The following is a 72,089-nucleotide window of genomic DNA, read 5'->3' as shown; positions in this document are numbered from 1 at the left end:
TGGCGCACAGCGAACGCCTCATTGCAATTGGCCACAGGACAGGTGAGATACCTAAAGTAGTGAAAATAAGAAGAGATTTTTTTTTTAATTTTACTGCTTTTAATTTATATTGCAAATTTCAAACGCCGCCACTCACCTGCCCTCCACATGTCGTTGCACATGCTTCTTGAGTAACGTCTCCTGATTGAATGAGCTCGGACAGATGTCACATTTGAATTTGAATTCGTCGTGCATCTTCAGATGCTGATCGAGATGCGCCTGCTGCAAGAATTTCTCATCGCATTTGCTGCACTCATATGGGAAGGCCATGCCATGCGATTTCATGTGTGTGTGCAGTTGCGATTGTTGCTTGAACGTCTTGTCTGGACAGCGTGGACAGTAGTAGCCGGTTATGCCGGCATGCGCCTGCAGATGTTGATTGAGCGAGGTGACTTGTGTGAATTTCTTCGGACACTGATTGCAACAGTATTGCTGCACTTTGTGGTGCGTCTTCATGTGGTTGTTGAGATTGGTCACCTGGCGAGTGTGATTGGGAAGGAAATTAGTATTTTTGGTGAAGAAAACGTGTGTAAAGTGTACCTGTGCGAAAGAGCGCCCGCACTCTGGTTCGATACAGACGAAGGGACGTTCACCAGTGTGCAATCGACGATGATTATTCAAATTTGTGATCTGTGAAGCAAATAATAATAATAATAATATATTTTCCTCTGTTGAATCGTCTTTAAATAGCTCATGGACATATTGTACCCAAATATTATGTATTTTTCTTTTCGTCTGTTATGACTTTGTTGTTTGTTTCATATAATGGGATCACGTAATGGGATATAATCTCGAAAAATTTACATGCATACATATGTACATAGGTATGTTTATTATATGTATTATTCATATTTTTTTTAATTGCTATATTTTTTATTCAGATTTTATATTCATTTAGCAGTTTTTGTATTTATTTTCAATAATATTTTTAATAAAATAATAATCTATACAGTCCCCCTTTTATTTACTTTTCGCTTAAAAAAAAAAAATCCTATATGTATATTTTTTATTTTTCATGAATTCTTATTTTTATAAATGGTTAATATACCATAGATTTTATGTTTTTATAGTTCTCTCTCGTTTTATTTTTTTTTATTTTTTCTTTTACAAGGTTTGTTTTTCACAAAACCCCTATTTTAGGTTTTTTATTATAATATTTTTTTAAATTTTTTTATTCGAATTTTTTTATCATAATTTTTTTCATTATAATTTTTTTATCATAATTTTTTATTATAATTTTTTTTATAATTTTTTTATTATATTTTCTTTTATTATAATTTGTTTTACAATATTATAATTTTTTTTATTATAATATTTTTTTGCTATCATTTTTTTTAATATAATTTTTTTAAATTAAATTTTTGATTCTCAATCTAACCTGAGTAAACTGTTTGCCACAATCCACACATACATAGGGTCGATCGTTTGTGTGTATGCGTTCGTGATTACGCAAATTTGCAGCCTGTGTGAAGCCTAAAGATAAAAGAAAACAATATTTATATAAGAAATAAATTTCTAAAATAATTTTTGTTTATTTTAAAAATGTTAAAATATGAAAATATGAATACAAAACTATACCTACTTTTCAAAATATAAGATGTGTATGTAAATAATAAAAATGATTTTATATGTAAATTTACAATAAAAAGTTATAGTAGAAATTTATACAAAAATTTCGTAACATTTCGTGACCCGCTGCTCACCTTTATTGCAAAAATTACAAACGAATTTCCGCTCAGCCGCATGATTGCGTATGTGTGTGAGGAGCGAAGATTTCCGCGAGAATGTCTTGTTGCAAAGCGGACAGGAGCCCTCCTCGTTGAAAATCAAGTCCACCTGAGGCGTAAAGCAACAAATATTAACAAAATTATAAAAAAAAAAGAAATTATGCCAAAGCGAACGCCAGTTAAAATTTTTTGGGTTTTTCATGAATATTTTTAATTTTGAACTTCAAAACTATTTTGGCGCCGTCATAATGTTGCTTTTAAGTAATTAAATTTTATATTTTTTTATATAATTTTAACTAAATAACTAAGTTTTTTAAGCAAAATTGTTTACTTTGTTTAGTTGTCTCTAATTTAATTAAAATTTCTTATACTAAAATTTGGTCATGATATGTACATCTAACTGTTGAATAGTCTTCTCCAATTCAAAGGCGGACATTGTGACCGTTTTTAATTTCGCACGATTCTGCAAGGAAACCTGGCGACGATTTTGCCGGTTTTGCTGCGAATAAAAATGGATTAAAAAAGATAGAAAATGAGAAAATTTCAGTATGGCTTTTTTTTCTCATAGAAAACTTACATCTTTTAATTAAAAATGTAATCATCAATAAAAATTATCAGGAAAAAATATATGGCAACAAACACAATTTTTTTCGAAATTATTAATTAATTAAATGATGAAAAATACAGCCCTGAAAACGTAAGAGCAAAATATTATCGGGTGTTTTTTTTTTGCTGCATGAGAACTACCGATATCGATAACTATGGTCTGACGGCTGAGAATGGCAAACTATGTTGACATTTGTGTGCAGTAAGTCTGGCAAGTCATCGTGAAGCGTTTAACGCTAGAACAAGGCTTCCAAATGATGGAAATTGACTTTGAAAACAGAAAATAAAAATAAATCTGCTCGCGAAGTTAATAAACCACTTTCTGTCGAAAATAGTGAAGAGCCACCGCTATCGAGCCATGCTGACTGAATTTTTGTTTCCAAAAATAAATTAGCTAAACATCGACATTTGGTTCAAACAAGACGACATAACTTGCTACACAGCGCGCTTCATTGCAATATTCTTGCCATTATTGACGCCATACGGCCAGATTTAATGGAAAAAGTAGTCAAGAACTGCACTGATCGAGTGGGGAATGGAACTGGTTTCCGCAGCGGACTTATGCCAGAAAAGATTATCAAACAATAAATGCCATGAAATTATCTGCCAGATTTTAATAAAAAAAAATCATTCCTACAATATTGAAATGGTTTGTATTATCATTTTAAGTTTTCAAGCTCTAAAAAAACACTCGATAGCAGACTAGAAATCGAAACACTGATTAGATTTTTTTATAAGCTAAGGTAAATGGAAGACTTATTATTTTGTGTTTATGTTTTATTTAAGGAAGACTTATTTAAATACATTAAACTATTTATTTTTAATAATTTTCGCACAATTTTTGAATATTGTTATTGGCTTAATTTGGCACAAGCAGAAAACCAAGTTCCGTACGCAATTTAACTAAACATCTACATGCATATGTACGTCTCGAAAAGCCCTGCCACCTCCTCCAAAAAAATCCCCTTTCTCACCTTCTCTGTAATCTCGGATGATGACTGCAGACTTTCGGAAGAACTTGTTGATTGCAATTGATGTTGGTGTTGCTGTTGCTGCTGTTGTTGTTGCTGCTGTTGTTGATGTTGCTGTTGTAATTGTTGTGCCAAAGCGTTGACGGCAGCGACGTTATTATTCCCAGCAGCAGCGGCGACGTTATTACTCAGTTGTGCAGCAACTGCAGCAACATTCGCCAGATTTTGTGTATCCACAGTACTTGGGCCTCCAGCACCAGCACCACCACTGCCGCGTACTGATGGATAGAAGCCGTTAGCAGTTAGATGTTCGGAGCACTTGACACAAGTGGGTATATTGTAGCCGGGCACTTGGAACAACTGGTTAATCAAGAACGAGAAGAGAAATTACATTCAATGGTTAAAAAATTTAGAAAACGAATTTTTAAAATACTTAAAAAATATATGCGTACATCAAACTTTTTTCATTCCGAAAATTTTAAGTAGAAATTTCGCAAATGAAGCGAGTTATAACCCTAGGCATATTAACTTGGTATCTAATTTTTTAAGAGTATTAGCAACTGGTCTAAAACTACCCTGCCCAGATAAGTTTGTAATTTGCATAACTTTTCTTCGTGACGTCACATTGGTTGAGAGATGTGCAAAATACGACCAAGAATGCAAGAAGAAGAAATTATACAAACAACACGCGACGTCACACACACAGCGTTTCTGTCAAATTAGTTGGGAGCAAAGTAGCGGTACCACGACAGGCGCCACTTTTATTCTCTCCATCTTGCTTACACCTAATAAGAAACGCGACATTTAATATGTACAATAAATTTACAATTTTAAGTGGCTTTGTTAGCTCTTTTCCCTGACGGTATTTCCCGTCGAATTACGATAGAGTATTTTTCTCGAATAAAAAATTTTCTTTTTTAGTTTATAATAAAACCCCTTAAACGGTAAAAAAGAAACTTTTTCCCGAATATGAAAATTTATTTAAAACTATCCATTTTTACACGATTTGAGAATTGCAAACTTTTACATCACCTTGTTTATCTTTGACACGAACCACTCATCGCCTCAAACTGAGAAATATTTGAAGACTTATAGTGTAATTACACTAGACGTAAACTTAACTTAGAAAACTTAAGGGCAACCTGCAAAATGGGAAACGGGTATAAATGATTGCTCCAGCCTTAAAAAACTTAAAGAGCTCTTGATTTTTAATTCTTAAGTTACGTAAATTATGTAATTTGAGAGCGGTCAGAGTATCATGCTACCATATGATACATTTTTTTTTAATTCATAAGCCTTCAAAAATGTGGGTGGAATATTAAATTTTTGCATTAATTTATTTGGTGCGGCATCTCTAAAAACTGCATATGCAGTATGTCGTAAATTATTCGGTTCAGGCTAAATATAACCACACATTTCAAAGTATTGTTTAGCTGAGAGAGCAGGAAATCAGGTTTAGAGTTAGGTTCGATTTACAGATGATATCGATATCTTTCTATTTGGAAAATTTTGAAAAAAAATGCGTGCTCTCTTTATAGTCTAAGGTTGTATACGTAAACTGTTTTCACAGCTGGATCAAACATATTTAAGTCAATACGTATCTTAGGTTTAAGTCTAGAGTAATTACAATACAAATAAAATATGTTACCTTGGTTTTCGAGATGTACAAAACAATATGTATTTATATGGAAAATTTAAAAATAACAATGCTATATATTTATAAAGCCGTTATAAAGATCCTATATCGAAAAATTTTCCTTTGGTATTTTTATAAAAAATATTCCTTAAATTGTCCATATGCATTTTACACCTATTTTCTCATGCATTCGGCAACTCTGCATAAATCCTGCTTGACACACCCACACTCAACATTTCGATAAAACTGCCGCTTCGCCGCTGTACAAGCATTTTTAATTAAAAGAAAACAAAATTCAGTGCAGCCGCTGCAGCAGTAAACTAGTCGAAGGCAATTTACAAGTGGAAAGAAAAGTAAAGTAGAAGAAAACTAAAATATAATAAAAGACCTAAGTTCTGCCTTTTCAATTGCCGCTGATGGTGGTGGTGGCTATTTTATGCTGACCAAGCCTGTATGCATACTGTTCTTGCTATTGTTGTTGTTGCACAGTTGACCAACCGACAACGCGCCACACTTGTTTGCATTTTTGCGTTGCTCTGCCAACAGCACTGCTGATTTTTTACTTTCTCCCCTTCCACTCTCTGCTTCTAAATATTTCAAATGCTCCTCTCGCTCTTCAGCCACCTCTCACTCCTTCTCAGAGTAATCAGTCAAGCGCCGCTCTGCCGACTGCTCGCCACCGCTGTGCATGTTGTTGCTATTTTACTCTCTTGCTTTAGCTATTCCAATTGGCACCGCTGGCATCAAAGCCTTCGCTCTTACTCGCTGACTTCGCTTGGATTATTCTGCTTCCCACATTGTTGCTGTAATTTTTGCTGTTCGTATTTTTTGTTTTTGATGATTGTGTCTTTTCCCGATGTTTTTATTCTGTATATCTTTATTTATTTATTGGTGTGCAGTTTCTGTTTGTGAGCACGGTTGGCACTTACTCACTCGGGCATCGTCGCTGGATGTTTGGCGCAATTTCTTGATTTTTTTGTTAGCATATTTTTTCAGCGATACTTTTTGTATTTTTACATTAATTTTTTACTTCGCAGATTTCTACTTGAATTCGCCTTGTGCGTTGCCTAGTTTTACTGGTGGTTTTCTTTTTTATTACTATTCCGAGTATTTTTTTTCTCATTTTTTATGCCTGGAGAAAGAGTCGGTCCGTAAGAAGCGACAGCAGCAGCCACACACCATCGCCATTCACTTTGTTGGTTACTTGCCTACAACCGACCATTAAATGTTGGTGGGGGAATTGTCGTAGAATAACAAAAGAAGCGAAAGAAAAATAAACCCACAAAAAAATATAATGAAAATAAAGTATAAATGCGCTGTTCGTCGTTCAAAGTGTGGAGGAAGTTGTGACGCGCGGAGCACCGCGTCGGTGTGGCCGTACACAGACAAAGCGTACATTGTGCTGAAAAAATAATAAACGCGCTGGGAATCGTGAAGAAGCAGAAATGTAAGAAATTTTCGTATTTGAGACGCCATTTTAGTGGCGTTCAAGCCGGTCAAGTGGTTATTAAAGAGAGGAACAAAAAATGGACTCAATTCGCAAACATTTTTTCTTGAACCTTATTACGAAAAAAAATTAAACCTTGCTGTATCCTGAAATAATGCATCCGCAGCCCCGCATTAATGTCCGCATCCCATTTTTGTTGCACTTCTCATTCCTTGATAGTTCATTTTTACCGCTCTTTTTGCACTCACACACCCTCAGTTTACTCGCCCCATCTTTGTGGCTCCCTCCAATCAGCAATACGCGCTTTGAGCCTTGCAACCCACTTTCCAATTTTCCATTTTGCAATTTAGAACATTTAAGAAAAAATACCACCACCGAAACTCCTAAGCATGTGGCTAAATTGCCACTCCCGCCAATTGTGTGGAATACGCGTTGCCCGTCAACTTCGCCGACCAACCGACCGCCCATACGCCTGAAAAATCAATAAAAATAACAAAATACACATTTTTTCCCCAACAATTGAAAGGTAGCCACAGCCGTTCCCCCTACCCGAATTCGCCATGGCGCAAATGCATGTCAAGCCAAAAAATCCGTAATGCGAAAATGTTGTGAAAATTGCTTTTTACAACCGAATAGATTTCTAAAAATGCATTAAGCCGCGCTTTTTCACTTACCGCTGCTGGTTGAAAGCACAATCTACAGATGCTTTCCATGTCGTTCGTTCAGCAAGGTTTCTCTTACAAACCCAGTGGCGATGGCGACGACGTTGGCTAAGTCAACTCCCAAAGAATCCAACATTGAGGGGGTCTCGCGCGCCAGCACCGATTCGCTGTTCTTTTGACGAACACTGCTGTACTTCAGTAATTCCAGGCTAATCCACTAGATGCTATCGTTTTCAAAACTTCACAAATGTACACTTTTATATTGCACACAGATTTCCAACTTTTTTATTCCTACAGTTTAAATTCTGGCCAACGGAGCACCAATGTTTTTATTCTTTACTTTTTTTTTGCTTCTCGCTTCACTTGCGCGTTTCTGCTACCTACTTGCCTTTGTAAATGTCTTTCGCGTTTTCAGATATTTTTTACCACTACTACTAATGTGCGCACATCTTTTTGTCCAATTAATATTCTTATTCACAATTCTCAAATTGGCGGCACAGTTCTATTGTTTTTTTTTCGTGTATTTATTTTCTAATTAAAACTCTATGTTTATGTTTTGAATTTTTGTTTTCCACTTTGTTTTTGCTTTCACCTCTTTCTTTCAACTACTTGCTGTCTTTTCCTTGACTTTGACTAATCAAAATAATAAAACTTTTTTATCGCAACTCAATTCGAAGCATTCGAGAGGAACTCGCTTGGAAATGAAAAAATTTGTCTACTCGTTAAAATTCACCTCCAACTCGTCAACGTAGTTGTTACGACCAACGCAAGTAATAGTTGGCATCTCGCTCACACGGGTGCGATCAGTGACGGCGCCGGTTGACGAAATACCCTATTGGGATACACGGAAAAGAGAAGACATCATATATGTAGGAGCAAATTGGACGATTTGTAGCGAATAGAGAATGACGCAGAGTTGCTTTACGAACAGGGTGATATGGATTAGCTACAAAGTTGATTGGTTAAAAATGCGTAATGAATCCTTTGGATATTGGGCAAAACCACTTAAATCGCTTTAGTAGTATCTGTCTGTCAAGAATTAGTTTCTAGATGTGAATGTCACATTTACCCTTAAATATATAAAAGTTAAAATAAAGACAAACATTTCCAGTTCTCGACCCGTTCCGCTAACAAATCTCATTTACAAAAATTCACCACCCAAGATGGAATTAGAACTTTATATATTCAATATATTCCAATTGGCTTTATAAATCAACTCGATTAATCAAATTGGAAACGAGATAAAACCTGCATCTTCTTGGCTTTACATGTTCTTTGATTAAAATAAATCCAAAATACTTTATAAAACAAACAGTTTAATGTAAATGTTAAAAAAAGGATGTATAATTTTTAATCATGCACATTAGTAATTTTAGAATCCATCCTCATACAATCAAAACTGAATTTTTCTAAGTAACTTTGAGAAATACGATAATCAATGATACTTCAAAAATACATTTTTTACTTGTTTGTAAATGAAATTGAAATTATTTAAGAATATAAGAATTCTTTATTAAAAACTCTTTGCAGATAGATAATACGTATTAGCGCCTACTAGTTGCTTATGGCAAGCAGAAATTCATTCCTTTATCGCTTTTCCATAATTCAGTGTTTCAAATATTTCATTTCAAGTGAAGTATTAATATTTGTTTATTATAAGCATGTATATGGAAACTTAACTGTATATGTACATTTATCTTTTTTCAAACAAATTATGGTAAATTTGGGAATTTGTTTTAAAGCTCTTCGTGGCACTCTTCTTAAATTTACGTCGTAAAGTCATATCACGCCATGATTCAATTATTAATTAATATTAATTTTATTATAGATTCATGATACCACGCCGCTGTTTGTTTTCCTTGATTTGTTGTTATTAGTAGCGTTGCCAACTTTCCGAATGCTTATATTTTGAAAAATAGCAAAGAGAACCGGCTCACCGCTCACTCTCGCACTTCACGAATTGGATTTCGCTCTGCATTTATTGCGGTTTGGATGGCTTCCACTGGGTTGCTGCTTGGCTATTGACGTTCACTTTATGTTGTTGTCTTCCGTATGTTGCAGAATAAGCAATGTAGGTTTTTTTGCGGTAGTAAATTGTTTGAAAACTTTTTGTGAGTGCAAATATATTGAATGCAAAATATACTACATAATTAGAAAGCCATATATTTTATGAAACAGTGTTTAAATTTGTCTAATAACTTGGTAGTAAAATAAAACAAGAGTGTGTCATTTTTCGCAGTTGCTTAGTTACGCATTGAAAGGATAACAAACAAACAAACGACGAAAACGTGTGAAAAAGGTTTGCGGAAGGAGATGAAGGGTGGGATAAGTGCGCCGCATTGCAGACTGGGTTTTGTAGTTTTGTTTTTTTCATTGGGACTTTCTGACTGCAGCGACAAATGTTTAAAAGACACTCGATGCTGTACAATGCTGCAGTGAGAAGAAAATTCGTAGAAATACGTGCAATGCAGCTTTTCCGAACATCTGGCTGCAGTTCACGGCGGCATCCTGCCAGCAGCTGTAGTGCAAGTGAGCGACTTCTAGTACTGTGGAAAAGTTGACTATGTGTGCATTTTCCACCCGATTGTTTCTTTTTTTTTAATGTTTCCTTTTCTTATTGTGCTAATGCAATTATTGCCGGCCATTGCCATTAGAAAGCGTTTAAGATCATTTGAAGAAAGCGAAAAAAAAGAATCATATTGCAGTAGCGAAAAATGACACGAAAAGTGTTACAAAAAGAAAGCCGCAACTCGTTAATGTGAACTCTGTTGAAGAAATTATAGAAAATATGCTGTAAAAATAGTGAAAAAATGAAGAAAACTAATTAGTGCAGTAGTCGCCGCAATTGTCAGTTATAGCGCAGAGTCGCAACCACCACCAACACCTTGTACAAGTACCGTTGCGTGCATCGTGGACTATCGTCGTTTTTTGTTAGCAAAAGCAGCAAATTGAGAGCATAAAAACAACAACAACAAAAACTCATTTATAAAGCTGAGTAAAAGTGCCGTTTGCCACAGTCACCATTGCTAACTTTCATCTATTTTTGTATTTTGTATTATGCTTTTAATTTTTATTTTTGACCGCATTGCAATGCGTTTTGTCTGCGACTTATACGCCAGCAGTCAGCTTATTAAGTAATTAAGCGCGTAATTTGTAATTAAACGCGAACGGGCGACCAACGCCAACATCACAGACAAAACAATAACAATAACAAGGAAAAAGTGTAAGGCCAACAAAAGATTGGCCACTGAAAAGGGTGACTGTGTTGTGATGAATAAGAATTTTTAAATTATTTTGTTAAACGTAATTATTTTTGTATGGTGAAAAATCTGGGAATTAACGTTGATAAAATTTAAATAAAATATTTACAAAGTTCGGGGTAGAAGTACATAAATATGAGTTATGTAAATTATTTAGGAGCCCATACTGTATAAATATACATATTTTTTGTTTGGAATTCACTGCTAATTCAATTTCAGTAAATTTCGAAATATACAGTGCACTCGCGATAACTCGAACTAATTAAAACAGGCGCTGTTCGATTTATCGAATTTGTTCGACTTATCAATTGAGTGTGCTATGTTAAAAAAACAGTCATCGATATCGATTTTTCGATCGATTGTTGAAAATGGAAGCCAGTAGAAAATTTCTGTAGTATAGTTTCGTTATACGAATTACATTTTGGTCCATTGGCTGGACATTCGGCGGCATAAACATAGTTAAAATTAAACCATCCTCGGACTTTAATTCGATTTCGTTGGGATGTGATGGGGCATTATCAATTAGAAGAAGAGCCTTCTCAGGTAGTCCCCATCTTTCAAATTTTTTCTTACCTAAATATTAAAGTCATTTAACTTGGTTAAAAAAATTGTTTTAATGAATCTGGATTTTACCTGCGGCACGAACGAATTATGAAACCAGTTTTTGAAAATCGCCGAAGTCATCCAGGCTGATTTGGAATTTTTGTACTCCACCGGACAGTTAAAATTTTTGAAAACACGAGGATTTCTTGCTTTGTCAATAACGAGAAGTTTAAGCTTATGGTTGCCGGTAGCGTTAGTGCAAGCCATAAATTGCCTTATCTTTCTTTTTTATAAGACTTATGGTGGACTTGGCTACCCCATATTCCTTCGCTAGAGAAGTAACACTACGTCCACGTTTAATTTTGTTAAGGACTTCAGCCCTCTCTTTTAATGTTAAACACTTCAACCTTTTACGATCCATTACTCACGTGCACTGATATACTACAAATGACAAATTTAAAGCAATTTGGTCAATGCAAGATGTTGTTCCCAGAAAACTAACGGAATATTAACGTCGAAATATTCATATGGACAATACACTAGTATACATATAATTTATATACATATACTATTACATATGTATCTATGTACAAAATGTACATGTTTGAAAAGAATGTGTGTACAAATAAATTTGTTTTTTTGTTCGAGTTATAGCGCTTTTTTGTTGTTCGAGTTACAAAGAAGTCAATAGGGGAAAAAATGTGTTCGAGTTAGCACGTCGTTCGACTTAGCGGCTATTCGAGTTACCGCGAGTGCACTGTATTTTATTTTATTTAGTTTATATATTTCTTGTGATTTAATTTACATTAAAAAAAAAACATAAAATAACACTTTCTACCAAAAGGAGATAATTAGAAAAGCTTTAATGACTAACAAAGAGCTACATAAATACATATATTAGACGAAAGTAAAAATAGCTCCCCTTGGCACAGATTTCCTCAAATAGCTGTGACAACAAAATCTTACAACTGTAACAATAAAAGAACGAATATAAAACGAACAAACTATACAAACAAATTGCATACATACATATGCATGGACATATGTATACATACATATGTATTACAGCTGGCAGAAGCGCAGTTAATTTATATTTATAGATTTCCCTGCGGTTCTGAATAAATGAGAAGAAGCTGTGACTAACAAATAAAATTTAAAACAAAGCACACACTTCCAATGAAAAATGTATAAAAAAACAGCTTACATCTTGGCAGAAAAGAAATATAAAAATACTTTTAATAGATGTATTTATAGGTTTCCCTGCGGCTGTTGAAAAAGTAGTTTTGCACCACCTTAATAAGTAAAAACAACAAAACGAAAAACCTCAAAAAAATTTTAAACTTTTGACACCAACAGATTTCCCTGCAAGTGCAGACTAAGTGAAAATGTCCGCGACAAAAAAATAAAAGAAAATAAACATTTTTGACAAAAATTCACTAAAAGACGAAAAGCTCTGCCTAAAAAATATCTTATATCGTATAAATGAACTAATGCTGATGACAAATTACAAAGAAAAATTATAATAATAATTGATAAAACAAAAGTGGATTTTGACAAAAATAAAATTGTACTACCACCGAACTTGATCTGATAAATTCAAGAAGCAGTGAGAAACTATACAAAATTTAAAAGAAGCATCTGTGTACGAGTCCACGGCTGTGCTGCCCGCTTTGTGATTTCAACTTCAGGGTAAGTTTTTGCTCCGCCAAGTTCCCTGCTCACCTACTTCCCAAACCAAATGCCAAAAAAACCTAATTTTGGAACTGAGTATGTGCATATGTAATTTACATGGGATTTCATTAAATTAAAAAAAAAAAAAACATAGGTGTAGTTGATTATTACCTCTGTAGTGTAGGAGGAGGCTTGAAGTTTGAATTCAGAATTTTCGTAAGAGTAGAAACATTTTTGATGGAAAAGTTTTGGGATTTACAAATAAAATTTCGTCACCAATAAGTAAAATAATTGGAATAAATATTCACAAAAGTAAACATGTCGGCAGCAACCATTCTACCTCCCAAGCATATGAACTCACTTTAGCCAGGCCTTATTCGGCATACATCGGTAATCACGGACCACAATAGGCCACCTGTTGTAGGCGAAAAACCAAAAACCAGATTTGCCCGCGCGGGTCTAATGACGGGAAAAATGGTAATGTGGCAAGTAAAGTTTCCATCTGTACAGCATGGGCCACGACTAAGCCAGTATGAGTTTTTCAAATGAAAAAAGGGCTTAAAGTTCCAGCAAACTCCTCTGATGCTCACTTGAGCTCATCTAACATCCTTCTTGTTACAGTGCGACTTCGCATTCATGGGCAAACCGTAAGCAGACCTCGATCTCAATACTTGACAGTCTGTCTGGCATTAGCAGAGGTCAGTAATATAAAATAGTGGAAAAATGCAAAAATATGGAAAATTGCGCATAAAAAAAGTTAAATTTACGCTTAGTTTGTTTTTCTTTTCTTTTCTTTTTATTTATTTTTTATTTTTATTTTGGAGCTTAAGCTTCCAAACGATTAAGTTTTAAAAACGAACCATACGAACTTATTAGGTACCGGTTTTTGTTTTAGATATTCATTCGTCTTTTTTCTCAAAGTTTTGTCAGTTTTTAAAACCGTTCCGCCTGTCTTTAACGCTGAGGTGGTTCACCTACTTTGTTTAACAAGAAATTTGGCATAAATCTATCCGACTCACCCCCACTTCGGTTCAGCTACGCCTATGAACACCTTGTTATACTATTAATCTTTACCTTTTTCACATCTTCAATTGTCACACACATTAGTACATGCCAGTTTCCTCTTCCATGCCTCCTTTTCATCCACTTTCTACGCTCCCTCCACATCCAATTTAAAATGCATTAATTATATAATTTGGCATTCAGCCGCTGTCGCATTCAAATATTGTACAAAGCGTGCGCGTCCATGGGTATGTACATGCACATGTATATATGTGTATCAAGTATGTAGGAGTGTGTATACATAATAGAAATTTTCTAATTTACAACGCCTCATCTTCACCATCATCGCTTTCCGCACTGCCATAGCCAGTATGTTATCATCCTCTCAGCATCGCGAAATAAATTGTCTTTAACTTTAACGCGAGACCGATCGCAGAATGGCACCTTCGCCCCAACCGTCTGCTTTCGCCCTCTGCCGTTCACTTCAACTTCACCAGTTTGTCGATTCTATAGTTCATTACAGTTCAGTGGGGTATCACCAACCGCCACGCTCGCTCTGCAGCTTCCCTACAAAATAGCTCCAATTGCCACAATAATAAATATGTAGTAACAGCTGCTCTGCTTTTTGCTTTATTTTTATTGTTTGGATTGTTGTGGCTATAGTTTCTGCTTCGCCATATGCCAACCAGCGGCTGTTCACTTTCACAGATACAAACTATGTGTGTAGTTGAGTGAGTATTGGAGGCGACAACAATTGACTAACTGCCTTGAAATTGCATTCAAATCATTTATTTCCATTTTGTGTTTTGCTTTCTTTTGCTAAAATTCCCTTGCCTTTCGCTTTCTTAGTTTGTTGTCCAAAGATTTTATTACTTTTCATCGTTGTTGTTATTGCTATACACCTCTTGGTTCAAGTAGGTATGTAGAAAAAAAGATGTAGAGTACGCAATTTTTTGCATTTGAAGTGAATTTAAATTGCTAAACATGAATAACGACAAAAAAATGGTAATAGAAAAAATTGACGAATATAAACACTACACATTCAACACAGATTTTCTTGTAAAAGTTAACAATAACAAACATACGAGTATAGCAATAACAGCAAAGTTACTACGATTTGACGGGGAACAAAGCGCCTGTAGCCAATCAAACGAACTTCGTAACATTGCATAGGTATGTAATGTAACAGGCCTCTACTTTTGCAGCTCATAATTACACAAATGCAAATAAAAAAGAGAGAGTGTGTGATATATATTGCTGGTCACACGCTAATCAATAATACATGTATATGTGCGAATATATGAGTGTATGCATAAAAGTGAAGAGTGTAATACAGGCAGGCACAAAAAATAGTATCCATGTAAACAGGCCTTAGGTTAGTTTGCTCACTGGCGATCGATAGAGCTTGGTATAGTTTTAAATGAGGCTTCAGAAATGTTTGCACTACTTCTCAGCTACTTGTACAGCAACAAATGTGTTGACCGAAATGCAGTTACTTAATATGCATACTTCAAGGCTGAAAGGTCAGTTTCTAGGTGGCTACAAATATTTACTGGGTTAAAGGGTCAAGGGCATTGTGGGGCTTGTAGAAAAATTTGTTCACGCACAAAGAAAATTTGAGGTCACAACGAGTGTGTTTTTTTTTCCTTATGGTGCATTTGTTTTGTATCAGAATTGGTGAAATAGATGCAAAGAAAATGACTATGGGCTGAGAAGATTTTGTTGTAAAAGTGACAGAAAATTTTTATTTTGCAATAACTTCGCCAAGTAAACATTTTTTTATTTTATTTTTTAATTATTTTTTTATTTTTATTTTTTTTTTTTTTATTTTTAATGACTTACTACTTCGGTTGTATAATTTTTTCAAAACATTCTGTGTCGTCAACATTTTTGACACAAAAAATTGCATAGCACATTTATTTAGTTAAATTTAAGTTATTTTATTGCCAGTTTTTCTATAAAAAAACTAAATTTCGTGGCAAGCATCCATATGTGGCTTGTCACAACTTGTGGCATGAATTCCACCATAGCACAAACACCAGCCATACAACATGTTTGTCCAGTTCAGTTAGTTGCAAACGTAGCGGAAAAGAAATGGGGAAATTCATGTGGAAAACACATCAAAATAGTAACAAAAAAATTGCAGAAAAAGCAAAATAGTAGAGAAACCAAAGCATAAAAATATGTGGAAAAATTTTAAATATTTGCGCCTCAGTGACTTCGAACACTCGACGGCATCACAACGTTTTCATCTAACGGCAAATGCCAACGGAACATGTAACCGCAGCGTAGTAGATAGTGGAAGCAGCCAAAAGTGTTGCTGCGGCTAAGAAGTCCGACCGGCCCTCTTCAACACACGGGCGGCTAAAGCTTCCACGGTTGTTTGTTCGCCGCCAGTTCGCTTGACTGCTTTGGGTGCCACCAGCTGGTGCGCATGCGCGACGCCACAAGCGAGCTAACAGCTAGTTTGCGAACCAGCCGAAAAGACAGCAAGAAAGAAGGGGAAAGCACACCACCAATGCCAAATCATCAAATACTTTTTTTAATTAAAAATTTCTTGACTGCATTTTTTTATTAAAAAAAGAAATCAAATGAAGACGATATATCGCCCTGTTGTTGTTGGCATGTGCAGAATTCTTAACGATTTTCCGCTCGCATGTTCAACTGCTGGGTTGTTGTGAGGTTTCACTTCGCGACGCAGCCGAAAACCACAAAGCGAAAAATGTTGCAAAGATTTCAAATAAAAAAGTACAACAAAATTCGCTATTCTGCTATATAAATATGCATGTGTGAACACACATTTATTAGTGCTGTCGTCAGCCAGAAGCCACCGGTGACTCTAAGAACATCAGGTGCTGAAAATGACCAGAGCCACCTTTTGCTATGTCGAAGATGGGCTAAAGAAGTTAAATGTGCATGGTCTAGCATTTCAATTGCGCTTAACATCAAAATTTAAACAAAGAACCAAGAAATAAAAGCAAATGGAAGAAATGTGTGATTCTTCCGCTTATAAAATAACAAAAAATAATACAGTTAATGAAGCTTCTTTTGGCTTCATGTAATTGAAATAACAAAAATGTTCTACAGCCGCTCCATAAGCGTTGGGCGCTTTCACAAAAACAAAAATACAATGACTATGCGTAATAATCAACGATAAAGACAGCATTACGCGACGTAATTACTAAGTTACGGTTAAGAACTTTAGACTGAGAAGCAAATGGAAGCAAAAATGTCCAAAACGTGTCAATTTTTAAGCGAGTAACTTTTAACTAAAAATACATAAGGGGAGTTAGGAGGGGAAAAAGCGCATAATGAAAACACTGAAAAATAATAAAGAAATGGCTTTAGTGTTTTTAAAAATATGCTCCTCGATAGTTAATATACTTCTGCTTTCACTTGAACCAATTTTCCAAGCACTTTTGTCACTCAGAAGTGTATACCCCCAAAATGAGCTGTCTAAAAGCTTAAACAGCTATATACTTCAATCGTTGAAAAACGTTGATCTTGCATTTTATTTTTTACATTCGGGCCCAAAAAGAACTATTAGGTCCGAAATCAGAGCTATTCGGCAGAGAATCCATTAATTCGATCTTTTGAGTGCTCAAAAACTCTTTTGTTTGAGCCGAAACGTGAGAGCTCTCATTGGATTGGTGAAGAATGATTCGTCTTTTTTCCTTTAACTCCTATAAATACCCTTATACCCTCTTTTGAGTGGGCACCTCTCTTGGGCGAAAAAAACTGCCTGACGGTGAGCGTCCGCTCAGGAGAGGCTTCACTGCATGTATTTAATATTAACAAAAAGTTTGAGTATTTTTGGTACTTAATCAATGATTTTAGAATTTCTTAAGAAATTTCCGAATACGCTTATCAGTCGTTCGAAAAGCGTTTGGTATACTTTGAGTTCACCTTAAAAAACCTGTTAGTAATCATAGAGTCATAAAATGATTTCCTTTCACGAAACAAAAAAAAAAACAAGTGCATTTTTAAGCACTTTATACTCGTTAATGTACATAGATTTTTATTGTTTTTGTTTTGCTTGTAGTTGCAGCACATTTTTCTATCCTTTCTTCGTCAGAAAAGTGGACAACTTACTTGTTGTTGCTGTAACTTGTAAAACTAGTAGACATGTTAGTGCGTCAACAGCAACAACAAGAACACAACGACTACAATGCACTAGTATTCGCATATGCGCGAGCAAGGTGTTTTTGTTGTGGACATAGTATTGCTTGGTTGAAAAAAAAGAAGCAACAATGCTTCAGGCAACAACAATAGAGTCATGCGTTTGCACATCTTTCAAAGCATAAAAGTTGAAAAACTACAACAACAAAATAATCATTGTAACAGCACCCAGTTTTGTGCGCTTGTATTCATAACAAGTTCGTTCAGTAGATTGTTTCGTCTGTCCGCAGTTCTCGTATTGTTGCGTTGCAGTTTTATTTATATATTTTTTTTTTTTTTTGAAATTGTCATAACTAGGGGCAAACCGTAGAATAATGGGAAAACATAGAAATATGATTCTTATAAAAATAATGGGAAAATATGATATCATAGAGGGAAATTTGAGCTTAAATTTTTACGCATTTTTAGTTCTAGCAGCTTTACAAACTACATGGGATGTGTTTTACTGTGATTTTAATATACCCCATCAAAATTTATTGATATATGTATATGTACATATCACTACATATTATAAAACAAAGTCGCTTTTTCTGTCCCTATGTCCCCTTATAAGCTTAAATCTTTAAAACTACGCAACGGATTTTGATGCGGTTTTTTTTAAAGATAGATTGATTGAAGAGGAAGGTTTATATCTACATAATGTGAAGAAATATATAAAGGGGGCGTGGCAATCGGTCAAAACGTGGCAAAAAAACATAATTTTTTTGTTTTCACGGCCATAAATCATAAACGAATCAACCAATTAAAATGAAACTTTCTTGAAGTTTAACTTTGAAATATTTACTTTCGTTCTGCATCAAAAAATATAATTGATTTATTTGTTATTTAACCAAAATTGTTTAAACAAAAGCAGCTCTTTTTCCAAAAAAAGCTGTTTGTGTGTGTGTTCGCTGTCAACCGAATGAAGCAATAGGCGTTAAGCGATAATCTCACCACACCTCATTAATGTTGAATTACATCGTATGGTGACGTATGTATGTATGTATTTACGAATCGCTACATATGTATCTATGTATGTACTGAATTCCATGTAATTATATGTACATACAATTTTACAGCGAAATAAAACGCTATTTTCACGTTCTATATTAGTAAATCGCACATAATTAAAATACAGTTTTTGAATAGTTTTTATTGATTCGGAGCGCGTTTAGTTTGCTATCGATTCCATACAATAACATTTTTTGTTATTTACTTTTTACGACAACTAATAGCTTATTTTCGAAGCGATTTCAACAAATAGGTACAACATTAATCCTTATCCAATTAAATACCTTAAATACATTGTTGTTTTCATATAGATCTATGTATATGGCTCTTTACAGCATATAATTAAAAACAATATTTTTCAAGATATTACATCAGTAATTAGTAATTGAAATCTACCGGAAAAATTGCGTTAGCTGTTGCGTCATCCGGCATTGCCGCTACTCTTTTGGTAAGAGTCTGTTGGAAAGAGGCCGAACCACACACTCTACAATCAAGCACCCGCTGAAAATCGCCACCGATGATGATAACAGCGTCTGTAGTGTTTCTAGACAGAGCAATACAGGAAAATTGATGCGTGACTGCTCATTAATAGTCTGGGACGAAGCTACCATGTCAAACAAGACGTCTGTGGAAGCACTGGATAGGACAATGCGCGATTTGCGCAACAAAAATGCACCTATGGTTGGATGTACAATTCTGTTCTCAGGAGATTTCCGTCAAATCCTACCAGTTGTGACTCGAGGAACACGTGCTGACGAAATAAATGCTTCGCTAAAAAGATCCCACATTTGGTCGCATGTCAATAAATTAGATCTTAAAACTAATATGAGGGTTTCGTCATCTTCACGTGAGAACAGGCTATTTCCAGAGATGCTGCTAAAAGTTGGCAATGGAGAATTAACACAAAGTGAGGGAAGGATTAACCTAGAAAACCTTTGTGTTTTGATAGACAACATCCAAGAGTTAGTCAACAATGTCTATCCTGACATTGATAACATAAGTTATAAGACAATATCTTGGTTTAAAGAAAGAGCTATTCTGTCACCAACTAACGAACAAGTAGATAAAGTAAATAACTTGATTATTTCAAAGATTGATGCGCCGACGAAAATATACTACTCGGTCGATACTGTTCTCGATTTGGAAGAAGCTGTTCATTTTCCTACAGAATTTGTATAATAAAACCATAAACTCGCATACTCCTAAAATTACTTAGTTGGCTGTTTTTTTTTGTCTCTTTTGACTGGACTAATAGATGCGCCGACGAAAATATAGTACTCGGTCGATACTGTTCTCGATTTGGAAGAAGCTGTTCATTTTCCTACAGAATTTATATAATAAAACCATAAACTCGCATACTCCTAAAATTACTTAGTTGGCTGTTTTTTTTTTTTGTCTCTTTTGACTGGACTAATAATTAAAATACAGTTTTTGAATACGGAGCGCGTTAAGTTTGCTATCGATTCCCTAAGACAACTAATAGCTTATTTTCGAAGTGATTTCAACAAATAGGTACAGCATTAATCCTTAACCAATTAAATACATTGTTGTTTTAATATAGATCTATGTATATGGCTCTTTACAGCATATAATTGAAAATAATATTTTTCAAGATATTACATCAGTAATTATCTTTTGTTTCTAAATGGTAAGTATTTACATATTTTTAACTGCGGCACATACTAATAATATGACAATTTGTGAATAGGTAATCATACATATAGAACTGAGTAAATTTTCACAGAAATTATAAAGTCATGGCTGGAAAACGTCGTCGTTCGAACATAGGTCGTAGTACAGTGGATGCCAGAAGACTACGTTCAGTAAGAGATGAAGAATCGTCAACGGAACGTGAGGCTCGCCGCAGTCAGATTCGGGATAGATATAGAGCTGAGAGAGAGAGGGAATCTTCAGTAGAGCGTCAGGTTCGTTGCAGCCGGGATCGAGATAGGCATACGGTTCAGAGGGACAGAGAATCGTCAGCAGAGCGTGAGGCTCGACTCAGTCAGCTTCGGGATAGATATAGAGCTCAGAGAGAGAGAGAATCTTCAAGAGAGCGTGAGCTTCGCCGCACCCGAGATAAGGACAGACATCGAATAAAGAGAGCCAGAGAATCATCAGCACGAGTTACTAATTCATGGGTGAGTAAAGAAAATTCGGCCATGAATTATGATCCTTCGATTTCTTACAAGGACGATCGAATAGTATCAATAGGTACTATGTCAGTAGTGTGTGAACATTGCTTCGCATTGAAATTCAAGGACGAATCGAAAGGTATGTGTTGTTTACAAGGAAAAGTCAAATTAGAAGAAATTCTCCCTCCACCTGAACCACTTCACTCTCTCCTTACGGGTGATCATCAGAAATCTAATCATTTCATGCGCTATATACGCCATTACAATAACGCATTTCAAATGACCTCTTTTAAGAGTAAGCAAGTCGTTGAGCGTGGCTTTATGCCTACATTTAAAATTCAAGGGCAAGTATACCACTTAGCTGGGAGCTTGCTACCACTTCGACCCGATGATCACAAATTCCTGCAAATATATTTTATTGTAGATCCAGATACACAAGCATCTACGAGGTGTTCAAGTGTTGCACGGCCAATTGATAGAGATTTGATTAGATCTCTCCAAGATATGTTACATTCTCATAATTGCTACATACATTCTTTCAAAACAGCGATTGAGAGTGTTCCAGCAGATACTCCTGACTTTAATGCCGTAATCCATGCAAATAAAGTTTCTGTTGGAGAACACAGAGGACGATACAATGCGCCTTCCACGAGTGAAGTAGCAGTGGTGATAGCCGGACAGCAATTTGACAAAAGAGATATTGTATTGCATAGTCGTGATGATAATTTGCAAATTACTTCAGAGTTACACAGATCTTATGACAGCTTACAATATCCTTTGATGCTATGTCGTGGAGAAAATGGTTATGCTATTAATATTTCTCAAGTTGACCCAATCGGTGGTACACCTCTGCGTAAAACAGTGTCATGTATGAACTACTATTGCTACCATATAATGACAAGACGTAATGATTTCAACACTTTGCTTAGATATGGAATGTTAACAAACCAATACTTGGTAGATCAATATGCTAAAATTGAATCTGAGAGATTGGCCTACATCCGTAATAATCAAATTAAATTGAGAGCCGAAAATTACGTTCATCTTCAGGATGCTTTACAGGCGAATGAACACCACAACGGCATTGGGCAGTTGGTTATACTACCTTCATCATTCACAGGTGGACCTCGATATTTACACGAAAAATCGCAAGACGCCAAGGCTTACGTCAGAAAGTACGGCAAACCTGATTTATTTATAACTGCAACATGTAACCCAAATTGGTCGGAAATCAGAGAAAATATTAACACCAATTCACCACAAGACAGATACGATATAGTTAACAGAGTCTTCCATTTAAAAGTACAGAAAATTCTGCACCTCATTAACAAGTCTCATATATTCGGTCCGCCGCACTGTCATATGTACACAATAGAATGGCAGAAGCGTGGCTTGCCACATGTATACCTGCTGGTGTGGTTAGTGAACAAAATTAGACCAAACCAAATTGACAGGGTTATTTCAGCTGAATTACCGGATAAAGATGAAGATCCTATCCTATACGAAATCGTAAAGAAACATATGGTACACGGCCCTTGCGGGACTTTAAACCCGAATTCTCCATGTATGCGAGATTCTAAATGCAGCAAAAAATTTCCGAAGTCGTTCCAAACTCAAACAATTACTAGCGATGATGGATACCCCAAATATCGTCGACGATCGCCAGAAGGGGGTGGGCAAATTGCTACCGTCCGAAACATTGATATTGATAACCGATGGATCGTTCCCTATAATCCGCTCCTTTTGAAAATTTTTGATGCCCACATCAACGTGGAGTTGTGCAACTCAATAAAGTCAATCCAATATGTTACTAAGTACATTAATAAAGGCAGTGATCAAGCCACTTTCAGCATACAATCACCAAATGAAGTGAAAATATATCAGTCTGGACGTTACATCTGCAGCTCTGAAGCTGTATGGAGGATTTTATCATTCGAAGTGCACGACCGGTCTCCCACAATTGTCCACCTTGCAGTTCATTTAGAAAATGGACAAAGGGTATATTTCACTGAGAACAATATACAAGAAGTTATCAATAACCCGCCGGATACAACATTGACAGCATTCTTCAAGTTATGTGCTCAAGATGATTTCGCGAAAACACTGACATATGACAGAGTTCCAAGTTACTATACATGGAACCAGAGTTCTAAAGCTTTTCAACGGCGAAAACAAGGTACTGCGGTTGATGGTTTCCCCGGAGTAAAAAAAACGGATGCTCTTGGCAGAGTCTATGTGATTCATCCCAACAACAGCGAATGCTTTTATCTGAGAATGTTACTTCATATTGTAAAAGGCCCGACATCCTTTGCTCACCTAAGAACTTTACAAGGTGTTGTTTACAATACTTATCAAGCAGCATGCAAAGCTATGGGGCTCTTGGAAGACGATTCTCACTGGGAAAATACATTATCAGAAGCAGCTGTTTGTAGTTCAGCTACATCATTAAGATATTTATTTGCCGTCATAGTAGTGTTTTGTCAAGTGACTGATTCTGTTAGTCTATGGAATAAATTTCAAGAAAATATGGCCAGTGATATTCTGATTCGGCGACGGCAAGAGTCAAACTCTGTTGATGTACAATATGACCAAAACATATTTGACGAAGAATTATTTGAATTAAACAAAATAGTGCAATTACTTTCGGGTAAAACGATAAAGGATTTTGGGCTGCCGATGCCAGCTAATACTACTAACTCTGATTTAACTGCCGAATACACAAGAGAAACATCATACGATCAAACGAGACTTTTACAAAATATAGCTCAAGATGAGCCACGATTAAACATCGATCAGAAAAAAGTATTCACTGCATTACTATCAATAATTGATAACAATGAAGGGAAATTGTTTTTCCTTGATGCCCCAGGAGGCACAGGAAAAACATTTTTAATCAATCTGCTTTTAAAAAAAGTGAGATCTACCTTCCTCTTTTGGAAGGAGGCCGAACCGCACACTCTACATTCAAGCTCCCGCTGAAAATCGCCACCGATGATGATAACAGCGTCTGTAGTGTTTCTAGACAGAGCAATACAGGAAAATTGATGCGTGACTGCTCATTAATAGTCTGGGACGAAGCTACCATGTCAAACAAGACGTCTGTGGAAGCACTGGATAGGACAATGCGCGATTTGCGCAACAAAAATGCACCTATGGTTGGATGTACAATTCTGTTCTCAGGAGATTTCCGTCAAATCCTACCAGTTGTGACTCGAGGAACACGTGCTGACGAAATAAATGCTTCGCTAAAAAGATCCCACCTTTGGTCGCATGTCAATAAATTAGATCTTAAAACTAATATGAGGGTTTCGTCATCTTCACGTGAGAACAGGCTATTTCCAGAGATGCTGCTAAAAGTTGGCAATGGAGAATTAACACAAAGTGAGGGAAGGATTAACCTAGAAAACCTTTGTGTTTTGATAGACAACATCCAAGAGTTAGTCAACAATGTCTATCCTGACATTGATAACATAAGTTATAAGACAATATCTTGGTTTAAAGAAAGAGCTATTCTGTCACCAACTAACGAACAAGTAGATAAAGTAAAAAACTTGATTATTTCAAAGATTGGTGCGCCGACGAAAATATACTACTCGGTCGATACTGTTCTCGATTTGGAAGAATCTGTTCAATTTCCTATAGAATTTCTAAATTCTTTGAACCCGTCTGGACTCCCTCCTCACAAAATGGAGCTGAAAATAGGTTGTCCTGTTATTTTATTAAGAAACCTAAGTCCACCTAAACTTTGCAATGGCACGCGTTTGCTGGTAAAATCACTGAAAACTTTCATAATAGAGTGCACAATACTCACAGGATGTGGTACCGGAGAAGATGTATTGATTCCCCGAATCCCTCTGATACCATCGGATCTACCATTCCAATTTAAACGCTTACAATTTCCGGTAAAGACATCTTTTGCAATGACCATTAATAAATCTCAGGGTCAAACCTTCAACGTTGCAGGCTTAGATTTGAGTGTTGACTGTTTTTCACATGGCCAACTGTATGTCGCTCTTTCAAGAGTAACCTCTAGAGAAAACATGTTTGTATTGTCTAATGACAAGAAGGCTATGAACGTTGTATATAAAGACATTCTGTAATATAGTATTGTAATTGTTGTAAAAATAAAATAAATACATATGTAAAAATGCAAAAAGTTAATATGCAAAAATGTAGGGTATGAATTTAGATATCCCAAAGATAGCAGGAAATCTTCATGCTATAAAGAAAGGGGAATTGTTTTACTCCAAATTTAACGCGTGCGGGCCACAGGCAGTAATGAATAAGCCAAAACTAGTGGATCGATTTTAATAATTTTTTCAGTGAGTGACATAGAGTATATATTTTATACCCGTGCGAAGCTGGGCGGGTTGCTAGTATTATATATACCGCATAATTTCATTGTTGCGCGCAATAGTTGCTCCACCGCCCTGTACATCGTCCCATTGCCTGCATGGCTTCCTCTTTTGCGCAATTCTTCTCACGCTATTGGCCAACTGATTGCAATCGATCTGTTGCGTCGCTAGAGATTTGCAATAAAGAGCAATGATCAACAGACTACCAACCAACCGGCAACTACTGCATTGCGTTTCGCCTATTTTCCGTACCTTCACATGCATGCCTCTCCAATTCGCTCAAAGCATGAATTTTATTTTACTTACTTTTGTTTTTTGCCTTAGTGTGCATATAACCGCGCATATTCGGGTTTTCTTTTTTCTTGCAGGCCTATGTTCCAGCGAACTCCTTCGCTGTACTCGTAGCAGCCCTGTGCAATTCCTTGCACTCCACCCCGCTCTCTTAGCAGGCGCTATGGTGCCTGTTTTATTGTCTGTAATATCATAGCAGTAAGCTCAGTTATTTTTCCAATGCATACACTCACATATTTGATTTCTTATTCGAATTGTTGGTATAGTGTTGCACAATGTTTTATTTTTTATTACTGTTTTTTATTCAGGGTATGCATGTGTGGTTGCTGTAGTGCTAGTGGAGACAATTGTCATACATAATCGTTACTTGTTACGTTTGCATTTGTTGTCTGTTGTTGTTGTAGCTGCTGCTTACTTACCTGCGAGTACGATTGCTTTGTTTTGTCTGTTGACAGTAGTCTTACATTGTTTACTATAATACTTTTGTAGTTTGTTATTTTTGTTAATTTCCTCGGATTCAGCAAAGCGTTCCTTGGTTTTGCGAGCGGATTTTGTTACTGTTTTTTGGCATAGTAAATACAATAAAAAAATGCAAAATGGCCTATTCAAGCTGATTTAGAAAATTAATCAGCTTTAGGCAAGTATCTTACAAATAAAATTGGCTCTGAAAAGAAAAGATATGAAATAACTGTTTTGCAATTTACAATCATTTCGAATGACGTACATATTTCAGAAATTGTTTTCAAATGCGCTATACTTACATACATATGCAAAGCATGAAAAATCCAATGTAACCAAATCAAATACTTTTTTCTATAAAACGTAATGAAATGCCATTTATCAAAGATCAAATTCATAGATTTGACGAATTAAGATTTATTAAATTAATTTCAAAATAATTAAATTTCCGTTTTTAGTTTCAAACAATTATCGGTTATTTTAGATTATATTAGGTATTTTGGAGATTTATGTGGAATGCTTTGTAGCAAAATAAATGCAACTCATCATGATTTCAAACGGTCTCGGGCAAAAATGGTCAATCGAAAAGGCATGTGTAAGTGAAAAATGTCATCCAATTCTGAAGACCGAATTTCTAAAGCACGGAGAATTATCATCCATTCGTTAGGATATATCAAAAGCGTTAAAAAGTTGTGCTCTGAGACCAAGAATGATTAACCCTTTGTTTAGCTCCATCCAGATTGAATTTTTGTCATCGCTAAAAAGACCGCTAAGAAAGAATTCACAATTGTTAGCGAATATCGGCACTATGTATCGACTCAAAGCCACAAGCTTTCATAGGTTGGAGTGCCATGAAACTATGTTTCATTTTAGAACTATCCTTTATTATTTGTAGTATTCCATTTAGTGTTATGTATGTTAATGCCCGTATAATGTCATATTTGTCTGCTCCTAGTTTTTGATTTTTGTTCTTTCACAAGCTAAAAATAAATGATCTTATATTAATACCCTACTTAACAGAAAATACCGCCAGTGGCTCTATTTAGTTGCACATTTCTGTATATTTTGCTTCTAGTATACTGAAATGGAGTGCGTGGATTGTTACGGTTCTAGCAATGCATCCGCTTACTTTTTTAAATAAAAAATCGACAATAACAACCAACAGAACGTCAAAAAAACAATAAGCAAAGTACATTCGCAAACCAGTCAAAATAAGCCAACGGCAAAGTTGCTTTTAGTCATGAAAATAGATGAAAAATATTAACACACTAAAATATAAAAGAAATACAAAGACAAAAGTAAACAAACCTAAAAAGAAGATCTAAAAGTACCGCTTGATATTGCTATTCTTGTGTTGGATTTTTTTTATTGCTGCATGCTTTGCAACTTCAGCAATTGCACGTTTCAATCAACACCAATATAAGGCCTTGACAACAACAAGAACAATAAAGCAAAAAACAAAGAAAAACGTACAATACATGTAAGAAGTTCAACAGCAACAACAAAGTTTTGAGAGATACAGCTATTTAATAATACCCACAATACCACTAATAACAGTACAAAATAGTAGCAGCAACCTCTGCAAAGATGGTGACGGCAATAAAAACAATCAATGAAACGAAACAAATAAAAACCAAAGCAACAACAACTTGCAGAAAATGCATGCAGAGTATTTGATGAAGAGCAACGAAAAAGCTGAGCGCGCGCAAATAGAAAAATATTTTTTTGCGAGAGTTTGAGAGAGAGGGGACAACAGTGCGCGCTTTGGCTTTCATTTAATTGCACTTGCCAATTGGAACAGGCTGCTGACTGCAGCGCAAGCTTTACGCTTTTTTGTTAACGTATGCATAACTACAGAGATCGTCAGTTATTGACTAACTCTCAAAATGTTGAAGCATATATAGGTAAATAATTGCGAATACGAAATTACCTGAATCTGGGTAAAGACGAATAGTGAGTATAGGAAATGTTAAGAGCAGGGAAACGGAAGTAATTGCACTGCGAAAATTTAGCTAAGGAAATGAGTTTAAACTTAACGGCATACAGTGGGGGACGAAACATTTGCAACTATTGCTCTATTACAGAATATTTACATATTTCATGGTTCAATTTTGTAGAATGTTGATTAAAAGTATTGAAGAGATCACCGTCATTTCTCACACTATCTCCTATCTGTCCGCTTATTAACCAGTTCCCACAAGTTCCATTACATTGCAGTTTTTTGCGTTAAACTATGATATAACAGATTTAGGTCATTGTCCTGTTGAATGACCCAATTCAAAGGCATTTCCCACTCCGCTTCTCGCAATAAGAAGTTAGTTTTTTTTAATTATGCAAGTATATGTAACTAATATTCGATCAAAATTTTTAGGTAATTTCTCTTCTTTATTGGGTTCTAGTTTGGGGCAAATTTATTTTCAAATTGTTTTAATGTTAGTTTTATCACGACATTGTGCCGATCTTATCGTATCTGTTTCTTTCATATGCTATTTTCTGTCTACGCCATTCTTCCTACGCTACGTTCTTTTTCTTGTTTCTCAGTTGTTGCACTTTCTATTTTTATGATCTCCTATCAACTTTTCTTTTCATAGTTGCACCATAAATGGGAAAACGATCATTGCCCTTCGCACATATTGCGGCTTGATTGTCGCACTCACACACACATGCCACCGTCGTGGTTTCAGTTCCACCACCACCCGCTTGCCTGGCTCTAACTATCTACCCGGCATTTCCTTGTAGGCGTTCTCTACTCATTCTACTCGACACGAACAGCTGTCAGCGAGCGCAGCAACGGCAACGGCAACAACTTTGAAGCCGCACAAGCACTGCGGCACCAGCAATGATCTAACTGATCGGCGAGCAAATAATCACAATAACTATTCAAGCAGCCATCCAGTCAGCCATCGAGTGATCTGTTTGGTGTGGTCGCATTTTGCCGCCTTTATATCTCTTATATTTCTGGCTTCTTGTTGCCGCAACCGCCTGCTGCTCGTACAATTCGTTTTTGTCACATCACGTTTGCTATTGTTGTTGTCGTTCGCTGTTGCGGCGGCAACATTTTGCAACTCAAATGCAATTGCAACGCTACCATTTAATTTGTGTAATTAATATGCGCAGATCATCGTTGGCGCGAGCAAATGGCGATGTCTCTTCTTGTTGTCGGCGGCGGCGGCGCTGCTGCAATTGAAACTTGTTTCGTGGTTGCACCATTTGAGCAATTTATTGTCGCATTAGATATTCTGTTGTTGCCAGACAATTTCGCGGGGTTTGGGTAAAACGAACCAAAGGAAAGTAAAGGAATTTTCTTTGCCTAAAGAAGATTTAATGCCCAGGAAAACTAAGATGCCTGGATAGCGCAGCAAAATATTCAATATGGAAATTCTCGTTGGTTTGATTAGATGGGAAGGTGATCCCTAACGGTGCACAAAATCATAGCAGTCAAAAACGAAGTCTACCAGGTGCAAGTTCTTTTCCCAAACACCGAGTAAGGGTATATATGTATATATATGTAAGTAGAAAAAGTTAATCAACTGGTGACTGGGTATAAATTCGAAAAGGTTAATGTAGCACGAACTGTCAATGGCGTATGAGAATTGATTGGTATGATCTTCTCGACCCGAGCACAGAGACGGCTGGTGGCTCTGGCACTAATTAGAACTTAAGACCCATTAAACGAAATTACAGACCTGCCAGAACGCCGCACTCAGGTATTCCAGTTCATGTCAGTTGCTCTCTTCTGTTCTAGAAATGTCCCATTTGAGCAGTGCAACCTATTGGTCGGCAAATTGTTTCTGCCGGCATGCCAGTGCAGCTGTCCTCATAAAAAACAACTGCTGTGCGTTCTCCTTTAGGCTGAGTTTACTTATTTTGTAGATTCAGTGTCAGGAGTGCCTTGAATTGAATTTGAAAAGGTCGAGCCAAGGAGCACCAGGAGATTTGGTGGCTCCTAAAACACTCAGGCTAAAGAGCCCATTGTATTTAAAGCTCTGGAAAGGGGGTATATAGTCAAGGAGGGAGGGAGAAAAGTATCAGAGAAAGAGATAGAAAAGAATAGAGACAGAGATGGAGATAGTTAGTCCTGTGAGAATTTTCCAGATTCTTTGGCAAATCTGTAAATATCCTCCAGTTTTAGAGAACGAATATTACTCATTCTCATGATATCGAAACCCCATTACTCGTAGTCGTGCTCTAGCAAAGGCAGGACACTCACAGAGAAAGTGCTCAGTGCTATCCGCCCCCTCCAAGCATGACAGGCATACCGGGTCCTCGATGATTCCAATGGTGGTCATATGCTGACCCCATGGGTTGTGTCCTGTAATGATGTCGACCATCAATCGACCATCAATCGAATGTCTTTCCTTCTAAGTTGTAGTAGAAAGTTTGACAGTTTTCTGTTCGGACTTGTCACAAAACACTTTGCAGTTCTGCAGCGTTCTAGACCGGACCGTCGCTCTTTATGTAGATTGCCTACATAATCGCTGATCCAATTCTTGATTCCTGCGGGACTGATTCCGATTATTGGCTCTGGCCCCTGTGGGGGCACCGATGATCCACGGTTGGCCAATTCGTCGGCAATTTCGTTTCCTTGAACACCGGAGTGTCCCGGAACCCATATAAGTACAAGCCTGTTTTGTCTTGCGACAGAATTAAGCTTCTTCTTACATTCTTGAACAATCTTTGAGGTTTGCTTCGCGTTCTCCAGGGCCTTCAATGCAGCCTGACTGTCACTGAAGACTCCAATCTGTTTCCCGCTCCATCTCCTCTCGATTATCCATTCGGCTACTTTTAGGATGGCAAAAACTTCTGTTTGGAAAACAGTTGCCATTCCCCCCATAGCATAGTGATACTTATTACTATCGTTTAAGTACCATCCGGCTCCAGACCCTATTTCAGTCTTGGACCCATCGGTAAAGAAAATATCCGTCAAACCTCCCTGCATGCATTCTGGATTGCTCCATTGCTCACGCAATGGAAATCTGACATCAAATTTCCTTCCAAATGAAACGGTGGGTATAAGGTCATCTTTAGGTGCCAAAAACAGTGGATACTGCTCCGACAGCAACTTAAAGATTTCTCTGTGTCCCGAAGTTCCATCTTCGTGCCAGAAACCATATTTATGGAGTCTACACATTGCTTTTATTGCTTCCTGTTGTATCTTAAGATCCAGGGGGAGCAGATCAAGCATAGCATTCAGGGCATCACCAGAGGTTGTACTCATGGCACCCGTGATGCATAAACATACACTTCTTTGCAGCCTGTATAGTTCCCGGATTGTGGACTTAACCATGCTCCGTCGCCACCAGAGTCTGATAAGTGCTGTGTATATCTATAGGACCACAGCAGGTTTCAGACCCCAAGTTTTGCCAAAGGCTCTACGGCATTGCAGAAAAATCTTCAATGCACAATTCACCTTCAGTGAAACGTGTGTCTCCCAAGTCAGCTTCTTATCCAAGATTACTCCTAGATATTTAACTTCGTTGGAAAGACCAAGTGTCACACCTTTCAGTGTTGGAAGACTGAGTCCATCCAATTTCCGTTTTCTCGTAAACAAGACTATAGTTGTTTTGTTCGGGTTAACGGAAAGACCTTGTCTCATGCACCAGTCATCGATTTTGTCAAGAATCCTCTGCACTTTCGTGCAAAGCCTTCTTAAGGATTTATCTGATGTTAGCGCACAGACGTCGTCCGCACATGCTTGGACGTGAAAACCGAGTTCCTGCATCTCCACTAATAGAGAGTCTACGACGAAGCACCACAGCAGCGGAGAAAGAACACCCCATTGGGGACATCCTTGCTTGGCCCTGACTGTGATTTGTTCGTCACTGCTCCCACCAGCGGTTAACAGCCTCTCAGAGAGCATGGAATATATCCATTTTATAATGGCTTGATTAACTCCGTGCCGTTCGGCAGAAGAACATATCGAGCCGAAAGTGGCATTATCAAAAGCCCCCTCAATGTCCACGAACACGCCCATTGTGTATTCGTCAGCTTCCAGCCCGGCTTCAATCTTGTTAACAAGATCGTGTAAGGCTGATTCACATGATTTTCCACTCTGGTAAGCGTGTTGATTTCTACTAAATGGACTTCTCGGCAATACCCCCACTCGAATACGTTTCTCCACCACTCGTTCCAGACTTTTCAACATGAACGATGTCAAACTGATTGGTATAAAACTTTTTGCTAGGGAATAGTCACCTTTTCCTGGTTTCGGAATAAATACTACTCGTACGCGTCGCCATTGGGATGGTATATAACCAAATGCAAGAAAGGCTGTGAAGATCCTTTTCAGGGCCTCAATCAGCCTGTCTCCTCCTTTTTTAAGCATTGCTGGATATATTCCGTCAGGTCCAGGGGACTTAAAGTTCTCAAAGGAAGATAAGGAAAACCTTATCGATTCCCTTGTCACTATCCGACTAGCAATATACCAGCTGTACCTAGAGGTTCCACCGTTGCTACCGTTATTGTTCATGCCACTCTCAACTTCAGAGAGAGTTCTAAATGAAGGACCTTTCAAAGTCTCGCTGTTTCCCTCATTTCTTCGACGTTACTGCAGAAATTTCTATAGGATTCAAGTTTGGCTTGCCGTACTTTTTTCTTAAATTCTCTCTGTGTAAGTCGATGATTAGCCCAGTCCTCTTCTGTTTTGGTCTTCAAGGCCTTATTAAGAAGTTTCCTGGACCGTACACGAAGCTTCGACAGTTCAGGGTTCCACCAAGGAACCGCTTTCCCCTGTCTGCTTTGCCTGAATGGACACAGTTCCTCAAAGCAATTGATTAAAGTACCTTCTAATTTCTTAGTAGCATCTTCAATCATTTCTGTTGATTTGAGTTTTTTCAGGTTTGGTAGTCTCTCTGTTACAAGCTCACCATACCTGTCCCAGTCCACATTTCGAGGATTCCTACCGGAAGGTATTGATATTGTGTCAATTCCCAGTCGGAATTCGATAAGACGATGATCAGAAAGAGAGTCCTCTTCCAAAACTCGCCATCGGTTGATTTGATTTCCAACTGACCTATTGGTAAGTGTTAAATCAATCACCTCTTGTCTCCTTCTGGTCACAAAAGTTGGTTTGTTACCAGTGTTTTGAATGACCAAATCGGATGACAGGATAAAATCCAGTAACTTGAGACCTCTGGGGTTGCATTTGCTGCTTCCCCACACAATGTTCTGTGAATTTGCATCACAGCCCACTATTATCCCCAGATTATTGGATTCTGCGTACTTGACCACTTCTCTTAGCTCCCTCGAAGGAGGTGGCTGTAAAGAGTCGTAGGGTAGGTAGGCCGAAACTACGATAGCTTCGACACTGTTCCCAATTTTCAAGTACTTTATTTTTGCAGCAACGATATCTCCGGAGCGTAGCTCTTTTAACATCGTGTGTTCGATCAACCTCGGCATGATAATACATGCTCGCGGTCTCACATTCCCTTCACAATGAAGTATTTGTCCCCACGACATAGTACCTAGACCACAGATACGCTTGTGACATACCCATGGTTCTTGTATAAGTATTATGTATGGGTTTGTTTGCAGTTTTACATGCCTACGACACAAGAGAGCCGTAGGCGCTTTGCTATGCTGCAGATTTATCTGTGTAAATATTACTTCAGTCATGAGACTGAGTATACATTGTGTAAAATAAGTACCCGGAATTTATAATTTAAACTCTCCCGGGAATACCTGACACTTCAAATTTGGTTTTTTCATGTTGGTACACATGTCCTTGAATGCACAAGCCTTATTAGAACGGGATCTATTACTTAGTGTGTTTTATTCTGGAGTCAAAGTGAGTTGATCTTTTGTTTACTTGGCGAATTTTACTATGGATAAACTTGTGGAGCAGAGGGTTTGCATTAAATTTTGCGTTGCGAACAAAATTACGTGTGCCAATACATTAAATATGTTGCGGGAAGCCTATGGTGACTCGTGTTTATCCAAAACACAAACCTACGAGTGGTACAAGACGTTCAAAGAGGGCCGTGAAGTGGTAGAAGATTTGCCTCGCTCCGGACGACCATCGATCGTTACGACCGACGAAAACGTCGAAGAAATTAAGAAAATTATATTTGAAAATCGTCGTTTGAGTACCAGAGAGATCGGTCGTGAGCTTAACATCTCTCACATGGCCGCTCAGAACATTTTGACTGGTGTGTTGGGCATGCGCCGCGTCGCCGCTCGGCTTGTTCCGAAAGAGCTCAATTTTTTGCAAAAAGAGCATCGGAAGGAGGTCTCTGAAGACATGGTTTCCCGAGCTAATACGGACCCTACGTTCATGAAACGCATAATAACTGGTGATGAGACATGGGTCTACGAGTACGATATGCAAACCAGTCAGCAATCGTCTTCGGGGAAGGCGTTTTGAGTCGATTGAAGACATTAAAAAAAATTCGCTAAAGGAGCTGAAGGCCATCCCGGCGCCGGCCTACCAGCGGGCCATGGATGACTGGGTTGTTCGTTGGAATATTTGTATCGGCTCAAAAGGAGCCTATTTTGAAGGCGATCCAACAAATAATGATGAATAATATGAAAAAATGTGTTTTTTTTTTAAATTCCGGGTACTTATTTTACACAATGTATTTACGCTTTGTCCTCCACGTTATCCTGGACACGGAAGTGGATTCGCCCCAGATGTAGGTGAGGACGGCACCCGTACTTCGACATAAGAACCTTGAGGGACACAAGATCGATACCCAGTACCAGGTGGGAACCCGCCTCCGAAGTGGTAGCGGATTTCTGCCTGATGCACCAGTTTCTCTCCAGAGAGTCGTGTCAAGATCCTTATTCTGAACACGGATGCGTTTGAGGAGTTCTGCTGAATTACAGGAAGGACCCGGAATCCAGACACTCGCTCGTACCAGCCTTTCTTTGCTACTCTCAACAAGAATAAACTCGCTGTTTTCGCAGGCTGGAATCTTTGCTATCGCTTTTTCTAGCCATTTTCGGGAAAAAGCATTGGAACAGTGTATCTTTACGATGCCGCCCACCACGCTTTTCCCCTCGAAAGTCGGCGCGTCTTTCGACTCACCGATAGCTTTCCAAAGATAGCTGTCAAGATAGTCTTGTTGCCCTTTGGACAGTAGAACATCTTGTTTGTCGGTATGTATCTCCACCGTCATTGCCTTTGCTGCCATTCTCGCGAATGATTCGCCAGACGTTGACGGAAGAGTGTTATTCGACATTTGAGGTCCCTTAGCCTCTGCCTTGTCAGGCAAAGGTTTGTCTGCCTTGGATTGGGTCGAGGATGCAGGCATTTCCGAATTCCGTCTCTCGACTTTCCTCTTCTTTGCCTTTCTCCTCTTCCCGGTCGTTGGCACAGACCCCGTTTCGTTTCCGGAAGAGCGCAGCGCTACAGAGGAATCCTCTGTTCTGCCACGCTTTCCCGTTTCCGTTACAGGTGTCGAAGTTGACGGAGCTTGAGTCCTTGCCTTAGCTAGTGCTTCGGCTTGCCTCGCCTTCTGTCTTCTTCGTTTGATCTGCCTTGCGGTTAGACCAACACCTGCGTTCGACTCTCCAATAACTTCAGTCTTTTTACCGGTGCTTACCTGATTCACACCAGGTTTAACCGTTGTCGAAGACTTACTCGGTACCAGAGATCCGTCTGAGTCTACTGAGAGATTGTCCGCCATCTCCACATCCTCCACAACTTGTTCAGTTGCTTCAGATCGTTTCGACGACGGTATATCGCTCACACTCACTCGGCTCTCCATTGGCATAGCCAATGTGCCACTAGTAGTGCGCTTCCTCCGGAACCCTGGGTGTCAGTTCCGGTCATAGGGGAATGTGGGGTTCGGGCCTGCACATCCGATGCCCGAGCCGTCGACAAGAGGATTTCCCGAAAGTGGGTTACCTCGTGCAGAGAGATCCTTTGTTAACCTCCACATTGCGATGAAATGCATTTTATACCTCCTGCCAGGTTGTCGGTACGGTACTCTCCGCATAGTACTTGGGTGGCCACCAATTCCGCCGTTCCGCGGATAAGTGGACACCCAATTCCTATATGGAGCTGCCCTCTTAGTTCGTAGTAAGTTAATCTCCATAGCATGGGGTTAACTCGCCACTTAAGCCCCATCCCCGCGGCAAGGAGACCGACATGAAGAGGCAGGAGTGCCTTAAAAAATGATGTTTGCCTCCCGTCTTTCAGTCTTCCTGAACAATAAAATCGCACCTTCACGGTCATAATGCCTCCACATTCCGCATTCATATTACTGAAGTGAGTAGTTCTCCAGAGCATTGGGATGAGTTCTCTGGAGAATAACATATTTCTTGGACTATCTGTATGCTTGATAATCGTCCGAGGCTAAAAAACGTGGTCTTTCAATAGTTAGACGTTTGTATTAGCAATAAACATTCTCTTCTCTCACATCTAACTTCTTCATTCCGTTCTTTGCCTACGAGTATAAGTAGTACATTTTGACATGCACAGAGACTTATGATCCAATAAATTAATTAATAAACAAGTACATCTGTCATTTTATGCCATAAACGGAAAATATTAACATTAAAAGGGGGAGCGTCATTCGAGTCGTCACATAAATTCTGAAAGTTGTTTTTCTCAGAATAATCCATACATATGTACATATACACACCCTCTATTCCAAAAAAACCGAACTTTTTACATATAGAAACAACTGGCAAATTAGCTAACTGTGTGCACCTTTAGAAATGCGGGCTAGGATGGGATTCACAGCGCGTTAAGTGGCTTCAATCGATTCATCGCCAAATGCAAATTCCGCATTAGTTATAAGTGAACTCGTTAAAAATTCACTCAAAATTCGTAACCGTTCGATCGATTTTTTGGTCAACTGTCAGGTTGTGCGGCGCACATCTTGAATAGTGCTGACGAAGTTCTAAAGACTCGTCCAAAATTCGGTGCTCAACTGTCTCTTGTTGATTCCCAATTCCATTTCACTGATTTTCTGATATTTTTAAAGGAAACACGCACTTGTTTCAATGCCACTAAGGGGTTTTTTCACGCGATTGAAATTGTTTATGGCACTTTAAGCGAAATATTAAACAAAAATCAGTCGCTGCTCTTTATTTGAAGTTAATTTCTCAACTAGAGTGAAAAATATATGTGTTTGCTAACAAGCCTGACACATGAACTAAAGTTCTTATATCTGCAGCCAATATCATATGGCGGCCGCCGTAGCCGAGTGGGTTGGTGCGTGACTACCATTCGTCATTCAGAGAGAACGTAGGTTCGAATTTCGGGGAAACACCAAAATGAAGAAAAAGTTTTTTTAGTAGCGGTCGACCCTCGACCTAGCAATGGAAAACCTCCGAGTGTATTTCTGCCATGAAAAAGCTCTTCATAAAAAATAACTGCCGTTCGGAATCGACTTGAAACTGTGGATCCCTCTATTTGTGGAACAAAATCAAGACGCACACCACATATAGGGGGAGGAGCTTGGCCAAATACCCAAAAACGGTACGCGCCAATATATTTATATATATATATATTTATATATATATATATATATATATAGGTATATGCGCAAATATATATATATATATATATGTATATATATATATATACCATATGGCGATGCTGGACTTGTACATGGAAAAAAAATGTCTCAAAGCGAAAAAAATTTCTGTTTTTTTGTTTTGGAAAAGAGGGTGGATGTATGCATTTATGTACGTTAGGGCGTCTCAGCAGAAAAAACTTGCTGTTTTTCCTTCAAAATTATAAAATTTATTATATTCTAAGACTTACCCCAGAATATTTTGGAAATTATTGAGATTTACGTGAGCTGGACCGATATTAAAATATTTAAAAAAATTTAGTTTTTGTTTTAAATTAAATAAGTTTTTGAAAAAAAATTTTAATTATTGTATTTGAGCTCAGAAGAGTTAAAGCTTAAAAGGTCTGCATAAAAATGTTTAAAAAATGTATCATCAGAATCAAAATAATAACATTTTTGCAGGTACCTTCAATTCGCCCACTAAAATTTTAATTTTTTTACGAATTATTTTGTCTCAAGATATAATAAATTTTATAATGACGATAGTACCGTTTTTTTTTTTGGAAAGTGTTGCACCCTATGTGTACGTATGCAAATTAAAAAAAAAAGTGAGTTAAAACAGCGCTTTCGTTAAGCAAATAAAGTTATTCGAAGCAAAAAATAGAATTTCATTATAAAAAACTATATGAAAATAAAAGGAAATATGCGCGAATACAGAAAAAAAAAACAACAAATAAATTAGCAACTATTAGCGCAATAAAACTATTTACGTATTGTACTGGCATACAGTTACTCTTAATAATGATCGTGAGTGTGGGTTTCATTTGCGCCGCAGCGTGCTTGTTGTTGGTGGAGTAGCATCAACACATTTGAAAATGTCATGTCTGTGTGTTCTATCAATAATTTGAGCAACTGTACCATGCATGCAGGCATTTTCAACGCCCCTTTCCTTGCACTGTGAAAATGAAGGAATATAAAATGCAAATAGTAATTAAAATGCAAAACGTGTTCCATATTTTTTTTTTTGCAAGTTGAATTGATTTGAATTTGTTACTTTATTTCTAGTTTTGCTGCATGAGCGCATATACAGGGTCTTGCAAGTTCGAGCTCCTTTTTTGGTAGTGTTTTGCGGCCAACGTAGCCGAATGGATTGGTGCATGACTACCATTCGGTAGTGCGAAGGTTCGAGTCTCCGTGCATGACACACCAAAAATATAGAAACAGTTTTTTCTAATAGCGGTCGCCTTTCGGCAGGTAATGGCAAACCTTCGAGTGTATTTCTGCCATGAGAAAGCTCCTCATAAAAACCTTTTGCCATTCCGAGTTGGCTTCTTTTTTTGTTTTGACAGCTGTCACAATTCGATGGCGTCTCTTTGTGCAGTGTAATTTATTGAATTAAATAAAATCCACTGCGGAAATGCAGAATCTAAGGAAGCTACATTTTGCGAATTTTCATCTTCTCAAATCGCAGATTTGTACTCAGTAAACCAAATTGCTGTACTCAACGGATTACGATATTGCGATATGTTAACAACGGTTATATGATCTTTCGCTATTAGCATGGATATTAAATATTAATATTCTCGTGCTAAAGATGGAGTTTGTGTAAATAAACCCAAAGCAATTGAGGCTTATAGGGATAAGATTTGTTACAAAATTACCATAAATAACGAAAATTTCGACACGTTTCGGATAACGAATCTATATTCAAAATTCAAATGTATCTCATTAGATTTTTAAAAGTAAACTCGCACTTGAACCACCCTATAGTGTGTTTACATGCATAATTTCATTCGAAAGCGTTTGTCTAAATGCCACTCGTTCGTTAACAGAGAATTCTACTAAGAATAGCGCCACCTATTTTTTCTCAAGCCATTTTTTGTTGCTTTTGCCTTTGTTTTTGTCAATACAAGTTTCAATTAATAACATTACTACTAGTAAATAATTAAACAGCGTGTTTGTTTACCTATGTTTTCAATGTGTTAATTAAAATTTAATTATACCCCTTCAAGCAATTACTTTTAATTCGCCACGATTGCTGCGGTATGCTCGGGAATGTGAATACATTTAACGATGCTATAAATAATTTGCAACTATTTTGTGTGATTTATTTACCTATGCGCAAGTTAAGGGTATTTACTAGAGGAGCCACTCACTGCAAATTACGCTAAATAAATATTTCTATTAATTATATGAAAAGTGCAATTATGGAAATATGGATAAAAATTTTTTAGAATTTATATAAACATTTTCTAAAATTCCAACTTACGGCAATTATTTGATTATATTTTTAAATTTCTTTTCAGTCTGTGTGTCTACTTAATTTTTGTATGGATATTAAATACATCGAACAAATGTAAATTTTTGATACTTTAGCCAATCCACAAGAAGCTTGATGCTGTTATATGTCGTATCGATCTTCTTACTTTTACTTATAAGATTCCAACGAATGTTTTGTGCGAAAAACTAAAGCCACTGATTGAGCCGCCTTATCAGCGCGGCTGCAGATTTGGTTGTTTGAGCGGTTTCCGCTTAAATTCATTCCCGCCTATAAGTATGCCGCAAGTTCTATTTTTGTCTGTCACATCATTTGCCAAGCAGATCGCTGTATCTTATGAAATGGTAAATTTAAAGCATACAACACTGTGTACATATGTACATACTACTGGCATGCCTCATGCACCAAAGTGTGACATCGAGCACCTCCTCTCAATAGGAGCGACAGAGTCAAATACATTTAGGCTCAATATATTTATCAAAAAGTATTTAGATTTACTACACTGATGTGCACTAATAAACCTTATGAGCTATCAAGCGCAATTAAATAATCACATAAACGAGTTCACCCAGAATCTCATGAAACCCCCACTCAATCCTAAGTTCCTCGCTTTCGTTGTTGTTGTTGATGTTTTGTAGCAGCAGCATAAACATTCCCCATACATATACGAGGAATGCTGCTGAAGTGACAGTCCTTGGCCGAATGTAAATCCAGGTCGTTCCGGTTACGTAGAACCGACTGTCGTGGGAACGTACAGTCACTCTCGTAAAGTTAATCACTGGTAAATCGGGTGAATGCTTTAATGAACTCGGCCTGAATGGTATACGCTTCGTCATTTAAAGAAAGTTTTTTCGCAGAGCAAACAAATATTCGAAAAAGCATGTAAATAAATCTGTAAACAAGATTCCCACTTTGGTTTATGACTGAGTGAGAGTTATTCCATGGCATCTAAAATTAATTCAAAATTATCAGAAATTAACTTAAAATACTTTTAATAAAATAATTTAATAATATAATTTTATATTTATCTCTTCACTTTTGATTTCCACCACTGTTAATTTCGTGAAAAGTCAACATCGCGTAACGGAGCATTAACATTCCTTTGCTATAAGCTCTGTTTTTACAGAGTAACTACCATAATTTCATTACAGAGTAGATCAACAGAATATCATTTCAGCAGAGAATGTTAATGGTTTAATGTTGAGGTGAGAGATGTGTTGTGTGTTGAGGTGAAAGATATGCGGTGTTCTCAATTTTTGTGTGGGCAAAACTCAGTGTGGTGTCTATAAAGTCGGTGTTCTAAAATCCCTTATTAGAACCCTTTCAAATCTCAATTGTACGAAAAATACAGTAACATTTGCGCCTTCTCATTCCATTAACATTCTCTGCTTGAAGTACGGCAATAGTACATTGAATGAATCTGGCTGCGCAGAGAGAAGTGATATGTTTATACATAATTCGAAATAATATTCTTTTCTTGTTGCATATGTCTCTCTGTAAACCGCTTGAAATCAAAAGCTCGACGCTGTTGAGGGTACACTAATAATTTCAAATATGTATGTACATATGTACGTACGAGTATGGATGTACATATACATCGGCGTCTACATACAAATTGCATGCACATCAATTGCTTACTTCGTTTACGTTCTCTTACCCAACTCTTATTTCAATTCGTTAACACCACTTATTCCCACACAGTGTTGCCATACTGTTATTTACTCTGACTCTATTAATCGATATTTATTTATAAGACTAAATTATCTTGCTCCCCATTCTAAGTTGGGCTACTAAGCTTTACTCTCGAGTAGCTCGACCAATATTCGTCTTAGGGATTTCTATCGTTTCTTGATTATCTCCATAATACTAACCTCTTTTCCATAAACACAGCACTTGGTCAGCTATGGCTGTACTGCTTTGTTTACAGAAACGAAAAGTACTGTTTTCGAAGCATAAGGCTTTACTCTAATCTACAGTGTTAGCCTCGTTGTTTAGCCTCACACCACGTGTGTGATGATACTGAGTTCTTTTGTGATTTACTTATACATAAGCAGTGTATGCCAAATTTTTTAAATGTTTAATTCTGTTTGGCGGTGCTTTCATAAGCAAGCGGAATTCTCGGTTATAGAGATTTTGAGAATTTTTCCTTAAGTGGGTAGCTCAATTTAGTAAATGTGGCATCACGGCTCTCTCTATCGGCGTTAACACCAACACATGCATACAAATATTGTTGGCAATAGAGATGAAAAGAGCAAATTGTGACTGTTGACTGTTTAACGTTCACCGAGTACAGGCCTGCACCGGATATCGTGTTTTAGTTACAGCGTAGTTGTTGGATAAACGAGCGGTCGAATGGTTGTGTGAACGAACGAAAACGGTCTGTGTTGATGATCATGGCGGTCGCGTATTGCACTACACACAATATCACATGTAGATATCTGTGTTGTATTTAGTTTGTTGTAAAATTGCTGTCGCGCTATTTGTGATTGGTGGTGTTTCTTGTGCACGTACAATGCTTGTTGTTTGTGTTTTTGATTTCGTATACCGGTTTATTTTGCTGTGGCGCAGAACGATCGCGTTGTCGAATAGAGCGAGTACCCAAGCAAGCAGCAATTCGATTGCGCTTACCCATATTTACTTACTGATTTTCAGTGTTTTTCTTACTTGTTTGCTTTGCTTTGTTTGACTTGACTATTTTTTCTGGTTTTTTTTTTGTTGTCCACGATCTTGTCTCCACAAACGACGAAACGTCAAGACAACTGACAGTGCAACGCCATTTAATTTCGTGTGCGCGTGTTTTTCACTTGTTTTTTCGGTCGTAGTTTCTTACTATTGTGTTCGATGGCTTTATGAATATTTATGAACATGCATACATACATGTACTGTACATATGTATGTGCATACAATGTGAAATGCTGAAATATCTAATATAGGGTTATTCAATAGGTGCGCTTCAACTTTTTTCCGATAGGGAGGGCGAACGACGCAATATTTTTTATTTTTTTCGCTTGTCATTTGTAAACTTCATTAGTATACATTTCATCATGGAACGCTACACACTTGAGCAACGATTGCAAATCGTGCAAATTTTTAATGAAAATAATCGTTCTGTTGATGCTACTTTAAAAGCATTACGCCATTTTACGGTCCATTTAACAAGCCGTCCCGTTTTGGGGTTATGTGAAGTCATTGGTCTACAGTAACAAGCCGGCGACGATTTGTGAGCTCAGAGCCAATATTGAACGCGAAATTGCTGGAATTTCGGCCGATTTATGCAAAAGAGTGGTCGAAAATTGGGTTCAACGATTGGACTTCGTAAAACGTGCACGCGGTGGTCATGCAAAAGAAATCGAATTTCATTCTTAAATGTATATGTTCAAACTCGATAATAAAAAAAAAAATTAGTTAAAAAAGTCAAACCGTTTGTGTTTTATTCAAAAAAGTTCAAAAGTTGAAGCGCTCTTACTGAAAACCCCTATACATACTAGGGAACGTAAATAAATAAAGTGAAGAGAATCTTGAAATGTCAAATGAGCCAAAAATGCATACATTTGCTAAAATTACTATGAAACCAATAAAATGGTGAAATGTTATATGTGAGGCAATGAATATACACGAAGCAATGGAAAAAAGCGAAACCCCGTCATGCAAGAAAAATGCCCATAAGTACTGAATCCGAAATTCATAGTACTATTTATTAGTTTTTTATTGTGTGAAATAGAAAGCATGCATCAGCTGCTAAAATTACTTGAAAATTACACAGTAACTTTGTATTCGTTCAACATTTTCAATGCCGTGTTCAAATATCCACCCCACGATCAAAGTATCGCAATCAACAGCAATCCTCCCTACACTGTTCTCTGCCTTTGTGACAGCCCTTTGCTCAGCTCTCCGCATTCTCTATGTAGTAGTAATTGTTGAGGGACGAGCTGCGCTTGTCAATTACGAAATGTGCAGCGCATACTCGTATGACTTGAATCTGTCAATTATCAATAAAATATATGCATACATACATACATACATAAAAAATCACATAGACCTGTTAAAATGTGAAACTAAAACTTGGAAACTACGTCGTGTTTGTTTACCATCTTCACCTATAGGCCGTGACAAACGATAGCTCTCAACATTTTGACTACTATTTTTCTTCTCTTTTTTTATGTTAATTCTTTTTATAAAAGTATAGCTCATTGTGTAACAAAAATCGTTTAAACTCCAGTTTCAAACTTTATGCAAAAGTTAGGAAAGTCGCACAAACTTTTCTCCCGATTCCACAGTTTTTAAAGAGAATTTGTAGAAAGTTTTTGCTACGTAATATAGTTTTATAGCTTACTAAATTTGAATAAAGCGCAAGCTTGAAGTTGATAAACAATTCTGTCGATTTTTATATAATTATTTTTCTTGACCGTGTTGTGCATCTCATGCCGTTTCGAGAGTTTAAAATTTATGTGCATACATAAATCCATATTCACATACATACATATAATACTATACATAAATGTATAGAATTTTCCCATAAGGGCGAGTCGAAATGAAATAACACAAGTTGTGTGTTAGAATTTAACGAATAACGAGATTATTATTTTTTTTAAGAACATTTATGCTATTATGTATAGAATACGGCATCGTTGCTGTTGCAACAGTTTATCAAGCCTTACCCTCTGCTGATAAATATAAAATCGTTTAACTTTCTACGACTCTGCTGTACTGATGTGGCTGAAATCCAGGGATCGCTCGATTGCGGCTTATTGACATAGACCCGCAATTTCGCAAAATTTATGGCCAACTAAGTCACTTCCGAGAGATTTCGTCGTTAAATAGTCAAAATATATTTTCACAAACAATTTTCAAAATCCAATATCAAATAGTAGAAATAAAAAAATGAGAACTTCACTTGATTTAAGTGCATAAAAGTAAATAACTCAATTCTGCGCAACAGCTGTTACTTCTCACTCTTCCCCGCCCTTTTGAGCACGCTCTTTCCCATCGTTGAATAAAAGCAAATGTCTTGTCAATTTGCTCTCTGCTTCTCTCAACGCCGATCATTAATGTTAATTGTTACTGTGTCTAATAAGACTTTTGTTACTTAATGATCCTACTCGTATACCTAGGTATTAAAGCATGGAAATGTGTACTAATACAAAGATATGAACTAAAATCATTTAAATATGAATGAGGTTTGAGGGGGAAAATTAACCTGCCATTACTGCCGCTCTGCTTCATCCGGCACCCATCTCGCTCATCCATATTTTTATTTTCTTGCTGGTATTTTTTATTGCACTTGCTTGTGAGGCTTCGATACACAACATCACATATCTTTGTATGCATTGTGTATAATATATATATAATTTATATAAAAACAAAAAGCAAAGGTGCAATAAAATACCAACAGAAAACCAGGTGCTGTCGTGGTTTTGGTTTTCTTGTTTTCGTGCACTCGCTTCATAGGGATTTCAATCATGTATTAATTTTATTGAAATTTGTGGAGAATATTAAAAAAAAATCGAAGAAAAGAATACCGTTATTTTAAAATGTACAATCATGTTTGTATTGCTTTGACCAAGGCGAATTCATACCGGGTACCAGCGCATAACAGCAACAAAACAAAATTTACGGGCATTTGCATACTAAAACACACAAAGCAAATACATATTTAAGAACTATTTACAATATTGCTTACTTACTAATTACATACACCTATATATGTATGTACGTACCGGCTTACAACATAGGCCGACCGATCCGTATTCTGGAACAGAGCAAACCTGTATTCTGTCATTTGACCCAAGCGATTCGGCCGTTTTTGTTTTTTTTTTTTAATTAAAAAGATTACAGTGTTGATATCGCCACTTCATGAGGCCGTGACAATCAATGCTTTCCAAGTGCCTCAAATAACACTCCACTTTGTGATTTAAGTGCTGCTTTTCAATTCAATAACATTTTATCCTCTAATACTATGATTTTTCACTTTCTCTACTTATCACATAATTTTGATGTACTTTTTTCTGATTCATCGTTTTCATTGCCTTTTGTCTTTAGTATACATACATACATATATATTTCCCTAGGAACTTTTCATGATTGAATTTTGAATACATGCACGTATGTACATATGTAGTATTTGTTGCTGTGCCCTCTATAGTATCAATAAAAAGTTTATGACGAGAATTTCACAATTTTTACATTTATTCACTACAAGAAAGTTCAAAATATTTTATAACCACCCGTTACACTAACACACCGACTATTTTTAAATTTCTTATCGTAATTTTTTTGTCTCTGCTTCAACGGTATCTCCGCCTGCTTAGGCGTTTGCATGCATATGTTATTATTATATGTATAATTGTCCGTATACTTGCATAATAAACCGCTTAAGCCAAATTTGGCGGCATTACATTTTCAAGTAATCAACTCAATCATTTATAATTCCAACTACACATAATCTGCACGTGTTCAATTACTCGCACCAGTGTGTAGGAATGTACAGATATTGATCTATGTATGTATGTTGCTATACGAGTGTGTGATCCAATAAGTGCATTTTTTTCTAAAACGTTTTCCAACCATGCAGTAAGTCCAACTAGCATCGAATTATCCAGCACTAGTTTCTCAGAGAAAAATACAAGCTTTCACTCCGTTTCAACACAACGCTTTCTTTCGACTTCCTACTTTTGTTCTGTGGAATGCAAAACTTTGGAATGCTTTCTGAACCAGTTCCATTTTGAACAACTCTCATCAGAAAAGGCTAAGTAGTTTTTAAGATATTTGTTGGAAAATTTTTTCCAGTTGATTACGTGAGACCTGAAAAAAGGGTGAAGATCGTAAGGTTCCTCAACATGTTAGTATCCATTGGTATATTTTCTTGTGTAGTCGGATTTGCGAAATTCTCAAACCAGGTTGTCGTAGAACCAAAGGACGTAAGACCACGCAAGATATGTTGATGCGAGTTGCGCTATTTTCTTATTATATTCTATCATTCCGATAGCGAGAATTCTCTGCGCATACATACATACATATGTACTCGTATTTCGCTTCAAACTTAACTTGCAAGGTGGAAAATTTTTTCAAATGTACCGGCAGCTGGCGGAATGGTAGTATCAACTTTTCGGTGTTACTATAGATCAACCACGGAAAATACTTGACGCGGCTGAGGGTTTTCAATTGGTAACAGTTCGCATGAGATAGAAAACATTCAATCATTAACTTCTTTAAACCTCGATTTTATTAATTAAACTAGAAAATTTCTCCAAACACAATCATTTATTCCAATCACAACTGCCCAGCTGAGTCAAGAGTAGCAAACAGATGATGCTACATGCAAGTTTCATAAAAATCAAAAATCAAAAACAAAAAGTAAATGTACAATAATCACGAGGGAAAAGTAGGTATCGTTTAATAAAGTATGGCTGCAAGTACTCCAACATTTGTTGTTGCTCCATGGTACAAGGGAAGCATACGAAGTAGGAACTGCAACGATAACATAGGTGGGCACTTTGCAGTAACAGTAAGAATGCAGTAAATATAATATTTTACTGATATTGCAATTTAATTTTCATTACCAGTAAACTTTTACTGATTACTGAAAAAAATTTGCAGTAAAAATATTTTTTTACTGATTACTGAAAAAAATTTGCAGTAAAAATATTTTTTTACTGATTACTGAAAAAATTGCAGTAAAAATATTTTTTTACTGATTACTGAAAAAAATTTGCAGTAAAAATATTTTTTTACTGATTACTGAAAAAAATTGCAGTAAAAATATTTTTTTACTGATTACTGAAAAAAATTTGCAGTAAAAATATTTTTTTACTGATTACTGAAAAAATTCCAGTAAAAATATTTTTTTACTGATTACTGAAAAAAATTTGCAGTAAAAATATTTTTTTGCTGATTACTGAAAAAATTGCAGTAAAAATATTTTTTTACTGATTACTGAAAAAATTGCAGTAAAATTACTGTTAATATAATTTTATTTGCTATTAGCTATTAGCCTTTCTTAACACAAACATTTCAAAATTTGCATCGCTGAGTTTTGCCTTCTGATTTACAATTCCAGCGAATGAAAACAACCGTTATACAGGTGCAGATGACGGTAATGGGGTATTATATTTTAAAAATACGTTTTTAATAGCCTGATATTTATTTAGGCAACTTGTTGTTTCTTCTCGTTCGGCCAGGTATAATAGCGTTTCTTGCAGATAATTTTCCGAGTCAGTGGAACCACATTGTATGCTAATATCTATTTAAGTAAATATATGCATAAAACAAATATTTAATTGAAAACCAAGTGTAAACAGTTTACCATTACTTTCATCCCCGAAGTCAAAAAATGTTTTTTGAGATGGTTGAGGTAGAATACGAGTTTTGGCACAGGCTACTTTTCCATACTTGACCACATAAGTGTTGAACATTTTTTTAACTTCCTCTTCTGTTTGCGTTTTAGCTGTTTCTAAAAGAGCTTTCACAAATCGCAACTTAATGTCAGGGACAGAAATAGCGGCAATAACAGCATCCCAAGCGTCAGGCTGAATCAGGAAGTACTTTTCAAATCTTTTAAGCAAAGCTTCATGCATTTTTTTGCTACTTTCGGTTAAATACTTCAAACTTTTAGGCTCCAAACGACGCATTTTTATACTTAAGGACACTATAGTGGGTATGAAATAACCAAAATACATGGTCTTTTCACCCTGAAGGAAGTCGATTGCTTCTGCAATAGGTCTCATAAGCTTTACGTATTCCTCTAAGTACTCAAGCTCACCACTGAGAATGGTAGGAATTTTTAAACGGAAACACAATTCTGTTAAATTGGTTTTGTGCTCCAGTAACAGAAAGAATTATTGAGTACATAAATGATTGAATCTCGTGATGAGAGTGTATTACATTTTGACTTCCCATAAACAGTAAATATTATACTGATAATGCAAATCAAATTATATTATCAGTAATTTTACTGCAATTTTTTCAGTAATCAGTAAAAAAAATATTTTTACTGCAATTTTTTTCAGTAATCAGTAAAAAAATATTTTTACTGCAAATTTTTCAGTAATCAGTAAAAAAATATTTTTACTGCAAATTTTTTTCAGTAATCAGTAAAAAAATATTTTTACTGCAAATTTTTTTCAGTAATCAGTAAAAAAATATTTTTACTGCAATTTTTTCAGTAATCAGTAAAAAAATATTTTTACTGCAAATTTTTTTCAGTAATCAGTAAAAAAATATTTTTACTGCAATTTTTTTCAGTAATCAGTAAAAAAATATTTTTATTGCAATTTTTTTTCAGTAATCAGTAAAAAAATATTTTTACTGCAATTTTTTTCAGTAATCAGTAAAAGTGTACTGGTAATGCAAATTTTTTTCAGTAATCAGTAAAATTTTACTGCTTACTGCTATTTGTAATGCAGTAAATTTATAATGCAGTGTGCCCACCTATGAACGATAACGACAGCATATGATAATATCTTAGCGCACTGTTGAAGTGAAAATGTTAATATGGATCAAGTATGTATGTGTGTGTTTAAAAAAGAGCACTATTGGAGCCAGGGCTGTGCATAAGAATTAGTGGTGGGACTATTCGAATAAAAATTATTCGAATAATAAAATCTTTTATTCGAGAGGTATTCGTAATTCGAATAATATTTATTCGAATTTTTTATTCGTTTATTCGAATAATGCTATTCGAATACCTCACTATTCGAATACCTTACTATTCGAATACCACCTCACTATTCAAATACCTTACTATTCGAATGCAACACTATTCGAATATTTTTGGTAAATATTTACTTAGATTAGCGGACTACTAATCGGTTTCTGTACAAGTGCATGTACCTATGTATGCAAATTCAAAAACCACGCAAAGGCTTATATGAAATGAAAATACTACCTACTTTTTATTGTGTCGGCGCTTTGTTTTTGTTTCATATTTTGGTAAATATTTACTTAGATTACAAGCGGACTACTCTTGCTTGAGGCGTGAAATTATTTTCTTTTAGGTTTTTGCTTTTCGCAGTACTATTATATGCACATACATATACTCATATACTCTACCTGCTACTGGCTGAACTAAGCCCGATAAAAGAGTGCAGACAGTCCTACGACCATGCATACGCTTAGATAACTGGCGATGAGTAATATATAGATGGGCATTTCAGGCAAACTTTTCTTTGGGTTGAGTTTAGTTGGGGGGCTTATGTATACATATTTCCTTTGTATTTCTTTAAATCCCGCGCTTAGATCACTCATTAACAATCAAGAACCTCAAGCAAGAACGTTCAGCCCATCTAATTATCAATCAAGACAAATAAAAAAACATAATAATAATGCCCAGAAGCAAAGTTTGGCAACATTTTACAATCGTGGAAAATACCGGTGAGGCCTTCTGCAATTATTGGATGATATGCTGAAATGTATGGGATCCACCACTTGTTTATGGAACCATTATAACTTTAAGCATAAACTCAGTTATGGAGTTGATAATCAACCGGAACCTTCGAGCAGCCGTGCTACAGATGATTCAGAAGAAATTTTGCCTCCAAACCGGAAGCGGCAGTCTCGGGTTAGTACTTCAACCAGCAGTTCCACAAGTATTACCCAAGACCGCCAAGAACTAATTACCCAGGCGTTAACGAAAATGTTAACAATGGATATGCTGCCGACATCCTTTGTTGAAAGTGAAGGATTTAGATCGTTAATGAGTGTTTTGGAGCCAGGGTACAAAGTTCCTTGTCGGAAAACCATTCGAAAACGAATTGAGGCTTTGTACTCTGATGAATTAGTCAAAGCTCAAAGTATCATTGGGAAGGTTGAGACACATATAGCTCTGACCACAGATGGTTGGACTTCAAGGGCATTGGATTCCTATGTCACAATAACAATTGACCACTCAGCAGGGTAGGCACATGTACATATACATATGTCATGTATCTGTTGTTCATAGGTGGGCACACTGCATTATAAATTTACTGCATTACAAATAGCAGTAAGCAGTAAAATTTTACTGATTACTGAAAAAAATTTGCATTACCAGTACACTTTTACTGATTACTGAAAAAAATTGCAGTAAAAATATTTTTTTACTGATTACTGAAAAAAAATTGCAATAAAAATATTTTTTTACTGATTACTGAAAAAAATTGCAGTAAAAATATTTTTTTACTGATTACTGAAAAAAATTTGCAGTAAAAATATTTTTTTACTGATTACTGAAAAAATTCCAGTAAAAATATTTTTTTACTGATTACTGAAAAAAATTTGCAGTAAAAATATTTTTTTACTGATTACTGAAAAAAATTTGCAGTAAAAATATTTTTTTACTGATTACTGAAAAATTTGCAGTAAAAATATTTTTTTACTGATTACTGAAAAAAATTGCAGTAAAAATATTTTTTTTACTGATTACTGAAAAAATTGCAGTAAAATTACTGATAATATAATTTGATTTGCATTATCAGTATAATATTTACTGTTTATGGGAAGTCAAAATGTAATACACTCTCATCACGAGATTCAATCATTTATGTACTCAATAATTCTTTCTGTTACTGGAGCACAAAACCAATTTAACAGAATTGTGTTTCCGTTTAAAAATTCCTACCATTCTCAGTGGTGAGCTTGAGTACTTAGAGGAATACGTAAAGCTTATGAGACCTATTGCAGAAGCAATCGACTTCCTTCAGGGTGAAAAGACCATGTATTTTGGTTATTTCATACCCACTATAGTGTCCTTAAGTATAAAAATGCGTCGTTTGGAGCCTAAAAGTTTGAAGTATTTAACCGAAAGTAGCAAAAAAATGCATGAAGCTTTGCTTAAAAGATTTGAAAAGTACTTCCTGATTCAGCCTGACGCTTGGGATGCTGTTATTGCCGCTATTTCTGTCCCTGACATTAAGTTGCGATTTGTGAAAGCTCTTTTAGAAACAGCTAAAACGCAAACAGAAGAGGAAGTTAAAAAAATGTTCAACACTTATGTGGTCAAGTATGGAAAAGTAGCCTGTGCCAAAACTCGTATTCTACCTCAACCATCTCAAAAAACATTTTTTGACTTCGGGGATGAAAGTAATGGTAAACTGTTTACACTTGGTTTTCAATTAAATATTTGTTTTATGCATATATTTACTTAAATAGATATTAGCATACAATGTGGTTCCACTGACTCGGAAAATTATCTGCAAGAAACGCTATTATACCTGGCCGAACGAGAAGAAACAACAAGTTGCCTAAATAAATATCAGGCTATTAAAAACGTATTTTTAAAATATAATACCCCATTACCGTCATCTGCACCTGTATAACGGTTGTTTTCATTCGCTGGAATTGTAAATCAGAAGGCAAAACTCAGCGATGCAAATTTTGAAATGTTTGTGTTAAGAAAGGCTAATAGCTAATAGCAAATAAAATTATATTAACAGTAATTTTACTGCAATTTTTTCAGTAATCAGTAAAAAAATATTTTTACTGCAATTTTTTCAGTAATCAGCAAAAAAATATTTTTACTGCAAATTTTTTTCAGTAATCAGTAAAAAAATATTTTTACTGGAATTTTTTCAGTAATCAGTAAAAAAATATTTTTACTGCAAATTTTTTTCAGTAATCAGTAAAAAAATATTTTTACTGCAATTTTTTTCAGTAATCAGTAAAAAAATATTTTTACTGCAAATTTTTTTCAGTAATCAGTAAAAAAATATTTTTACTGCAATTTTTTCAGTAATCAGTAAAAAAATATTTTTACTGCAAATTTTTTTCAGTAATCAGTAAAAAAATATTTTTACTGCAAATTTTTTTCAGTAATCAGTAAAAGTTTACTGGTAATGAAAATTAAATTGCAATATCAGTAAAATATTATATTTACTGCATTCTTACTGTTACTGCAAAGTGCCCACCTATGCTGTTGTTCAATACCGAGCTTAGGTACACACATTAGCAACAAAAAGTAAGTGATATTTTTATTTCGTCCCCTTGGTATAACAATAGCCTATGTGCTCATAGGCTATTATTTTTTTATTGAATTTTTGGATTCTCCATCGTCGATTATATATGTGGTCAAAATTTTGTCAAATTTTAGTTCCACAAAGTGGGTCAAAACGTCAGTCAAAAAATAATAAATATTTACAGACATAACGAGATTTGAGTGAGAGCTACTTTCGACAAAAAGTTTGAAATTCATTTTCTCAAAACATCAAAAAATTTATAGGCTATTTTAATACTAAGGGGACGATTTTATTTCTTCTATAGCGTAATTTTTTGAAATTACATACATACATAGATACATACACACATGCATTTGCGCATCAATCCAATTTCAAAGCAATCTGCATGTGTACATAAATAAGTACATAATTCTATCCTATTGTTTGCCTTGAATAACTTCTAAATCTGTAGATTAAGCAAAAGAAGATTTGAAGGCTCCATATTTATCGTTTGAGAGAAAACCATTATTTCGATCCGTTATCGTATAATACGATTCGGACATAGAAAATGTGAAATCATATTTATCCATACAAATTATATGGGAAATTGAAAAGTGCGATGCGGGCAACCCTAATATTAATATTAAGGCGTCTAAACACAAGAATTGTTACGAGGGAAAACCAAATATTTTTTTAGAAACGCTCTGATGTTTTTATGCATATTTAGTTATGCACATACATATAAGTATGTATACCTGTCGATGTTTTATCAAGAACAATACCAAAGAAATCTTATCATATTAGCTAATTGAAACATGAAGCGGTCAAATCAAAAAATCACAATGTTCAAAAATCGAGAAAAACTGATTAGCACCATGAGAAGAGCCAATGTAATTTTTATATTTTTAAAAGCATTTTCTCCCTGATATAAATGAATATATAGTGAGGTATTCGAATAGTAAGGTATTCGAATAGTAAGGTATTCGAATAGTGAGGTATTCGAATAGTAAGGTATTCGAATAGTGAGGTATTCGAATAGTAAGGTATTCGAATAGTGAGGTGGTATTCGAATAGTGAGGTATTGGAATAGTAAGGTATTCGAATAATGAACTATTCGAATTATTTGAAACGAATAGTATTATTCGTTTTATTCGAATAATGTTTATTCGAATATTATTCGAAAATAATCCCACTCCTAATAAGAATATGACAAACTGTACAGATTAACAATATAGCAGACTGAGTAGACTGTAAGCTAACAGCGTAAGTCCCAGCGCATAATAGCAACAAGTATATACAACAAGTGTGCAATGCAGCAAACAATCGAGTGCGGAGTGAAAAGCTGTTATGTTACTGGTTTGTCTGTGCTTTGTTTATTTGACTGCTGCCACCTCTGCTGTTATCTCTGTCGGTGCATTGCTAAGACCAACACAAAGCACTGCTTTCATCACAAGCGCCGAGACGAAACGCGTAGAATACTTTAAAAGAATAAAGATACATATCATAAATAATAGAAAAAGAAAATGCGAAAAGGGTAAAATATGAAAAGATGCAAAGGAAAGCACAAATGAAATTTCTCTGCCAGTCACTGCATTCGCACTGCACGCACACGACATACCCTACATTAGCTCTGTGTGTGGAAATAATGGGTAATGGTAAGAAGTGAGGAACAAATGAAAGGTTGCTAATGCAAACCACTAACAAAGCAAGTCTTGCTTATCAAAGTATTATCTATTAACATAAAAAACCATTTATTCTTACATACATATATACTTGATTTGGTGCCAGCTGAATTAATAGTGTTTCTCTTCATATTCTTTAACAAAAAGAAATTTTCTAAAGCTACTTCTTAAATGGGTTAGTAGTAGGCTATCAGCGCGCATACAAACATTCATATTGCGTACATAAGTAATATGTATGTGCATATGTATGCATGCCTGTAATTGACTAACAGCGTCGCTGACTGGCTCACTGTCTAACACAGTGGTTCCCTAAATAGACTAAATTTCAAGCTGCAAGTAGTTCGATTGCATGCAAAAAAGAAAAAAAACAATTAAGCTGTGAAGCTATAAAATATTAAAGTTGAACAAGAATGTAGTGCCAAAATGTTGACAAAAGGCACCATAATCATTTACAAAATTTTCTTATTCATCTCAGAACTTTTTTACGTTTTTATTGAATCCATTCGTAACTTTAAAGTGTCCTCCTTTCATTTTCTCAATAGCCTGTCAAAGGCTAATTAGATATGTAGTTCCGAACTACGCCATATTGTTGCAGCAACAACAATAGCCAATGAATAGCTCAGGATACTAATTGTTTAAGCTAAATATTGAAAATTTTCTAAGAAAGCAACTGGCTCAAAAGACACAAAAATGGAGATTGTTTAGCAAAAAAAGTTCGTGAACCACTGAACCAGCCAATTCCCGCTTGCTGCAAGACATGTCTATGACTAATGGCCTCCGTCATAGAATTGCTGCTGTCTGCTGCTTGCCTCGTTAAAAACAAATCATTTACCCAAGAAAATAGTTTGAAACAAGAAAAAAGAATAAATAAATAATTTACTTATAAGACAAATAATGATGAAAGTAAGCAAACTGAAGGAAATGAGTTCAGCTCACCTGAGAAATAAGTATGTACACGCATGTATTCGTGTATGCATTCCTTTTTTAAGAGTGCTGCTATGTACAACAAAAGAGTAACGATTGCGAAGAGCGAGCAAATGAAATTTGAATCACTGAACAACAAATGCTCGTACGTATTCGGTTTATTTATTCTCCATTGTATGTGAGGTATATGTATATGCGCAGGTGATAATCAATTAAAAAAATTAAAAAGCGCAGAATCACATGTCGAATCACAAGAAAATAATTTTATAAAAAATGAATGAAATAAAGAAGTTCTCCGCATTTGGTAACCGATTATGAAAAGTGAGCACTCCAAATGTGGCACACAAGTAATACAGTCATTAAAAAGCAACGATGGATAATTAAAAAAGAAAACTATAGTGGCGTCAATGAAGGTTTTTTCTCGGGAATCCTCAAGAACAGCTCCGATTTTGATGATTTTTTTTGGAATTTTTGTTTTTTTTTTAATTTAAAATCAGAAACCTATGAAGAGGGGGAAATAATTATTTATATTGTTTAAATAATTTTTATACAATTAATATAAAAAATATAGTTATGCATTGCTTTTCCTCACAAAAATTGTTCATACATAGTTGTAATAGGTATAAACAATAGTTATCAAAATAAAATTTTCAGTTATAATATAATATTTAAAACCATAGCCTCATTACCATTTTTAATTCGTGGATCAATTGTTTTTTCTGGTGTCTGCTCCTGTTTTAAAATGTTGATATAACACAAGCGATGGTATCTTGCACCAATGGATCTTAAATCATTAATAGAATTTACTCTTAAAAGCAGAGATCGAGAAAACTCGTCTCTGATATTTTTTATAATACGAAGTATATTTGTGTTTTGTATACTCTGAAGTGACAACAGATGCACTGTGATGCCGAGTCACTTCAATCAGTTTTTCTTTAACTTCAGTTGACGTACTTGGATCATCTTTATTTTCATTCTGTTGACAAATGCAACACACACTTTCTGTGGAATCTGCATCACATTGTTCTTGCTCCTATAACATATAAGAATTTAAGCAATTATTAACCGAAATATTTGTTAAGGGTAAAAGTACTCTCTGCCAATGTATAAATTGAATGGTGTACGAAATTTAACATATGTACATACCTTTTTTATAATATAAAAATAATGCAGTCATAACTGATGTATAATTACCTTTGGATCATGTCACTGTGTACTGTTCGTTGTACTTACAAATAAATGTTATTAAAAATAATATACACAAACAAATATCGTTGCAATCGCAAACAAAACTTAGAAATTATGCGAAACGTTCGTTAACTTTTTAATCTCAATTTTTCGAAAAGATGTTGAGTACGCAATTTTTATAGCTCATTTAATTTTGGTGCAAGTTTTAAGCGGCTAATAAATCGCATTGGATTAAACATTTTTTTTTAAGACGGTTTTATGCAAAAAGAAATCATCACTACACGGGCTGGAACTCGTTTGATCCCACAAAGGTCGCTAAGTTCCATGAATCAGCAACACAAGCTCACGTAAGAGAGAGATTAAAAAAATGTATTTTCTGTCAGTGACGTCACTATTTTGACGTTGCGTTTTTTGCTGTCAAGAAATGCTAATTATAAGATTAAGCTAATGTGAAAAAAATGGCAAGTATTGATGAATGCTTATACATATTTACTATGCAAAAGTATTTAAAAATGAATAAAAAAATAAATCAATATTTGCGCTGAATTATATTTCACTTTATGTATAAACACCATCTCAATCTTTTATTGCTACCGATTTTTTTTATAATAACACACTGCGCACTTCATTTTAATTTTTATGAATTAATTAAGCTCGGTACAAAAATGATTTCTAAATAGCAAACAAGCCAACAGCAAAATGCAAAGAAAGAAAAAAGTGTGCACAAACGAGAAACATCAAGATAGTGACGTCACATACTTTTATCCTAAATTTGATAACAAACACACGGCCTTTTACGTGATCTGGTATAATTGGTTCATGGTTCCACTCCGTTCCGAACCGAGCGAGAGACCAATATGGGCTGCTAATTCCCCGATGTTCGTGCAGGGAACCTCGAGTAACATTTTTCGTCAATAACAGAGTAATTCCGGATACTTTTTGAAAAGAAGCCCTATTGGACTTTTTCATATTAAATTTTTATCAAGAGCTTGCAGTTGTTGTTTATCTTTCCTTGTTATCTGCCACAAATTATTTAAATCCTCTTATCATTTATAAGACCCTTTTCCTTCGTTTTTGAATGAAGCTATTTTCATTGGCGCTATTCGTCACTTTTTAAACAATAAGACTGTCGACTTTATTTGTTGTTGTTTCTTCATTTTTTTGCGCTTCTGAATCAGCAGCAATGCCAGAGTTTCTACTTGACATAAACGCTTGGTCGCCAGCTTCTGTTTGTCAGCAAGTTTTTATTAAATATTCCAATCACCGTACCGCCTTCCTTTAACGCTTTGAGCAGCAGTTTTTTTGTATCTTGTACGAATATTACTATTGTTTTCCTGTTTGCATATAAAATATGGCTTGGCATAATCGCAATTGTTTTGCAGCTGTATCTTGAATATTTATTATGTGTTGCAACAAAAAATTATGAAAATGTTTGGTGTATTGCTGTTTTGGCGGAGGCTCAGTTTGATGATGAATTTCTATAGTAACTAAATTTTCACAGAATTTTTATTGAAACTAAAATTACAATAATTAGAAAAAGAGAAAAAAAAATTGAGAAGCACAAATAAAATGTTATTAGTGGTTAATGTAAATTAAAGTCAAAAGATGGGCTTAAAATTAGTAGAAACACGATTTTTGAAATTAGAATTCTTTTTTAGTCATTTACTAAAGGAGAAATAATTTCGATATTTCAAAATTCGAAAATTTTTTGAGATCCCTAGTAGGATTACCTAAATAAGTACGAGTATAAGGTTGTTTAATAAATTAAATATTGATATTCAAAGAAAAATGCTATTTTTTAATATAAATGATCGGGTGTTTATTTCATTGTAAAGAGGAAGGTATGCCGTTAATAGAGGAAAATAACATCAGGCAAATTACCACCACGACTACGCTGACAGGACAATATCCTTTTCATGAAAATTTCCATAACCGAATTGCAAAGTGGCTGCCCTATGTCCTCGATAGCCTCACGAATTCCATCTTTCGAGGCCTTGAATCGATCCTGGGCTATTGACGTAGATCTTCCCTTTCACGTGGCCCCAAAGAAAAAAGTCACAAGGTGTTAAATCACAAGATCTCGGTGGCCAATTGTGATAACACGGTCCGGAAACTTTTCCCGTAAAAGATCAATGGTTTCGTTGCTTGTGTAGCACGTAGCGCCGTCTTGTTGAAAATAAACGTTGTCCAGATCAATACCACCCAATGCCGGCCAGAAAAAATCGTTAATCATCTCTGGAAAACCCTTTATTATGCCATTCTATTTAGATGCCTGTTTATAAAGAAATAAGGTTCAACTTTACAGAATTTGGTGATCGTGGAGGGGAAATAAAAATCAGCGATACATTTTTTTTTATAATTTTTCAGTATTTACATATTTATAAAGAAAGCAAGGAAGGCTGCCACAAAATGTAATGAGAAAGAAATTTCATGAACGATTCTCGAAATTTCAAAAGTAAATCGATATTTCGAAATTAAAAACAAAACATTCTTATAATTTTTTAGATACTTATTTATAAACAAACTAAAACTTAGTTTCTGAAAATTCGGCGAGATATATCGGAAAGTGTGAATAAAACTTCTCGGTTTTCGTTTAGTTTAAAAATTATATTACAAAACGAAATTGTGATCCCTGCTGGGTAGCTATGAGCAACGATTTTTTTAAGCCGATATTTCGAATTATGCAGATATTTATCGTAAATTTGAGCCTCTATGAGAAAAGCTAGAATCGGGTTATGTTCTTTGCCTGAAAATCTACATAACATTTTCTCCTTACATCCGCTTAGAAGAAATTATGAATGCCTAATTGTTGTGAAGCTTTTTACTTGTGCCGTTTAGTCGTAAACAATGAAATTACTGTTGCGTCTTGATTAACCCATTGAGAGCAGACACAATAGCTTGACATTATAGGAATTGATTCACAATCCAATTAATTCACTAAATGCATTTTATTCACACAGCACATGCTGAACTACGTTCATATGTATGGGTGTATATGCATGGAATTTTTTCATGGATACAGGGTGTTTAAATAGGGCACTTCGTTAAAACAATTGCAAAGGAAATTCATTTTGTTTTTTTAATTTATATTAGTATTACATATTTTTAATTTTTTTATTTTTTTTTTATTTTTATTTTTTTTATTTTTTTTAAATTTTTTTATTCTTTTTTTCTTTTAATTTTATTCTGCTTTTCTTATCAATGACCCCCGTTCGTAAGAAGTTGCAAATGGGTCTCGTGACGCCGCTTCAATCGGCTCGATATCTTACCTCTTCCATTCAACAAACGTGCGACACTGTCCATCAACTGACAGATTTAATATTTGTGTTAGTCGAACTTTGTAAATCTTTAGCTCAAGGCCCAAACCGCGTTATTAATAAACTCAAAAGTTTGATGCACCGTGAATTAGTTAGAAACACTTGGATCGTTACCAATAGTTTCGACTGCAAAAACAATATATTAGCTTGATTCGACTAGACGCTTTTTAGCACTTTTTAAAAATTTTGAAATACAGGTGTATTAACTTAGTTAACAATTACCGGCTGAGAAGTATATGAAATTCGATTGAATGTCGTAACAAGTATAACCATTTTCGCTAAAAGTTCACAATTTTTTTGTAAATAAATCTTCAAAATTTTTGAACATCATTGAAGAAAGCTCTAGGTTGTGGACATGGGGAATAGAGAGAAATATTTAAATACACCTCTTTTGAGACACCCGATACATACAAATGTGTGTTTATTCACAATCCGTAGTAGCCACAAGCTGCAGCGGATTTCCTTGGTTGAAAAGTGGCTGTCTGCACAGTTCTCAGTTTTTTTAATTTTGTTGTTGCAAAACTACACTTTAAGCAAATTGTATTTTACTTTTCCTGGCATTCAATGCAATTTTAATACAGTTTTGCGTGCCAACCAGCGTCAGCGCTGCAACAATTAAGGCAACGAACAATCGCCGGTTTGTCCTCTTGGGCTGGCGGTTGTTTTATATTTTCACATTATTACTCTGCTTCTACTCACACACTACTTTTTTACATATTTTTCCCACTGTCGCGTTTGTCGATGCAATGTTGCAAGAGTAGCAAATTTTAGTTGAACATTCGTTCCACCCGCATTGGTTTCGGCGAGCGAGTAGGCGTGTATGGGAGCCGAGATGGCTGGCGAACGAATAGCGAGATTCACTTAAAAAAAATAATAGTTTATGATTATCAATCCAGTTAATTCCTTTCCATTGTACCACACCATTCCGGATCGTTTAGGTAACGTAGAACCGACTGTCGTGGGACCGGAGGAGTGGTTTGTCAACTTCGCTTTCACTGACTAAATACTAAAATATTGAATCCCGTCTTCTTTAGTGTTGGTTTAATGCCAATTGCTCCAATTATTTCAAAACCTGATAATAGTGGAGCACAAATAAGCTCGTTGTTGTTGTTGTAGTAGCATAAACATTCCCCATACACATACAGACAATGCTGCTGACGTGACCGTCATTTATCTGTATATATATATTAATCCGAGTCGTTCCGATTAGGTAGAATTGACTGTCGTGGGAATGCATATAAGCTGATCGGACGTGGAGGTCTGCGCAAAGGTTGAACCACTAGCAATAGTAGTCGCAGTTCAGCCAGCGGTGCCCAAGGCTGCTATTGGTCGCTTAAGTATTATCATAGAACCTCCAGCGAACTACCGTCATGCCCCTTGCCGACCCAGGCTTAGGCAGTACCAAATTGCTGCTAAGGTTGAACAAAAGTTTTTTAAGAACTACTGCTATCTCAATTTCGGGACCTAATGCTTTAAATTAACATCCAGTCTTTAGTCGGATTTTCAGGAGCTTAACCTTCGTCCCTTTCCCATGACTCTAGTAGTGGCGGCATTCCTTCTAAGACCCGTAACGAGAACCCATTTAGAAACAGCTGGGGCCCTTTGAACGGCAGATTGCACCATTTTCTATGGCAGAAAAATACGAAAAAGTTTGTGTGATCAGAATTTAAGTTCGAGCCTTCAAAGACTATCTCATCCGGTCCAAGGCTTATCTGTGACCAAGGTGTTCGGTCTTTCTCGTTTTGGTCATTTGAAAGCAAAATAGAGGTCAATACTGCCACGATTGCAGCTTGCTAACATATATATACATACATATGTGTGTAACTACTATATAACCGATTTTTAATTGTCATTTTTTGATATGTTTTCTCAACAACAACCAAGTCTTCACTTTTTCTTAATGATCTGCTCAACATCCCGCTGTTTTACATACACTTCTTTTCGATTCAGACACCAAACGACAATGAACGAATGCAAAACACGAAATAAATAGATTTGCACAGCAATTTTTACAGTAAATAAACAATGGAAATGAAATTAATAAAAGACACGAAAATATAATTAAAAAAGACAGTAAATTTATTTGAAATTAGTGTTTAATTAGGAAAATTCCAAACAACAAGAACAAACTCTGCTAAAAAATTAGTTCTAGCGTTCTACAAGAACTTGTGCCGAAAAGTCACGTACGTGCCCATATACCGCACCAACGCGAAATCCACTTGTGCTACATCCAAAATCCCCGCATCTCCCGCCCGTAGAACCACCACTTACACTCCCTTATAAGTAATATCTTACATACACAAACACAATGATCAAATTGAAATCATTGTTCCGCAGAGGGCAAGGACCCTCGGGTTCGTCCAAGCACTCCTCATCTAGCAGTCGTCATAAATCGCAGTCCACCACTTCGTTGAATACAGTCGGGAACATCCAGGAGCCAACACAACAACAAGCAGCTGCCTCCGCATCCACAGCCACCTTCTATCCGCCAATCGATCCGACCACAGAGCGGGGCGTCGATGTGGGCGACGGTGAATTGAATATTACAGCACCGATAGCAGCACGTACACGCAGTCACACACCCGAGTCGGTGCGCAGCACCAACGCGAACAACGCCACCAACAGTGCCAATACTTTGCCGCACAAGAAACCAAAGGTCGCCGGCACCACCAAGAAGGGCCAAAAGCAGCCGAAGCAATTGCCCGCCAACAACGTTACTAGCGCTCAGTCGCCACCGCCACCAACACGCGCCGAAGTAGTGGTTGCTGCCGCACCAGTTGGTAATGTAATGACAACAATAGCCGCCGCGCCGGGAAGTCACAATTCCACGGTTAATACAGCGGCAGCGGCAGTAGCAGCAGCCGCAGCAGCAACAAATAATAATTACACAGGCAGCGATTTGATTAACGCACCGTCCGCGCAGGCGCAGCTACCGACACAACGTGGTGTTGCCACCTCGCAAGCTGAAGCGGGCATCGATCTGTACAAGTTGAATGCGGCCAACTATCAGCAATTCATCAATAACGAGCAACTATTGCAACAACAACAACAGCAACAACAACAATTGTTAGAGGTAAGCGCGAGTCTTTATTGAATGATTTGTATTTCTTTGCTGTGAATATTAATTTTTTTTTCCTCCGATGGTCTTCAATGTATAGGCTAACACCAAAATGCAGGATTTGCAAGCGCAGCTAGAACGTTTGGGTCGTGAGAAATCATTACTGGAAGCGCGCATCGCCGAATTACTGCCTTACCAGACTGAAGTAGCCAAATTGAAGACAGAGTTGCATAAGATGCAGGTGAGCGGCAGGAGGGTAGTTAGTAAATCTTAAGAAAAAGTTGTGTGTTTGCTCTGGCATTAGGGATGTTAATATTTTTTTTTGGGATCTATTGTTGATTTCCTCTTCAGTCTGTTTGTATTTGGCGGAGAGTGGAGTTTTTAGAGTGCGATAGAGTAACAGCCAACAACGAAATTAATAAACTCACAGCAGTTACCCTGAAGGATGAAATACACACGGCTTTAACTCAAAGTTCGTAAACTTAATGTATTCAATAGAATTTCTTTAATGATATGTCAGTAGTTTTGATTAAGAACATCGATATTTTTCCTAATGGCGATGATAGAAGTTATTACCCGCCGAAAGCAATTTTATTTCTTATTTTTCTACTCACTTTTCTTCCGACATTTTTGAAGCGTCAAAAGCGTAATTTTCCCCTTGACGTGCTTTTGGGGCAAATGCCTATTTCACGAGTCCAGAAGCACCAGAACCATGAGTGCTCGCCTGTAGAAGTTTTCTCATGATTATTATTTATTTATTGCTACATTGCAACTGTGTGCCTGTCAGTAATTTCATTAAATCTGACACTTTGGCTGGTGCACAATAACGTTATATTTTCATATTTATTTCTTTATTATTCATATGCATATGTATGTATGTATGTATGTGTGCCTATTTACTTTATTTTTCTCATAGACCCAACAAGAGAAAAGTCAATTGGAGGTGGCAACTCTCAAGTACGAAAATGAATCGTTGCGCAATCGTTTGCGCGATGTCGTCAATTCACCGTTATCGGATGCGGAGAAACATCAAATTATACAAGATTCACAGCGTTTACATAGTTCGGCGCCAGCATCAATTGCATTGCCAAGCGTAAGTTATATGGAAAAAAATTAATAGAGAAATTAATAAAACAAAGACTATTCTAAAAAAATCTTTAGAATATCAAAAATATATTAGAATGTACAGAAAAAACTTTATCAGTGGAAAAATAACCCCACATCTACACCTTCCAAAGATTATGTTAAAAGAAATGACAGGTGAAGACCGTGAATTTCGCTGTTGAAACATATCTGTCTTTCCGCATTTTCTGCCATCACTGTCTTAACATCAGCTGTCATCTCGTAGTTTGACAACCCATTTTAATTTTACCAATTATACAGTGATCCGATTTGCCTAATGCCATTTGAAAATGAAATGTGTAGACAGCAAGGTGTCCACATGAGGAAACGGGAGAAAGTCAGAAAGAAAATTTGACAGATGTTGAAATACATTTGGTGGAAGGTGTAGAGGTGGAATAAAGATATACAATACCGTAAACTTTTCTATACTTTTATATTTCAGAGTAGTTTTCTATTTGGCAAATTATCTATTCCATCAAGAAAAAAAACTCGTTCATACGACAGTCGGTTATGCGTTACCGAAACAACAACATCAGTAGTTTATTTTTTCATTCGGAAAACTACTTCCTTCATGATTTGTTTATATTCAAAGTATATTTTGCCACAGAAGTATAAAATTAATGTTCGCACCGTAGTCGGCTTTATGCTAACGGAACGACCCGCGGCCAAGTACTATCACTTCAGTTAGAATGCAGAATTCCAAAGAATTAAGTTAAACCAAATTAGTTAAAATTAGATTTGAAATAATAAAATTTAAATTAAGTCTTTAACACCTTATCTATCTTCGCTTTTCTTTCTAATATCCGTAGACGACCGACAACGATGTGGGTACACCCTGCCTTACGCCCGACTGGGACAAACACTCTTCGTCTAGTGAAATTTCGGTGGCCTGTCTGCAGGATAAGATCATCCAAATGGAAGAGACCCATTACTCCACAAACGAAGAACTTCAAGCCACACTCCAAGAGTTAGCCGATTTGCAAGCGCAATTGGGTGATGCGCAGGCGGAGAACGAACGCCTTGCCGAAGAGAAGGATGTACTGTTCCAGACACTTTGCCGCCAAACTGAAAAACTGAACGATTCACGCACCCAGATAAATACACTACGCACGGAAATTAGCTCCTCCGAGCGTGAACGCAAGCTACTGGATCTGATCAAGACATCGCAAGAGGAACGCGAAACGATACTCGTCAAACAGGAGGAACTCAATGCAGAATTGCAAGAGTTGCGTCAACAATTGGACACTGCCATGTCGGAATGTACACGCGCACGGGAACGCAATGCACTACTCGACTCTACTGTCGATGCGGCGAATGCCGAACGCAAACAAATGGAAGCACAGCTGACGCAAGCCAAAGAGGAGATCTCACAGCACAGCATCGAAATAAGTCGTTTAAGTACGCTGTTAGAAAATGCACGCTCCAAGATCGAAGAGCTGGAGCAAGATTTGGCACGTGGGGAAAAGACGGATCTTTCAGATTTGTTAGATGCGGCGCGCAAAGAAAAAGATACACTCGAGGAGCGTGTGGCTGAGCTGCAGGATCAGTATTCGCGCGGTCAAGCGGAGATTAGGCGACTCAAAGAGCAACTGTCCGGCGTGACAGAGGAGTGTAAAGTAGCTAAGAATAATGCAAAGTGTGCCGTCTCGCACTTAGAATATCGGCTTGAGCAGTTGCAGGAGGAGAAGGACAAGTTGAGTGGCGAGCATCAGCAGCTAGTCGAGAGCACGGGCGAATTGCAAGTATGCAGCGCTAAGTAGAAAAAAATATGTTAACATATTTTATTATATATTTGTTTATTTTTTTTTGTTCTCAGGTGCAGTGCAAATGCCATCTGGAGGACAAGCAACAACTACAAAATTTACTCAGCGAGACTCAAAAGCATTTGGGTGATGTGGAGAGCAAACTGAATTCGACCGAAAAGCAGCTCGAAGAGGAAGTGAAGTTACGTAAACAGGAGGTGTGTATTTGAGTATGGTTATTACGCTCGGCAGAGGTCGAAATTCAATAGATATACTTCACTGTTTGTATCTGACTAAGAAATTGAATCTCTTATATCCGATTCTTAGGCGGATGAATGGCAACAATTCCAATCGGATTTGCTTATGACGGTCCGTGTTGCCAATGATTTTAAGACTGAAGCGTTGAGTGCGCGCGAACAGCTCGTGCTTGACAATAAAACACAAAAGGAGAAGATACGTCTGCTGGAGCAGCAAATCGAGAAGCTGACGAAACAACGTAAGCACCATATGATATATTTGTTGTATCCGTACAGCTTATTTCACATTATTTTCCGAATGCTGCCAATGCAGAAATGCAACAGAATGAAACACAGCAATCGGTGTTGACCACGGTTCAACAGGAAATGGCTTCGCGGCGCAGCAAAGTCGGCAGTAGCCTGAATCGGCAAGATTCACGATTGTCGGTGAAAACACTCATCGAGAGCATTGAAAACAATAAGGTGAGTAGAGGAGGGCATGAAAATTTAAAATATTGTGGAGAACCTGCTTAAAAAAACTGTTCGGTATCTAGTTGAGGCGGATCGGGAATTTAGTTTGAACATATAAAAGGGGGCGTGGTTTTTATTCGATCCCAATAATATTTATATCGGACTTAAATGAGGCAGGGAAGAATCATGTATCAAGTTTTATCATGTCGGTTTTATGTACAAAAAGGGGGAATGGAGCCGCCAATTTTTCAAAACTTTACTTTTTTGTAAGCAAACAAAAAGTATTTGAATAAAATTGCAAAATTATCCAACAGTCGAAAATGAAAAAAAATGCATTATTTCCTCGGCAAATGGCTGTAGTGATCGATATCCCGTAAAGGATCGACCAAACAATCTAAAGTCCATGCTCGTGATGGTGACAATTCTCACTAAAAAATTAATTCTAAAGATGCGTAAAAGGGCGTGTCTTGCAAAGTCGTTATATCTTTCCATTTCTGCGAAAAAGATGTTAAGAGCGGTGAAAAAGTGTACCAGGAGGATGCCTTAAAAGGCGTGGTTAATTGGTTAAATAAAACTGACTTCATTAAAAAAAAAGTATTATAATTTCATATGTAACAGAACTTATGGCAGTACTAAGTCAATAAATTTAACGTACGCCAACTTGCAAATATCGAACAGGCCGCATGAAACTAATTCACTTTAATTCAAATTTGTGGCGAGATGTGCGACCGGTGATGTAACAATAGGAACATGCAACGACAGCTGGCGCTGAAACGACACGGATTTGTTTATGTTGGGCAAAGTAATTGCAGTACAGCGGCATTCTCCGAATAATTTTACCCTGTGCTTCATGGCATTACTACAACAGCGATAAACATTTTTTTAAATTTATATTAACCCATTTTTATTATTCTAAATTCTTTATTTAGCCCAAAGTCGAGGAGACTGAGTCACATTACAGTTCCACATCCAGCTTAAACAGTAGTGCACCTGATATAACAAACTATCTGGCGCCAACGACAGTCAGCAATAATGTAACAAATAACGACTGGAGTGAAAATGTAGGTCAACAATAGAATTTCAATTTTTATGATTCATATTACAAACTATTAAAATATACATAGGTGCGTCTGCAGAGCACAACAACAAATAACACCAGCAATAACATTACCAACAGCTCTATTCCTTCCAAAGGACCATTGCGCGAGCAACAACAGCATCAACAAACGCCGGCAGCTACAACACAGTCTGCTTTGGTTTCTAATCTACACCACTTCAGTGCATTAAACAACGTAACCGGCAAGTCGCTGATATGTGGTAAGTACGCGTATGTAAATGGCACAAGAAAATGATATGGTTTATTTATTTCGTTGGTGGAGTTCGGTTAATTCTTGACCCTTCTAACTATACTATTTATATAGTTTGAGTATATAACGGGTGATTTTTTAGCTATTATCTTTTTAAACAGTTGGTTTAAACAACTGACGCACGTTTGGTTGTTGTTTTTAACAGCATAGGTAGCCTTGTCAGTGTAAGTATATCATCGGTCGTCTTCGTGTAGCTCATCTAAGGGTAGGCCCAGGAAACATGCTGTTTCGACAGGTTGGGTCCAGAGGTAGAGGGGGGTTAGGTGAGTCGGTTTGAGGGGGCATGTCGATTCTGGATATGTAGGAGTTTAATCTGCTACAATATCCAGAACGTAATTGTGCCAATGTTACACGAGTCTCACGGGGAAGCTGGAGCTCTTCATCTGCGATAGGTGGTGGTTGGACTCTGATTACGGCATTCACAGGACGGGAGTTCATGAAGGTGGTAACGGTCTCCCGGTGAATGTCGTTTATTGACTATCTAAATACTGTCCGGTCCAGTAGGTTTCGGTCAGTTTTGTCCTGGAGTTCGTCAGCGTAGTCTAGGAGGTGTCTCCTGACGTGCCTGGGAGGCGGCTCAGGCTCAAGCAGGTGTCTGCAGGGGTGAAACCTGCGCACGTTTTGTGTTTTGTTTCACTGTCAAACATCTTCAGTTTGGTGTAAAATTTAACCATGAATCGTCTTACAAACGAACAACGCTTGCAAATCATTAAATTTTATTATAAAAATGCGTGTTCTGTTAAGAAAGTTTATCGCGCGCTTCTTCTATTTTATGGTCAGTTTAATCGACCCACTGAAGCGGCTATTCGAGCTATTGTGACTAAATTTACGTATAGTGCGAACTGAAAAAATATCACAGCTGTATCGGCCAGTGTTAATGATGACCATCAATTATCGATTCGTCGCCGTTCGCAGCAATTGGGCCTCTGTTACTCAACTACGTGGAAAATTTTGCGAAAGGATTTAGGTGTGAAGCCTTTCAAAATACAGCTGGTGCAAGAATTGAAGCCGAACGACCTACCGCAACGCAGAATTTTTGGTGAATGGGCTCTTGGCAAGTTGGCCGAAGATCCACTTTTTTATCGAAAAATTGTGTTCAGCGACGAAGCTCATTTTTGGATCAATGGGTACGTAAATAAGCAGAATTATCGATTTTGGAGTGAAGATCAGCCAGAAGAATTGCAAGAGCTACCAATGTATCCAGAAAAGGTCACAGTTTGGTGCGGTTTATGGGCTGGAGGCATCATTGGACCGTACTTCTTCAAAGATGCTGCGAATCGTAACGTAACTGTGAATGGTGAGCGCTATCGTGAAATGATATCGAACCTTTTTTTGGACAAAATGCAAGAGCTTGACATGCCACACAGCACGCGTAACAATGAACTTGAGAGGCGAGTTCGGTGAACATTTTGTTTCACGTTCGGGACCTGTCAATTGGCCACCCAGATCGTGCGATATAACGCCTTTAGATTATTTTTTTTGGGACTATGTTAAAGCTCATGTCTATTCAGATAAGCCTGCTTCGATTAACGCATTGAAAGACAATATTAAAGCATTTATATGTGAGATACCGGGCGAAACATTGGAAAGAGTATGCCAAAATTTGACTAAACGGATGGACCTTTTGAAGCGCAGTCGCGGTCAACATTTGCATGAAATAATCTTCAAACATTAAATTATATTGACTGTACTATCGATTTAAATAAAAATTTCATGCATATTTTTGAATTTTACGTGTGTTTTTTTGAAAAACTTTCCTGTAGATCTTAAAAAATCACCCTTTACAACGCATCCTTATCATTAGAGATATGCCAAATCATATTGTTTTGAAATTTCTGTTTGTTAACAGAATTTCACCTTCACTAAATAATTTTAGATTATTAGATAATAACATAAAGAAATGTGTACTTTACACATCTTGGAAGCGCTGTGAAAGAACATTGCTGTCTCCTTGTAGAAGCGGAGTAGTCTTTTGTAGACGCGTTCATGTTCTGTCCGCCAGTTAGAAGAGCTCCTCATAAAAAGTATCTGCCGTTCGGAGTCGGCTTGAAACTGTATGTCCCTCCATTTGTGGAACAACATGAAAACGCACGCCACAAATAGGAAGAGGAACTCGGCCAAACACCCAAAAAGGGTGTACGTGCAATTATATATATACATATTTAATGTATGAAATTTTTTACTTATTAAACATTTCTCTCATTTCACTTGTTAATATTTCTGTTTTGTTTTTCTTTGTGCAGGCGAACGGAAAGATCCTCTAAATATGTTGGCCAAAAATGGCGGTTCGAAACGTAATGCGCTGCTAAAGTGGTGTCAAAACAAAACTGTGGGCTATCGTAATATTGATATAACGAATTTCAGTTCGTCCTGGAATGACGGTTTGGCGCTTTGTGCGATACTACACTCCTATCTGCCAGATCGTATACCCTACGATACGCTGAATCCAACGAATAAACGACGTAACTTCTCGTTGGCATTTGCAGCAGCCGAGTCTGTAGGCATACAAACGACGCTGGTAAGCAAGCCATTATGCAAACAAACATGTACATGTCGGACAAAAAGACAGTACAAGTACCGTTATCAAATTAATATTTTCAGTGAATAAAGAGATGAGACAAAAGTAAAGCAAAGTACAGGTCTTGCTAATATTTGGCGGCCATTGTCTTTAATGACGGCTTTACACTTGCCAAACTTATTGTACAAAGTATTTAAAACGTTCTCAGGAACGCTTTTCCATGCCAGTTCAACATGCAATGTGGTTTAAAATTATTGCAAGCTCTCCCCCCTTTGAGTATAGTGAGTGAGGAGCGCATGCTGTTTTGCCGTGGTATATTCACTCAATACGCTATGTTTTTTTGTACACAAAGGCCTTTTTAGTAATGAAAACGAGGTTCAGCTTGTTAAATGATTAATTTAAATACATAATCCCCCATATTCATGGGAGATAAAAAGGTTGGAAGCTATTTTGAAGACAACGGGTACAAAGCGAACTATGTGCTGAAGTTTTGTGCGACACTGTATGCACATACATTTGCTTACATACATAGGCATGTGTAAAATGTAGTTATTTATATTTATACGTCTATATTGGTTGCGCATTTGATTAATATCACATCTTTTTTTCAATAGAATATCAATGACATGTGTCAAATTGAAAGGCCCGATTGGACGCAGGTGATGTCCTACGTTACGGCAATCTATAAACATTTCGAGACGTAGGCGCATTCCTATACATGTCAATCTCGCACCCGCACACATACGTAAACCACGGTCAGATTAGCGAGTCGACACTTGTGCTTTGGATACGATGTGGGTTGCGTTTCTGGTGCCCGGGCGTGCGTACTCGACCAGTCAGTCCAGGAATTGACGAAAATGGAAAATATTAAGACTTAAACGCAGTATACTGTAGACTTACACACAAATACGTTATTTAGTGGCAATGGCGTAACACATATATATGTATCCACTATTATCACACTCTTGTTCCATAGTGTTTTATTTTCATTTTTATTATTATTGTAATTAATTTACACATATTTATTTATTGAATAAAAGATTGATAAAAAATCGAAATACTCATTTAACTGGGTGCAGATGCATGCAGCACTTTAACTAATTCCTCGTTTCTGGCAGTAATGTTGCAGAGCTTTTTTGTATACATGTTGCTTACAATAGATATTGGCAGGCGCCACGGAATTTGCTTTTTACTTTTTCGAGCTAAACTCCCAATTCACAATTAAATAGCGACATACAACATTTCTCTCCCAAAATCTGAGATTATAAACATCGTTTTTGCTGTACAACTCTGTGTTTTCTGTGTTATCGAAAATTATTATTGCAAAATGGACGCCGGCAAATGATAACAAAAATTGTTGTGAGATACAGAAAAAAGGGCGTGTTCATTGACGCTTTTTCTTTTATTGCTTATTATAAAATGTAATATGAAATTTTGCTGCCATAATTTGTACTCAGTAGATGTAGTTTACGGATCTCCTCCACCTGTCTGTTACTGGCAACAAATTGCCCAATTAAATTAACTATTGCTTCTTTTCGCCTTTTCTTCATTTTGTTAATAATAATTAAACAAACTAAAAACACTAAAACATTCCACCAGACCAATTTCTATGAAGTCAAACCTTTCAAAACAGTTGTTGTTGTTGTTAACAGCAAAGGTAGCCCTGTCAGTGTAGGCATATCATCGTTCGTCTTCGTCTAGCTCATCTAGAACAGAGGATTCCTCTGTAGCGCTGCGCTCTTCCGGAAACGAAACGGGGTCTGTGCCAACGACCGGGAAGAGGAGGAAGGCAAAGAAGAGGAAAGTTGAAAAACGCAATTCGGAAATGCCTGCATCCTCGACC

The 72,089-nt window shown here is 36.5% G+C and overlaps 4 protein-coding genes across 8 annotated transcripts in view; 2 read left to right on the top strand and 2 right to left on the bottom strand.

Moving 5' to 3' along the window:
* The window catches only part of LOC128859266 (zinc finger protein 34), a 9,937-nt gene extending 2,072 nt beyond the window's left edge, over positions 1-7,865 (bottom strand). The window contains exons 1-8 of one of the 4 annotated variants that reach the window (XM_054096126.1): positions 7,101-7,860; positions 3,347-3,703; positions 2,161-2,265; positions 1,743-1,875; positions 1,418-1,512; positions 580-669; positions 137-516; positions 1-51 (exon numbers count right to left, since the gene is read on the bottom strand). The exon at positions 1-51 is cut by the window's left edge and continues 176 nt beyond it. In XM_054096126.1, the coding sequence (XP_053952101.1) occupies positions 1-51; positions 137-516; positions 580-669; positions 1,418-1,512; positions 1,743-1,875; positions 2,161-2,265; positions 3,347-3,703; positions 7,101-7,139 (1,250 nt within the window). In that variant the 5' untranslated portion in view covers positions 7,140-7,860. Of the gene's footprint in view, positions 52-136; positions 517-579; positions 670-1,417; positions 1,513-1,742; positions 1,876-2,160; positions 2,266-3,346; positions 3,704-7,100 lie in introns of all 4 variants that reach the window. The other 3 variants (XM_054096127.1, XM_054096128.1, XM_054096129.1) reach the window with 3 other exon arrangements.
* A 4,621-nt stretch (positions 7,866-12,486) lies between these two features.
* Positions 12,487-71,304, top strand: LOC128859262 (cytospin-A). Of its 2 annotated transcripts, XM_054096123.1 has the most exons (12): positions 12,487-12,580; positions 62,070-62,805; positions 62,891-63,031; positions 63,707-63,883; positions 64,722-65,654; positions 65,729-65,872; positions 65,982-66,150; positions 66,225-66,373; positions 67,291-67,422; positions 67,486-67,678; positions 69,972-70,246; positions 70,861-71,304. In XM_054096123.1, the coding sequence occupies exons 2-12, from the start codon at positions 62,521-62,523 to the stop codon at positions 70,948-70,950; spliced, it is 2,688 nt and encodes an 895-aa protein (XP_053952098.1). In that variant the 5' UTR covers positions 12,487-12,580; positions 62,070-62,520; the 3' UTR covers positions 70,951-71,304. The 2 variants fall into 2 exon arrangements, with proteins under 2 accessions (XP_053952098.1, XP_053952097.1); XM_054096122.1 differs by lacking the exon at positions 12,487-12,580 and having other exon boundaries at positions 61,683-62,805.
* On the bottom strand, positions 47,692-48,530 carry LOC128859264 (uncharacterized). Its single transcript, XM_054096125.1, has 2 exons — positions 48,019-48,530; positions 47,692-47,955 (listed from the first exon to the last, which is right to left on the bottom strand). Exons 1-2 carry the CDS (start codon positions 48,437-48,439, stop codon positions 47,789-47,791), a joined length of 588 nt encoding a protein of 195 aa, XP_053952100.1. The 5' UTR covers positions 48,440-48,530; the 3' UTR covers positions 47,692-47,788.
* Positions 51,265-52,103, top strand: LOC128859263 (uncharacterized). Its single transcript, XM_054096124.1, has 2 exons — positions 51,265-51,776; positions 51,840-52,103. Exons 1-2 carry the CDS (start codon positions 51,356-51,358, stop codon positions 52,004-52,006), a joined length of 588 nt encoding a protein of 195 aa, XP_053952099.1. The 5' UTR covers positions 51,265-51,355; the 3' UTR covers positions 52,007-52,103.
* Positions 71,305-72,089: the final 785 nt, after the last annotated feature.

This window comes from Anastrepha ludens, chromosome 3 (assembly GCF_028408465.1).
Source record: "Anastrepha ludens isolate Willacy chromosome 3, idAnaLude1.1, whole genome shotgun sequence".
NCBI classification, from domain to species: domain Eukaryota; kingdom Metazoa; phylum Arthropoda; class Insecta; order Diptera; family Tephritidae; genus Anastrepha; species Anastrepha ludens.
Note: the sequence above shows the minus strand (reverse complement) of the source record. Positions and strands in the feature narration are given on the sequence as shown.

Excerpts from the sequence above, each read along its gene's own strand:
- LOC128859263 (XM_054096124.1), top strand. The coding sequence starts at position 51,356 with ATGAGACCTATTGCAGAAGCAATCGACTTCCTTCAGGGTGAAAAGACC. Across the intron at positions 51,777-51,839 it reads CTTCGGGGATGAAAGTAATG|ATATTAGCATACAATGTGGT; the intron begins GTAAACTGTTTA and ends TTACTTAAATAG.
- LOC128859262 (XM_054096122.1), top strand. The coding sequence starts at position 62,041 with ATGATCAAATTGAAATCATTGTTCCGCAGAGGGCAAGGACCCTCGGGT. Across the intron at positions 62,806-62,890 it reads AACAACAACAATTGTTAGAG|GCTAACACCAAAATGCAGGA; the intron begins GTAAGCGCGAGT and ends TTCAATGTATAG. Across the intron at positions 67,423-67,485 it reads ATAACGACTGGAGTGAAAAT|GTGCGTCTGCAGAGCACAAC; the intron begins GTAGGTCAACAA and ends AAATATACATAG.
- LOC128859264 (XM_054096125.1), bottom strand. The coding sequence starts at position 48,439 with ATGAGACCTATTGCAGAAGCAATCGACTTCCTTCAGGGTGAAAAGACC. Across the intron at positions 47,956-48,018 it reads CTTCGGGGATGAAAGTAATG|ATATTAGCATACAATGTGGT; the intron begins GTAAACTGTTTA and ends TTACTTAAATAG.